The sequence below is a fragment of the Myotis yumanensis genome, unplaced genomic scaffold (genome assembly GCF_028538775.1).
Source record: "Myotis yumanensis isolate MYYU_CA2020_CCGP unplaced genomic scaffold, mMyoYum1.0.hap1 SCAF_2, whole genome shotgun sequence".
Taxonomy (NCBI): domain Eukaryota; kingdom Metazoa; phylum Chordata; class Mammalia; order Chiroptera; family Vespertilionidae; genus Myotis; species Myotis yumanensis.
Window position 1 is genome coordinate 32,004,492 of NW_027223753.1, and position 64,025 is coordinate 32,068,516.

Genomic DNA, 64,025 nt, shown 5'->3' on the forward strand with positions numbered 1-64,025 from the left:
GATAGTGTGTAGAAAGCACCTGAAACAACAAGGTGCTTATAGGCAATCATTATGCCAATGATTATAGAAAGCATTGCCTTCTGTTTGCTCCTCCAAGGAACCAAGCCAGGATAACCATTGTCTGATCTCTTTGGAACCCACCATCTGTTTTCTCTCCAGCCCTTTGGAACTAGTCGGCCAGGCAGACTGCCTCTTCTGTTGTCTGTAACTTATGGGGCTGCTGTCTCTGCCTTATGAAGCTCTGCCCATTCTGGGCTGCTATTGGCAGGGCTGTGGGAGGAACTGGCAAGGTGCCTGGGTCTAGAGTATAAAGGACCCCGAGGGCAGTGGGAGGAGACTGGTGGCTGCAACTCCAGCCATGGTGCCTGCCTTGCTCTCCCTGAGCCTTTCCCACCTGGGCCTGTGGGCTTTGGGACTGATCTTGGTCTTAGGTTTCCTCAAGTTCATTCGTCTGTTGGTGCGGCGACAGTTCTTGGCCAAGGCGATGGACAGCTTCCCAGGGCCCCCCACCCACTGGCTCTTTGGGCATGCCCTCGAGGTACGTGGGGGATATGAGGAGGGAGGGGTAGAGAAAGAAAATGGCCTCTTTTCCTTTAGAGAATCCAGTCCAATCTCCTGGGGGCTATGGAGGGAGACCTAGTTGGGCAGGGAAATGATATCCTGGGAGCGAGCCATGGTTCTCATTCAGCTTTCCCACCTCAATTTCCCATTCAGGATCTCCACCTCAATCCTGCCTTCTGAGCTGGCCTGGGCGGGGGCACTTTTTAAAAAATACGTATTTTTATTGATTTCAGAGAGGGAGAGGAAGAGGGAGAGAAAGATAGAAACATCAATGATGAGAGAGAATCATTGATCAGCTGCCTCCTGCATGCCCCGCTCTGGGGATTGACCTGGCAGCCTGGGCATGTGCCCTGACAGGGAATTGAACAGTGACCTCCTGATTCATAGGCCGATGCTCAACTGCTGAGTCACTCCAGTGGGGGCACTTTAAAGTTGAGGACCAGGCAGGCCACAGACTCCTTTCCATCATTCTGAGGCCCAAGGTTCAGATAGAGCTCTCTAATAAGGGCTTGTTTACAGCATCGGTGCAAAAACCCTGGATAGTCATACAATTAGGCAATCTCATTTAAAGTTTAGCCAGTGTCCTCTTTGTTCTGTGCAATGTAAATATTTCAATTTTTAAGGCAGAAAATTAAAGTGAAGGCAAAGATGAGTGCTATTACCTGAGAACCTCCCAGGACATCTAGCCATTGGTGCCCCCAAAGGTGGGGTTCTCCTGGCCACGCCTAGAGGCTGGTTCAGGAGCTGTGGCATCTTCCTGGGTTCAGATCATGACTTGTCCTCCCCAGTTACCCAAGGGTGGGGAGACCACCTTAACACTCATTGTCAGGAACACCCCTTAGTTCCCTATCTAGATGGGGAAGTAGACCAGAGGTTTTTTGAACACAGCGCAAGGAACACCTGCATTGGAATCAACTGGGAGAAGTAGATTCCTTGGCTCCCAGTCCCTGGAGATCCTAATTAGCATATTGCAAGTACCAGTCTGCAGTTAAAAACCTTCATGAGTGTTTTGCTCTGCAGCTGGGTTTGGGAGCCCAGGTATAGATGCCAGAATTTAAGACTCAGAGAGAGGCATAATTACTACTTCTACTTCCTGAGTACCTTCCCCCATTCTCAGTCTGGGGAATTGCCTCTCCTCTGTGGTTGATGCTGGGAATGAACTTGACTTTTAAGTGAGGATTGCCCAGGCTTATTATTTTGCCCCTACAAATAACTCCTCTCTCAGGATGGCCTAGTAATCTAAATGCACCTTGGAGACACCCAGAAAGGAAAGGATGCATCAGGCAGATGAATCAGACCCAGGTCCTGCTCTCAAGAAGCTTACTGTCTATCGAGGGGAAAATTGACACTAGAGCGTCCCCTGCCCCAGGCCGGGTAGGGTGCCTAACCAGGAGTTTGCATCAGCCCATGCTCTGTATCTCAGCACTTGTCTCATTGGGTTGTCATCTTCTGTTTATTTGTTCATCGTCCCCACTAGACTGTGACCCCTAGAGCATGGAGATCTGGTCTGATTCATCCCTGTACCCTCTGGGTCTAGCACAAAGCCTGGCTCAGAGTAGGCATCACTGAATGAACAGTGAATGTTGGAGAGTAGGGAGGGGTATCTATAGAGGAGAAAGAGTGATGGAGAAGACAAGTGGAGGAACCAGGAGGGGTTTGGAAGAGGCTTTGCTAAGTACAGAAGGAGGTAATGGAAAGATTGCGGTCTAACCCTAATGGTGGTCTGAGAGGCATTTGGGAGACCTTCAATCCCTTTTCTCTCATAGCCCCTCCATTTCCTCTTGCTCTATCAAGCTGGGTTTTCTAGAAGAGGGACTTGCTCTCCTACCCCCATATCAGACCTGGCTGTCTCTTCTCCCCAAATCCTCCCATGACCCAACTTGAGAGTGCGTAGAAGGCCTGGAACATGGCTTAGGTCTGGCTTCTTGGCCCTAACACAAATATGTGAAAGGTCCTGGCACCAGGAAGGGCAGAGAGGGGTGGTTGTTCTCTAGCACTATTAAGGTTTCCTGGGGAACCATGGCACACCTAACTCCTCTGCATTCTCCTGGGACTTGGCACCTCTGGTCTGGTTGGATCCACACTGGAGCTTGAGAAATGGGAGGGGAGGGATAATTTTTTATAATGTAAAAAGTAGAAAATTGAGCTTCATAAAGGGCAAGGAATTTACCTAAGGGCAAGGAATTTACCTATGTCCATGTAGTAGTTCAGAAATTGAGTCAAGGCTAGACCCTAGATTCCTGCCTTTTCATTCAGCACATAATCAGGCCATAAAAATCAGGTCTAGGTTTGATTCCTAGACCTAGTGATGGTGGGAGTAAGAAGGGAGGAGGAGGACTAGTGATGAAAGGAAGGGCCTGGGGCAGGGAAGAGCTATCTGTTGGAACTAACTTCTACCTTCTGTTCTTCAGTTATAGTCTGGAGGTCTGGAAGCATCTACCTGTCATCCTCCTCAATTCTCAGAATGTGTCCCCTTGAGGTGGGGTTATTTCCTGTTCTTCTAGGATCCTGTTCATTCCACCCTGGGGCTCAGGGGAGGGCTTTGTACATAACGGATGCTCAGCCATATTATTGGCCTAAACTTAGGGGTCTTGGGAGGGACCCACAAATCTGACCTGCATGTTGGGGTTGGGAAAAGGAATTCCAGCTCTCAGCCCAGGAAAGGCACTCTCCTGAGACTGCATGGAGATGTTGGTCCTCTCCTTACCTGGGCCCAGCAGAGAAGGGCATGAAGGCAAAGGGGTGGCATTCAGTCACATTCTCAGAGAAATGTGCAGGGGATCAAAGACCCGAACGGTCAGGCCTTACTTAAAAACTTGCCAGGTCCAGGGGGTGGGTGACTCCCACATCTTTCTACCCCAATTCACCTCTGGGCCCAGGAATAAGGTACCACAGTGTTGGGTCACACTGTGCTGTACCTATGGAGGGCATAGATGTGCAGAGAGACCAGGCTGCCTATGGACAGAACAGAGGGCAGGTGACCAGTTGTGTAACTTAGAGAAGCTGGGTAGGTGTGCCCTGTCTCATCCTACCCTCTGAGAAAGGACACCCTACCTAGCCCTTTTGATGAGGATGTAGCTCCAGTAGTGGGGTCAAGAGCTGTCCTCAGCCCTACCAGATTTCTGAGGCAATCAGGAGTACATAAGAGAAAGCTGGGCATGGGGAGCCAGAGGGCTGGTTCAAGCTGAGGTCAGCATGAGGCCAGGGTCTCCTGACCCTGGTAGAGATGCTACAGAGGGGCACACTCATGGCTGATGTGGGAAGGAGTGGAGCTGAGACGAACCAGATCAGCCTAGGGCTCCTTCCACTCCTGAGATCCTGTGAGTCTGGCTTCTTTGTGACTTAAGCCTCTCCCTGCCCCTGTCCACTTGGGTTCTCTGAACATGGGAGGGATGAAGAGAAGGGGAGCAGTCAGGGTGATCAGCAAGTAAATTGGTAAGGAAAACCCAGGTGGTCAGATGGAAAAATAAGAGAGACACAGGAGGAAGGAGGCAGAAAAGGGGTTGGGAACACCAGAGTTCCCTCTTACTGGTAGATGGAGATGATGTAGTGATAAACTTTTTGACATTGTGTGCACAAGGGCACTGAAACTCTTACACCCCTACCTGCCCCGGTTAAACTCATGATGGTAAATTCAGAAGCAATGAGTGAGAAGATCTATGGGGAGATTACATTGGACTCTGCAGTGGGCTTGAAAGGAGAAGAGCCCCAGAGAAGGCAAAAGATGGGTAGCTGGAGACCAAAGTAGCCAGGCCCAGTCCCCAGAGCCCTTTGGGAAAGTGGCTTGGGTCAGGCAGGATCCCTGGGGGTACATTGTCAGATGCTCAGTCTCTTTTTCAAGGCTGTTTCCTGGAAGGTACATGCGTTAGTTGGGTGGGTGAGGACCAAGAAAGGGAACTTTGCGGGAAGGGAAAATAGGGCCAGCACTTGCACATGACTAGCACACCCTAGGACTATGAGGTGCACAGCTTATGCCACTGTACACCTCAGCTCTGACAGACTTCAATGTGCAGAAGAGAATGTAGAGCAAGCATGTCAAACTCAAAGGCTAACACGGGATAAATAAACAAGGATTAAGTTTATGTGGGCCGCAAAAAAACAAAAGCTTTAATATTCATAGAAATGTAGGTTTATTTCGATAAAGACATGCTGAATACAAAGGGCTGAAATAAATGAGTAATTGTTAAGATAAAATAATAGAACATTTTAATAAAAATTAATATTTTTTCTTGAACATTAACTTATCAGACACTAAATAACTGTACAAATTAATAAGCATAACACAAATAAACCTATTTTTCTTGGTCTCTGAAAGTGAAATATTTCCTGTTGCACACACCAAACAAATCAGTACAAGACTAATGACGTGGCAATCGGTGGCTAAAATATTCACTGCTTGTATTAGTGGGGAGAAATGGTGCACTTGCGTGTAAGGTGCTAAGGGAAATGAATGCAACATGATTATAGTAATTAGTCATTAGCGAATGATGTAGTTCATTATTAATAATCCTATATAATAAAGAAGTAATATGCAAATTGACCATCATACCCTCGCACAAGATGGCCGCCCCCCGTGTGGGCACAAGATGGCCAGCAGAAGAGGGCAGTTGTGGGTGATCAGGTCAGCAGTGGAGGGCAGTTAGGGGCTACCAGGCTGGCAGGGGGAGGGCAGTTGGGGGTGACCAGGACTTCAGGGGAGGGCAGTTAGAGGTGACCAGGTCAGCAGGGAAGGGCAGTTGGGGGGGGACTGGGCTGGCAGGGGAGGGCAGTTGGGGGCGATCGGGCCGGTAGGACAGCAGTTAGGCATCGATCAGGCTAGCAGGGGAGTGGTTAGGGGGTCATCAGGCTGGCAGGCAGAAGCGGTTAGGGGCAATCAGGCAGACAGGCAGACAAGCGGTTGGGAGCTAGCAGTCCTGTATTGTGAGAGGGATGTCCGACTGCCGGTGTAGGCCTAATCCCTAAACCAGTAGTCGGACATCCCCCGAGGGGTCCCAGATTGGAGAGGGTACAGACTGGGCTGAGGGACACCCTCCCCCCCAGTGCACGAATTTCATGCACCAGGCCTGTAGTTATGTATAACAGGCAATTGCAAAAATTAAGTTATGAAATTTTTATTAAAACATTTCTTATATACCGTTATATTGGCTGGGCCGCAAAAATATTCATTGTGGGACACATGTGGCCTGTGGACCACGAGTTTGAAATGCTTGATGTAGGGACTCTCATCTGAGTTAGAGCAGCACTAACCTACAAGAAATGGACAAGTCAGTTCACATCTCTGCATCTTAGTTTTCTCACCTGTAAAATGGGAGTAATTACCCATTCTGCATGAGACAATCTATGAATTCACTCACATAATAGCTGACATATAGGAGATACTTAATTCATTTCTGTTCCCTTTCATTTCCTATGTTAAGAAATATAATGCAGAAATGAGCAGCAAATCTGGACATTAGCCAGAGCAGGCAGCTTAGGGCTGGCTGGGAAAAACAAATAAAAGTCTGCAGCTGTTTGCCGAACTGCCTGTCCTCATTGAGCAAGACTTTGGGCTGGTACCTCAGGAGTGTAACTGACTTTGGCCAGTGTTTACATTAGTCAGATGCTTGGTGTGCTCTCTCCCCTCCTTTCCTGCCTTACTTTTTCTTCATTTCCTTTATTTACTCAATTCACTCAACATGCACTTTATCAAGTATGTACTATTTCCAAAGCCCTGTGGTGAGGCCCTTGGTGACCTGGAGATGTCACCTGGAGATGTACCTCTGCACGTGGGAAACTCACAGCCAGAATAGAGTCAGGGGTCTTGGTTGTGAATCTTAGTTCCATTGCTACCTTGCCATGTGACCAAGCTTTTTTTCCTCATCTATAAAGTGGGAATTATGACAGTGTCTATCTTGTAGAGTTTTCTGAGGATTAAATGAAAAAATTTGTAGAGCAGGATTAGTGCAATACACAACCACATTAAATGCTCAATGATGGCCAATTATATAATATTACTAGTGGCCAGTGTATGAATTCATGCACATTGAAAGGAATTTAATTAGAAGAATTATTTTAATATCGCTATTCGCCCTTTCTCTATAATAGAAGTGTCAACCAAATTCATGATCGACAATGACAGATCGAAACACATGTGTGCGATTGGTGCCAGCGAGAGTTTTATATGTATTGCGCATGCATGAGTCAACTTAGCCATATATATATATATATATATTAAACTTGCTTAATTAGACCTGCTTTCTGATGTAACTAAACTTTTTCCAGCCCAGTGAAGCACTCCAACTTCTCTTTCAGGTAATTGTCAGCAACACAGCAGTAAATATCAACATGAAGCAGATTATTATTGTAGATCACACAGGGAGAACAAAGGGTAAAATATTTAACTGCAGCAGTGTTTAACTATATTCTGTGCAGTGAGAAGACCTGAAGTAATTTTCAAGGTCCACCATTTCTTACTTCTTTTCAATTGGGTCAAGTTTCTAACTTTCTAAATCTTCATTTTCTAGCTAATGAAAAGAAAATAGGATTCCACCGAATCTCCTCTCTACCTACTCCAGGACTTCTGTGAGGATCAAATGAGATGAGGCATGGGAAAATGCTTCACAGACATTTGGTTAAAGTGTGAAATGTTTGCACCTGGCTATAAAGCAAGTCGGGTTCCTGGGCCTCTAGTCTAGTATAAAAGGCTAATATGCTAAGTGTCCTTCCCACCTTCCGACTGGTTTTTATGACACGCACTGACCACCAGGAGGCAGGTGCTCAATGCTGGAGCTGCCATGCCGCTCACAGACAAACAGCACCATGGACCTGGTCCCCACAAAGCAACACTTGGCTTCCCCCAAGTGGGACATAGGCCCCACCACCACCCCAGAGCAACAGCCCACCAAATCACAACTGACGCTGCTGAGAATCCATGGCTCAAATTGTGGCCCACAGGTATCAAGTGTCCAGGGGGACAGAGTTGCAGAATGTAAGCCAACATCAGTTTTCTGTTTGACAGGGGATAAGGTTTGGTTAGGCCTTTATCCAAAGGTGGAAATGTCTTAGGGCATGTTCAGAGCACATTCTCCAGTGTAGTTGTGGGCATTTGGGAGTAGGATGTGTCAGGAGATGCAGGGAGGAGGCTTGGGGAAAAGTAGGCATGAAGAGGAGGGAACTACTTGTCAAGGGCTCACCTTGTGCAGGATCCAGCTCTAGGTCCTTGAATGTCACATGACCTCATCCAATAACACATGCACCTGCATGATTTCACTAATGTCAAAGCAATCCTATAAGCTAAGTATTGTCATCCCCATTTTACAGATGAGGAGAGCAAGATTCAGAGAGCCTAAAAAACTTGCCCAAATTCATATACATTAAAAAGTAGGGGAGCCCTAACCAGTTTGGCTCAGTGGATAGAGCATTGGCCCGCTGACTCAAGGGTCCCAGGTTCGATTCCGGTCAAGGGCATGTACCTGGGTTGTGGGCATATCCCAAGTAGGGAGTGTGCAGGAGGCAGCTGATCGATGTTTCTATCTCATCGATGTTTCTAACTCTCTATCCCTCTCCCTTCTTCTCTGTAAAAAATCAATAAAATATATTTTTTTTAAAAAGTAGGGGAAATCCATATTCAAACTCAGGTCTGTCAAGCTCGGAAGTTTGCTGGCCAGGTAGTCAACTTTCCTGATTCAAATCCCCGCTCCCTTACAAGCTGTGCGGTCCTTGGCAAGCAACCTCAGATCTCTATACCTTAGGCTCCTCTTCCCTAAAATGGGGCTTCATAGACTTGTTTTTTTAAAAAAAATATTTTTATTGATTTCAGAGAGAGATAGAAACATCAATGATGAGAGAGAATCATTGATTGGCTGTCTCCTGCATGCCCCCTACTAGGGATCAAGCCTGCAACACAGGCATGTGCTCTTGACCAGAATCGAACCTGGGACCCTTCAGTCCACATGCAGGCCAACGCTCTATCCACTGAGCAAAACCAACTAGGGCAACTTGTAAGCATTGGATGAAGTCAAGATGCAAGGAGTGTGGAAGAAGGCCTGGCACACAGCAAGTGCTTAATAAAGATCAGCTATGCCTCCTCACAAATAATGAAGCTCGCACTTTATTCTGAGACCCATAGCCAGGCTTCTGAAGGGTCTGAAAGACCCTCTCAAAATGGGAAAAATGGGTAAATACATAATGATACATTCTTATAGTGGAATACTATGTAATTGTGAAAAATATTGAGGGACAGTAAATTGCACTAGTTTGAAAAGAAGTACAAAATACGTTAAATGAAAAAAAGGGCAGGTTTGGAAAAGTGTTTATTGGATACCCCATTTTTACATAAACACCTCTGTGTGAGTAGGTGTGGTTAGAGAAACTCCCAGAGAGCACACAACACGCTCTGAATGGTCTCTCCAACCTCATCTCAAGTCACTGTCCCACATGAGGCAGCTGTTGGAAGATACCATACTTTTTCCCACCCCAGAGCCTCTGTACTTGTTCCCTCGGCCTGGAATGCTCTTCCCTTACTCTTTACATGGCCAGCTCCTTATCATCCTTTGAGTTTCACCTTAAATGTCATCTCCAAAGAGAGCCCATCTGGATCACTCTTATCCAAGCAGATCTCCCTATTAGTCTCCTGTGTAGCACAGTGTTTACTTCCTTCTTAGCACTTACTATTGTCTGAATCACTTTACTTAACTGTTTACTTGTTTCTTATCAGCCTTCCCCATAGAATGAAAGGGCAGGACCATGTCTGCCTCATTCCCTTGAGATGTCTAAACAATGCCCTGCACATAATTGGTCCTCAATAAAAATGTGTCAAGTGATTTAACAGGGCTGGAATTAAGGTGGTTTCCTTCTTGCACAGCAAGCTGGTATTATCTTTCTAATGAAAAGCTTCAATGCTGAAAAAAAATCTCTTTTTGGCTGCAGTTTAGATAGAGGGGTGGTGGCACCAGGTGGAGGCAGGTTGGCCAATTTGGGGTTGTTGAGCTAACCCAGGTGCAAGTAGGTGGCTTGGACTTCAAGCAGTGGCTCTGGGTCTGGAGAGGCACCTGGGCCCAGAGATCGATAGGACTGAGTGACAGGCTAGGAGAGGGCAGGCTCAGGGACTTGGGGCATGGCTAGTAATGTCAGGTGTCTGAACGGCCTGGCCTTCTGTCATCATTACAGATACAGCAGACAGGGAGCCTGGACAAGGTGGTATCCTGGGCTCATCAGTTCCCCTACGCCCACCCACTCTGGTTTGGACAGTTTCTTGGCTTCCTGAACATCTATGAGCCTGACTACGCCAAAGCTGTGTACAGCCGAGGGGGTGAGCATTCTTGGAAGAAGGGGGTACTTCCTGAGACCAAAGACACCATATGGGGAGGAGTCCTGGGTCTGCGTCCTAAATCTGCGCAGATGAAGTTCACATCCTGCTTACCAATAAGCCTCTTTTAGGAATCTCCCAGTTTTGGCTTTACCTAATCTTCTCTGTCTCCTACAGACCCGAAGGCCCCAGATGTGTATAACTATTTCCTCCAGTGGATTGGTAAGTGGTTACCTTCCCTGCCCTTGGTGCTGGGTGACCAGGATCCTTCCCTGCCCGGTTCCCACTCAGTCAGTTATTCATCCACTGGACCACCTGGTCCCATGTGCAGTTCCTAACCTCATCTGCTCAGTGAGGAGAAGACAGGGAGGAGGCAGGAGAGTTCCTGGGTAGTCAGGGAAGTAGGGCCCAGGTACCTTCTCCTTCTGGGTGTCTTCTCCCCTGGACAGACAGGGCAAGGGATCTGGAAAATCTGAGTGTAAGGAACAGCACAGGAGAGGGCGGCACTAGAGTTGATATTACAGATGGTGCTGGCCAGGGTAAGGGCTTGAAAAAAGGTATGGTGGTGGGCCCATGGCTGGTGTTACTAGAGGCTGCGTGGCTGGAAGGCAGAGCTGGGTCAGGAGATGAGGCTGGGTGGGGAGGACTGGGGTGGGTGAGGTGGGGTCAGCTTGGCCCCAGGCTGCCAGAGATGGGGCGGGATGGTGTGCACTGACAAGCCCTCCCTCTCCCATCCCTTCCCCAGGGAAAGGCCTGCTGGTCCTGGATGGGCCCACGTGGTTCCAGCACCGCAAGCTGCTCACACCTGGCTTCCATTATGATGTGCTGAAGCCCTATGTGAAGGTGTTTGCCGACTCCACACACACCATGCTGGTGAGCTCCACATGCCAAGCTCTAGGAGGCTGTGCTGTTGGCCAGCCCCTCCCCACCCCAATTTCCCCTGGAGGAGAGCAGCAAGGAGAATTGCTGAGGCACTGAGGTCCTTCCTGCCCGGAGCAGTGCCAAACCTTGTTATGCCGACCCCTTTTCTCTGCTGGCTGCTCACTAGGTGTGGAGCTCCATGTGGCCAGGCATTGCTGGCCCCTGTCTCCACCAGGAGACCCAGCCATTTCTCCCACACCAAGGGGCCTCTGTGGGACCTGACAAGGCTCCTACTGTAGCAGGAGGGGGTGCCTATATTTGGGAATATGAGGACATCCATTTATATCTAAAAAGTGTCTCCTCGTTCTCTTTCTACCACAACTGCCTAAAGCAACACCATTGACAAATCATTTCTAAAAGCATGCCAGGGGTCCGGGTCAGGCTCAGCATCTCAGGGCTGGATAATCCCTAGAGGTTATTCAGGGTGGTCTTTCTCCTTTAGAAAACTCCTCCCTCAGCATCACGGCTGGCCTGATTTACACACTCACTGTGCTGGGCAGCTCACCACCTCTTTCTTGGCTCTTCGATTTCCTTATATAATGGCTGCTCTGACAGGGAGAAAAGTGTCTATGTGTCTGTGTGCTGTGCAAGGCCTGCCTCCTAGTCCTGCCCAGTGAGCCTGAAGCCCTACCTGCCCCACCCCCACATTCCAGCAGGGTTCTGGAGGGCAGGGATGGGACACGAAGCCTGCTGGCCCCCACATTACTTCCCTTCTCTGGGTTCCAGGACAAGTGGGAGGAAAAGGCTCGTAAGGACAAGAGCTTTGACATCTTCAGTGATGTGGGCCACATGGCGCTGGACACACTCATGAAGTGCACCTTTGGCAAAGGAAACAGCGGCCTGGGCCACAGGTCAGAGGGCACTTGGAGCTGTCCATAGTCTCAACTCAGGCCAGCTCAGAGGGGAGAGTTGGCAGGACTCCTGGGTCCTGGTCTGAGAGGAGAGAGGGTCTTGCCCCAGGGAAGACACATTCAAGCTTTAATGGGGAGGCTTAATGGCAGGGAGAGTAAGGGAGAAAGCGCTGTAGCTGGGGCTAGATTCCTGGAATGGGGCAGCCGGGACTCTACTGTGGGTCAGTATCTAAGTGCTCCCCCCTTCTTCTGCTGTGCAGGGACCATAACTACTACCTGGCAGTCAGCGATCTCACTCTGCTGATGCAGCAGCGCATAGCGTCCTTACAGTACCATGACGACTTCATCTACTGGCTTACTCCGCATGGCCGCCGTTTCCTGAGGGCCTGCCAGGTGGCCCATGACCACACAGGTGGGCCTTTCCCACACGGTCTGCCCACAGGAAGTCTAGGGTCTAAGCTAGCTCCTCTGGGCCCCTCTGAGATGTTTTTCATGCAGACTTCTGTTCCCCTGGGGGCAGAGGATGAACCCCAAGCAGTGACACCCTATACTTCTGACCCAGATCAAGTCATCAGGGAAAGAAAGGCAGCCCTACAAGACGAGAAAGAACAGAAGAAGATCCAGAACCGGAGGCACCTGGATTTCCTGGACATTCTCCTGGGGGCTCGGGTGAGTGCACAGTTGCCCAGCTCCTCCTGAGAACTGGTCCCAGAGGGGTCTTCAGACCATCCTCCTGGGACAAGGATCATTGGACAGCTGCAGGGGGTGTTAAGCATTTTCCTCTTCTTTCCCCAGTAAGTATGATCTGTTCCTAGTCTCATGACAAACATCAGCAAAGGCTGAGAGGTGGGGAGGTGCAGGATGTGTCTGGCTGTGGCAATGAGGAGAGATGTAGTGGCAGGGACCCTGGGTAACATGTCAGAAGGCCCAAAGACCCATTCTAGACTTCTTAGACTCTGAAGAATCTCAGCACCTTAGAATTTTAGAATCTTAGACTTCATTCATTCACTCATTTATTCACTTCATAAATTCACTGAGCCCTGCAATGGGTTAGTTACTGTGCCAGGGATGCAGAAGATGAGGAAGAGCTGACACTACCCTCCAGATGCTTACAGTCTAGTGAAGAAGGATGTTGACAAAGAGCTTTTCCTCTGTTGGGTGGCATTCTGTGTTTCAAATGAGCAGAATCAACAGTCCAGGCTGGGTAAGGTTGCAGGTCACTAGCCAGAGGGGTCAGGAAAGGCTTCCTGGAATAGTTGCATCCAAATGATTTTGGGAGATCAGATAGAAATCTGGGGGAGGGTTCTAACTTTCAGTCTGAAACACAGCTTTCACAACCTCCCTCAGACCTTCATTTGACAGCTGCTGTTATGAGTACTTCTTTGTCCCTACCTCACATGCCTTGGTTTGCTCCATTATGCCTACCTTAACCCAGGATGAAAATGGGATCAAGCTGTCAGACGCAGACCTCCGGGCGGAGGTGGACACATTCATGTTCGAAGGTCATGACACCACCACCAGTGGCATCTCCTGGTTTCTCTACTGCATGGCCCTAAATCCAGAACACCAGCATCGCTGTCGGGAGGAAGTCCGTGAGATCCTCGGAGACAGGGACTCCTTCCAGTGGTGAGTGAGTCTGCGGGGAAGTGCAGTCTGTCCTGCTCAGCTGCAGGCTGTGTCCGTGCTGTCTGATGTCATCGCAGATGACACAGGGCCATCCCTGGAAACCAGGTGAAGGCAGCAGCAGCTGTCCTGTTACCTGCAAGGCGTGGATGCTCCCCAGAGCCCCTTCTCCAACTGCAGGGTCTTTTCCAATGTGAGTAATGTAGAGAAGGTGGTCAATAGGAGGCCAATTTCTTGTGTGTTGATTCTGATGGTAGAACCTGACTACCTTTCTGGGTTCCTGGAGAGAAAGAGGTGCAAATTGAGGATGAACAGATTTGGGAAAACCAAGGGAGCTGACCCCTTCTCACCTGCCTTTGGATGGCCATGTGCAGCCTCCAGACTCCTATGGTGAAGGAGAAAATACTGTTTTCTAAACTCCATCAATAAGAAACTGAATTATTCTGTCTCCTGGTTCAAGTTGAACTCATTAACTCAATACTATTGATGCTGACCTTTCTTTGCTGCAGGCTCTCTGGGAACCTCTCACACCTCTGATTCCACATCCCTCTCTCCCTGCCTTCTCCCCTCTTGTCATTACCTGGACTACGTATTGGGCAGGGGTGCAGAAAATGCTCAGCTGATGGGAGAAAGTTTAGATTCATTTGAGGGAGACACACAATTCCAGGCTCTAAGATTTAGAGGATGAAGTCTCCATTACTTATTTTTATTGGTTGGCTGTTGGAAATCTTCCAAGGTGTCCAGCCACATGTCAGGTGCTGTTGAGGGTGTGGGTTAGAAGAGAAGGAAGAGGATCCAATTTGCTGTCCTTGGACATTTTAGAGAAATTAACTCACATAACTAAAAAGCTAGAGAAAACCAAAGAATGAGTGAACCCATGTTACAGGCAAAGAAATAGGAAGGGGTGGGGCTTAAGTTGGCTTTCTAAGGAGGGGTGAAACTCCTGCAAAGGGAGAGAGCTTGGCATTCTAGGTTGGAAAACAAGGTGAACACAGGCTGGAGGCATGGAGTTGAAATATTTATTTTATTTTCCTTTATTCCATCTAGAACTTGAAGCAACTCAAAGGATACTTATTCAATCAAATAGTAAAACACAAATAAAAAATGAGGACTGGAGGCAAAAACCTAGGGGTTATATAATAAGGTATTGCATAGTAGTTATATTTGGACATCACAGTTCGGTCTGAGCTTCTTACTGGCAAAAGGGAAAAGAAATATATATTTATCTGAGCTTGTCGTTATTAATGCATTTATTACTTCATTCAACCAATGGATATTAGCTTCTGTTCCTTTCCATTCCAGCTCCAGAAGGGAATCTAAGCAGAACCCAAACAACTGTCTCTTGTGTGGCTTGTGTGGGGCTCTGAGAGACACAGGAGTGACCTTGTCTTTGATGGCTGGGTGCACACACACCTCTAGGGTCCTGGGCTTTCCCCTCCCAGCAGTGAAGATGAGCGAGGGATAGAAAAACGTGGAGTCAGAACCCTGGGTCTGAGTGGCCACCCCATGTCCAGTGTGGCCCGACCACCTGGTGCACTTGTGTTCCTCTGAGTCTTGGGGTTGTGATGGTTGTGGAGGGGGGCAGTTGGGGCTGGAGCCTGCCTTCCCGCAGGGCCCTATGGCTCCCCATCTCCAGAAAAGACTGGTTTTGTTGCCGGCAGGGATGATCTGGGCAAGATGACCTACTTGACCATGTGCATTAAGGAGAGCCTCCGTCTCTACCCGCCCGTGCCCCAGGTGTACCGCCAGCTCAGCAAACCTGTCAGCTTTGTGGATGGTCGCTCTCTACCTGCAGGTGAGATGGTGTGGATTTGGGGCTGGAACTGGAGTTCTTGAGGATGCTTCTCTGACACTTGCTGTGCCTTTGGCTCACTATTTGCAACAATGGCAGAGAACTCATGTTTTGTGTATGGCCTGGGTCCAATCCTGGCTCTTTATAATGAGCAAATTTCTCCACTTCTAAGCCTCTTTTTCCTTCTCTGTGAAATGGCTGTGAGGAGAGTACCTTCCTTACAGGGTTAATTTCAGGGTTGTCATGTACCACCACGCAGGTAGTGCCTTCAACAACTTCAGGAGGCACCATTCACATAGCAGAAAATGTGTAAGAGTCTTTGCCTGTCCTGTTTGTGTTGGGTTAGTCCTTTTTGTTCCATTCTATGAAAGTCTGTGTTGGGTGCTGTGCTCAGTGCTGGTGCTACAGGAAATGGGTATGATGATGATCATAAGCACGGTGATGTGCTGAGGGTTGTCATAAACCTTCTGTCACTAGCAGAGCTGCGGCAGGGGCTGGCGCCTAGTTAGGCAGACATGAGAGGATTCCGGTCCTGTGAGGAGGTGGGCCTGGCTGTACCAGGACCACCTGGTCACCTGCCCTCTACTCTGTCCACAGGCAGCCTGGTCTCTCTGCACATCTATGCCCTCCATAGGAACAGCGCAGTGTGGCCCGATCCTGAGGTACCTCATTTCTGGGCCCAGAGGTCAAATGGGGTGGGAGGCTGTGGGGGTCACCCAGCCCCTGAACCTGGCAGCTATTTAAGCAAGGCCTGTCCCCTCAGGTCTTTGACCCCCTGCGCTTTTCCCCTGAGAATGTGACTGGACGCCACCCCTTCGCCTTCATGCCTTTCTCTGCTGGGCCAAGGTAAGGAGATGCCAGAATTTCCAGGTCCTCAGGACTAGGGAGGGGAGGATGGACGATGTTGTGGGCAAGGCATCACTTTGGGGAACTCTGTGATGAAGGGAACCATGCTAGGTGATTCTAATGCTGGCTATGTGCCAGGAACCTTCTTCCTACCATCAATATATTCATGTCCCTAGCAGGTGGTGGGGTGGGTGAGTCATTCCAAGAGACCCCCAATGTGGATCTCCTTAGTCTGGGACCTATTATGCTCCCAAGCTCTATTTCTTGAGTCCAGCCAATGATTCATACAAACATCGTTATTGATTTTTAAAAAATATATATTTTATTGACTTTTTACTGAGAGGAAAAGAGAGAGACAGAGAGTCAGAAACATCGATGAGAGAGAAACATCAATCAGCTGCCTCCTGCACATCTCCCACTGGGGATGCCCCCGCAACCCAGGTACATGCCCCCGACCGGAATCGAACCTGGGACCCCTCAGTCCTCAGGCCAACGCTCTATCCACTGAGCCAAACCGGTCTCGGCTGTTATTGATTTTTGTTGGCCCCTGAGAACACTGGATTTCATCACTCCAGACACTCCACGGCCCAATGACTCTTTATGTGCTCACTGCAGGAACTGCATTGGGCAGCAGTTTGCCATGAACGAGATGAAGGTGGTCGCAGCCCTCTGCTTGCTCCGCTTTGAGTTCGCCGTGGACCCCTTGCAGCCACCCATCAAATTGCTGCAGCTGGTCCTGCGCTCCAAGAATGGCATCTACCTTCACCTGAAGCCACTGGGCTCAGGCACTGAGAAGTAGTTCTGCCAAGAGTAGGGCCTCAGATAGCTCAAGTTGTGGCCTCTCGCTGAATATTGCTCCCACCAGGCTGGACTGTGGAGCAGCTGTGGCTTCCTGTCTTTGGGAGGCTTGTATTATAGACGGTGAGTAGGTACCCACATACAGAGTCACCGTCAGGGCAGAGTCATGGAAACATGTGTGTCTATAAATGCTTATCATACATGTAGTCTAGAGCTGACTCATTCATTCAACAAATGTGGTGAGCACCTATTTGTTTCTAGGATCTTGCTTTTTCTCCCATAATTTGCAGTCTTTCTAAAATGCAGCAGAAACTTACATTCCAGCCTGGGTGATACGGCAAATGCAATGCAAGGTGTTCCGTGGGATTCAAGGTTATGACCAGGCATTCACTCACTGCACATGATAGAAGAATGCCTCTTGAATGCTTACCCCTTAACTGAGATGGCTGTCTTTGTTTAACTATATGTATGTGTTTTTGGAAAATAGCATATGGAGAATTTGCCAAAAGCAAAAAAATGCATAGAGCAATACATTTCTAAAGCAAGCACCCAGGAAACCACTGCCAAGGTCAAGGAATATGGAGTATGATTTCACAGGTATGTTTTATGACCTCTTGAAATGGGTATCTGTGACACTCATGCCATTGTAAATGTCTGTGTCACAGTCACCCCATGCTCTGGGTGTATGGGCTTTGGCTGGGGGAGGTGGTAGGATGACAGACGGAAGCTTTGTGGAAAGTTGGTGCCTGAATTAGGCCTTGAGCCAGGTATGAGATGCAGAGAAGGAATTTGGGGTAGAACCTCAGGCTGGGGCCACATGAGGAATCAGAGATCCTTCCCCAGTATCGGGAGGCAAATGAATGCATCCCATCACAACAGGAGGTGTGCCTGTGGCATTCAGGACCTTGACCTAGGAATGACATAGGATGGGACAGGAAGGGGACCTATGTTCAGAATCAGCAAGAGAACAGGCCTGGGTTGAGAGAGGCTGGTGGAGTAGAAAGGGAACAGAGCCCAGGGTCAGGGGGACCATCAAGCACATAGTCACCAAATGTGGCAGGAAAGGGAAGACGAAGGAGATAAAGAAAAGACAGACACATCACATGACGTTGTAAACTTTATTCCAAGGAGGAAGGAAAAAGGAGAGGGTGTGGAGATGACAACTGGGTAGGAAACACACAGAAGGCCACCAGAACGCAGACTGATGGTAGTCACATGGGGACCAATTCGGCTGAAGAATGGCTCCCAAGATGTCCACGGCCTATCCCTGCCCGGTGTGACTATGTCCTGTTTTATCTGTGTGGCCCATATAATCATAGATGTCCTCATAAAAGAGAAGGCAATGTGAAGATAGAAGCAGAAAGATATTTGAAAATGCTGCTGGATTTGAATATGCAGGATGACTCCAGGAGCCAAAGATATAAAAATGCAGTTCTAGATTCTGGAAAGACAAAGACAGGGAATCTCTCCTAGAGCCCTGGAGGTTGGGTGGCCTTGCCCACACCTGGGTTGTGGTCCAGTGAAACCCATGTCAGACTTCTGACTCCAGAAGCCTAAGAGAAGAAATTTGTGGTGTTCTAAGTCACTGAGGCTGTGGTAAATTATTATAGCAGCTAAAGGAGATGAATCCAGAGAAGCACAAGCAGGCAGAAAGTGAAAAGTACAGAGAAAGGGGCAGACATGCAGAGGATGGGAAGGAGGACATCAGGTGGAAGGGCAGGTGTGCAGATGGGAAGCAGGAAATGGAGAGATAGACAGGGAAGGGCAGGAAGGAGTTCCTCAGAGCTTGCCCTTGTCCCAACAAGGACTAGAGGAGCTTTCTGAGCTTCAGGTGGATCCCATTCTTGGATTCCAACACAATTTTTGATATGGGGATGGGGACTCGGAGAGGATCTGCCACCAGCTCAAAGCGAAGCAGGGTCAAGGCCACAGCCACCTTCAGCTCCTTCATGGCGAAATGCTTCCCAATGCAGTTCCTGGGCCAAGATGAGAATGAGAAAAACAACATGAGAAATGGTATCAAATCCTGTTTTCAGCTGGGCAGGCATCTGTCACTGAGCCCATGCCTGGAACAGGGCATTCTGATGTGAGTCAATCCAATCCCCTTCCTTTTAGGTCACACACACTTCTACCCGACAAGCCTTGCTTCACATTCTGCCCCTGAACTGTGACAAAGCCTATCTCTCTTCCAGAAGTAGCTCCTAACTCCTACTTCTGTTCTCAGCAGCCATGAAATCCTGTTAGAGAAATTCAATGCCCTAAGTCATTGAATCAAGTCAAGGAAATCACTACAAAGTTAATTACTAGTTTGTTTACTCCTTCCACAATCAACTTCTGGTTTCACAATGTGGTGGCCAGGTCAGGGCATGACATGGAGTGGGGTAGGCAACACACTCAGGTTTTCACCATCTAGGAGGATGCCTGGGACTTTAATGCTCAAAGAGAAGGAGAGATGGGATTGCTGGTGGAAATCAGAAATGCAACAGGAAGTTTTCTGGGACAATCAATTGCTCCACCTGCCTCCCAATGAATGTTCTAGATTCCTGCTTCTCTCTCATCCCCTCAGTCAACCAGCTTCTGTAGCCTTCCTATTCTACTTCAGAAATGTCCCTCCTTGACATCCATTAGTCTCCTCACCTGGACTTTTCTGTCTCCTTGCCTCCCCTAACACTTCACTGAAGCAACACCCAGCTCAGCCCCTTCTAGGCCCCCAATCACAGGTAGGACATGTCCAATGCCTCAGCTGGCATCAAAGCCCTCCATGGGTTGTTGCCTCACTCACCTCTTACCTGTCCAGCTCCACTTCCTAGCTCAGCTCATGCTGTTGAGATCACAGAGAATGCCCTACCTGCACCTCTGCCTGCCACATGTTCATGTCTGATCCCCATGACATGCCATCCTCACCCCCCCCTGCTAGCGGTACCCCTTCCTCCCAGGACTCCCAAAGCAGCATTAGTGTTTTACTTAAGAATACCTCAGCATCCCGTGCCCTGGACAGTGCAAGGAACATGGAACATTCAACAGTGTGCTCAGTGAGTGAATGAGCGAGTGAAAGGATGGATGAATATTGTGTCATGAGTAGAGGTATTTGTTTCTTGACTGTGAACTCCTGGAGGCTGGGACAGTATCTTTCCCATCTCCTAGCACAGGACTTGGCACACAGGCACAGGCTTAAGAAATATGTTTATATGGGAATGGAGTCAATTGAATTGAAAAAGTAAATTAACATTGGAAGAAGAAGAAAAAATAAACCTGAGTTCTGAGCTAGGGTTTGAGCTGCCTGGTGCTCTCCTGCCCTCTAGTGGCAGGCACATGACTTCAAACCAAGGTCTATGAGGAAGGACTCAATCCTGGGAGAAACCAAATGGTACAATCAATCAATCTCTGGATTCAGAACATTTTTGGAAAGTGTGTTCTGTGAAAGTTGATTCGCCATTTGTAGAATTCACAGACACATGGATTCAGAAAAATCTTCTTTCTTTCTTTTTTATTTTTTGTTACTCCTTACACCTGTTGGTTTTTTTTTCTGTCCACTGAATTTCAGAGAGAGTGGAAGGGACAGGGAGAGGCACACAGAGAGAAACATCGATGTGAGAGAGACACATTGATTGGTTGCTTCTCTCAAGCACCCCAACTGGGGCCATGGATCAACCCTGCAATCATGGTACGTTCCCTTGGCCGGAATCAAACCCACAACCCTTCAGTTTCTTGGCTGACGCTCTGATCCCTGAACCAAAGCAGCTAGGGCAGAAAAGGCTTGTTTCTAGTAACCAAGTACAAAGTTTATGGAAGTTACTATTTCACAAGAGGAATTCTGTAGTCTCTGCAGATTTTCAAACAGCAGGCCATCTGGAGTGTACTTTTCCAGCTCCACAGCTGTTTCAACTATGTTTTATATTTTACACACCAGGGGCCTTTCTAATGCTGTGTGTCATATGCAAAGTAGTGGGTTTTCTCTCAAAGTAATGATTGTCCTTATTTTTATGCTTCTTGCCAATGTTGGACAGTGTTGACTTTGGAACTTTGCTATATAAAACCCATCTACACTAATAAAAGAGAAACATGGTAATTGGCGTACGACCGCTACCCTTCCCATTGGCTAATCAGCATATCCTTATGCAAATCAACTGTCAGCCAAGATGGCGGCCGGCAGCCAGGCAGCTGGAAGCTAACAGGAGGCTTTCTTGCTGTGGACTCCAACGTTCCCCGCCTCACTAGCTGGCCTCTGAGCTTCAGTTGGAAACATAGTAACATTTACAGAAGATAAACAAAACTCCAGAAAGCTCCTGTCAGTCAGCCGGGATCTCAGAGCTGGAGTCGCAACATTGTTTCAAATACAGAAAACAAAGGCCAGAAACCTGCTTTCAGCGGAGCCTCAGAGAGAAAGCCAGCTCTCAGCTCCAGTGACAGCCATAGAAGGTAAATAAATGCCAGAATAAAAAAAAAAGAAACAAAGGAGAGGTTTGGAGCTTCAGTTGCCCGCCAGCCTGAAAACAGCCCTCAGCCCCTCACCCAGACTGGCCAGGCACCCCAGTGGGGACCCCCACCCTGAAGCAACAAGATGGCCGCTAATTTGCAAACTGAAGGCAGGCGGCAGCAGGCAAGGCTGTCTGTGGTCTGGGACCCGGATCTGTGACCCTGCCGGGTGGGATCAGCGGAGCCTCGAGGCCTCCCGGCACCGGGATCAGCGTGACAAGGGGCAACACCCAAACGCCCTGATTGCCCTGCGGCTCTGTGTGTGACAGGGTGTGGCGCCTCAACTACCCCCCCCCCCCCACGGGCCCTGCTCTCTATGTGACAGGGAGCGGTGCCCCAGCTCCCCTATCGGCCCTGCTCTGTGCATGACAGGGGGGAGCTCCCAAAACCCCTGATTGACCCTGCTCTGTGCATGACAAGGAGGAGCTCCCCAAACCCCTGATGGGCCCTGCTCTGTGTGTGACAGGGTACAGAGCCCCAACCCCCAGATGGGTCCTGCTCTGTGCGTGACAGGGGGTGGCTCCGCAACTTCCCTATCGACCCTACCTTGAGTGTGACAGAGGGCGGTGCCCCAACCCCCCAATCGGCCCTACCCTGAGCGTGACTAGGGGTGGCATCGCAACCTCCCAATCCGCCCTGCTCTGTGCATGACAGGGGGCAGCGCCCCAACTCCCCAATCAGCCATGCTCTGAGCCCGACCAGGTGCTGCACCTAGGGATTGGGCCTGCCCTCTGCCACCCAGGAGCAGGCCTAAGCCAGCAGGTCGTTACCTCCCGAGGGGTCCCAGACTGCGAGAGGGCACAGGCAGGGCTGAGGGACCCCCCCCCCCCCCCCCGAGTGCACAAATTTTTGTGCACCGGGCCTCTAGTTTTATATAAAGAACTAGAGGCCGAGTGCACAAAATTTATTCACGGGCGGGGGGGGTCCCTCAGTCTGACCTGCACTCTCTATAATCCGGGACTCCTCGGGAGATGTCCAACTGCCGGTTTAGGCTCGATCTCTGCTGGATGGGGCCTAAACCGGCAGTCAGACATCCCTCTCACAATCTGGGACTGCTGGCTCCTAACTGCTCACCTGCCTGCCTTCCTGATTGCCCCTAACCACTCTGCCTGCCTGTCTGATTTCTCCTAACTACTCACCTGCCTGCCTGATCTCCCCTAACTGCCTCTGCTTGCCAGACTGATAGCCCCCAAACTGGTCCTCTGCTGGCCTGGTCACCTCCTAACTGCTTCCCTGCAGGATCGCATGATCTCCCCTAACCAATCTACCTGCCTGCCTGATCACTCCTAACTGCCTCTTCTTGCCAGCTTGATTGCCCCCTAACTGGACCCTGCTGGCCTCATTGCCCCCTAACTTCCCCCCTGCCGACCTGGTTGCCCCCTAACTCCCCCCGCCCCTGCTGGCCTGGTCACCCCTAAACTGTCCAGAAGGAAGACGGACATCCAGAAGATGTTCAGTTGACCTGGTCTGATTAGCATATTACCCTTTTTTAGTATAGATTAGTGGCCCAGTGCATTAAATTCCTGCATGGGGGGGTGTCCCTCAGACCGGCCTGCACCCTCTCCAATCAGGAACCCACAGGGATCGGGCCTAAACTGGCAGTCGCACATCCCTCTCGTAATACAGAACTAATGGCTCCTAACTGCTCACCTGCCTGCCTGCCTGCCTGCCTGATCGCCCCTAACCACTCTGCCTGGAGGCCTGTTCACCCCCAAATGTCCCCCACTTCCAGCCTGATCACCCCTAATTGCCTCCTCTGCTGGCCTGATAGCCCCCAACTGCCCTTCCAGCCAGCCTGCTACCCCACAATTGCCCCCCCTGCTGGCCTTCTCAGCCCCAACTGCCCCTCCCCCCCGCTGGCCTGATTAACCCCCACCAACTGCCCCACTGCTGGCCTGATCACCCCTAACCGCCTTTGCCTTAGCCCGGCCACCATGGCTTTCTCTGGAAGGACATCCGGAAGGACTCCTGGTCCAATTAACATATTACCCTTTTATTAGTATAGATTTTACCTCCTGGAAAGGTAGTCATGCTTGTTTGAATATCAATATAGATTCAAGCTTTTGTAGGATAGTCTGCAAAATTAAAGAGGCAGACATTGGAGTGAAACTCTCTTCAAAGGGCTAGTGCACCATTCCTGATTAGGGCTTGAGCAGTTAGGCCAAGGAAGGTGCTAGAAACCCAAAAACACACAAACGTCACAGATACAGTGAGTGGCTGATCAGTGAAGGAGAAAAGGCAGTGGTTTGACTGCCATGTGGGAAGAGAAAAACCCACTTTTTAATATTACTGATAACTGAGAAAAGTAATCTAAAATTTACATTTGTATGAAAAATTTTAACTTGGAGAACTTGTATTTGTGAAATGAGAAAATTGCTGGACTCACTGAACTTTAGAACAATAATTGACACTGAATTGTGCAAGGCCATTGGGAAAGTAGCCATTTGAAGAGTTTTGGAGCAATATGTGCCTCTCTATTTTTGCAGTCTCCCCACAAAAGTTGGACTTCACATTAACATTCACATAACCATGACATTGACAGTAGGCAAAATTCTATATATGAGGTGGGATTTATATACCATAGTTCCACTGTCTACACAGTCCAACGTTGGCAAAAAGCAATTGCTTTTCAGAGAAAATCAGTGGATCAAGTGTTTGTGCCCTGCCCTGAAATGCCACCTTTCTTTTGTACATATAGAAAAACGCCTCCTTCTCAACACAACAATATACAAGGGCATAACAGCAGACACCATATAAGTGTAGGTCACAGTCATCAAGGTATGCCCCCGGTGATGCTCACCACCCAAGTACAGGATGCCTCACCTTGATCCTCCTGAGAAGGGCAGGAAAGCATGGCTGTGTGAATCAGAACCCGGTGCAAAACGGGAAGGGTCAAACACCTGCAGAGAGAGCAGTAGGGCCAGCACAGGTTGGGTCAAGCCCCTCCTTCCAATCCATGAGGGCACAGGAGGAGGTGTTGTCTAGAGAAATCAGCTCATCCTCCCTCCCACAGCCCATCCTCCCTCCCACAGCCACCATACCTCTGGGTTAGGCCACACCTTCGGATTATGGTGAAGTGCATAAAAGCTAAGTGTGATATGGATTCCTGTTGGGCAGGGAGAGGAGAGAAGACTGATTATACACATGCCAGCAGGGAGCAGGTGCATGCACAAAAAGTTGGGAGCCACAATGAGAGTCACTCTGAGTGGATTGATCCTATTGCAATAGAGGTGGGGTGAACATGGCAAAGCACATGTGCACACATTAGGAGTCTATAGCCATGACGCAGGAGTGAGGAGGAAGAAAGAAGTGAAGGCCTACTTTTGGAGCAATTCAAGGTAAAGCTCACATTTATCAAGTGCCATCCATGAGTCCCTTGGAGATTATGCTTTAACTCATCAATCCTCACCACAACCCTCCAAGGAGGGTGCTAATACTCTCATTGTTCAGATGAGACACCTGAGCTTCAGAGAGGCCGAGCAACCTGCCCATGATCACACAGCTAGGACGTAGCAGGGTTGGGATACAGACCACCAAAGGTGAGCTAAAGAGTGGCCTCCAACCATGGCAGGGTTCTCAGATCTGGTCATCAGCTGCTCTCTGACATCAACTTGAGGGCTCCTTAAAGACTGGCCCATCAGACCTATGACCTTGGATTCCCAGATTTCCCTCATTTGCCTAGAGCCTAGATTCCATAAGAAAGAAACCACAGCTACACCTACCTCTGACTGATTGTCTCTGCCACCCTCACATCTCAGGGAATAAGACTATTAGAGTAAAAAACAAAAAGCCACATCAAGTATCCAACATCTTGTGAGGAACATTCCATGGACTGAGTCAGAATTATATTAACTGCCATTTATACAGTTCTTTGCATTTGTCAAAAAGGAATTACGGCCGAAACCAGTTTGGCTCAGTGGATAGAGCGTTGGCCTTCGGACTGAAGGGTCCCAGGTTCGATTCTGGTCAGGGGCATGTACTTGGGTTGCGGGCACGTCCCCAGTAGGAGATGTGCAGGAGGCAGCTGATCGATGCTTCTCTCTCATCGATGTTTCTAACTCTCTATCTCTCTCCCTTCCTCTCTGTAAAAAAATCAATAAAATATATTTTTTTAAAAAAAGGAATTACACATACATTACCTCAGATATGGAGGGGAGTCAAATAAATGTGACCATGCAAACAAAATTGCCCCTAGAGCAGCCGTGGGCAAACTACGGCCTGCGGGCCGAATCCAGCCCATTTGAAATGAATAAAACTAAAAAAAAAAAAAAGACCGTACCCTTTTATGTAATGATGTTTACTTTGAATTTATATTAGTTCACACAAACACTCCATCCATGCTTTTGTTCCGGCCCCCCGGTCCAGTTTAAGAACCCATTGTGGCCCTCGAGTCAAAAAGTTTGCCCACCCCTGCCCTAGAGTCTTGTAATCTGGAGTTGGGATTGGAACATGGAGTGTTAGAATCATAGAGCATCAGTGCCATAGAATGAAATTACTGTAGCAGGATAAAACCGTGCATTCTATATGTGATGGAAGGCTAGTCCTGGAGAATGATAATTCTTAGGATTCTCTTCATGTGAGGTGTCACATAGGCATGGAACCTATTTAGGTGAATGTGCTGAAATGACTTATTCTCTCTGAGTTGGAAGGGGAACTAATATTTATTGAACTTTTGCTGTGGTCCAACTCTGTGCCAGGCATTTTATATTTTTCATCTAAATTATATAGTTAGCACCCAATTAATAATAAAGAAACTAGACCAGAGAGGTTCAGAACTGCTCTAGGATATGTGGGTCTGATCTGCCACGGGTTATGGCAGAATTCCTAGGTTAGTGAGTGTGGTGAAGTCCAGACCTCTGGGTAAGGAGCGTCCATCAGGGAAGGTGATGGGCTTGCTGAGTTCTCTGCTAACAGCTGGTACAGGTGGATAGAGTCGCAGTGCCTCCTTGATGCACATGGTGGTGTAGGGCATCTGATCCAGGTGATCCCTGGAATGAATGAAGCCCAATCTGAAGGCAGGCAGAGCCCAGGCAGACCAGGGCTTCTTGTCTAGCTGGGTGGGCAGGGCTCTCCCATCTCCTGAGTATTCACCAGGTGATGGAGGCACCATCCCCCAGGAGGCTCTGGATCTCCTTGCGGCACCTCTGTTGATGCTCAGGGTGAGTAGCCAGAGCATAGAGGATCCAGGAGATGCCACTGGCTGTGGTGTCATGTCCCTCAAACATGAATGTGTCCACTTCAGCACGGAGGTCCTTGTCAGACAAGCTACTCTCATTCTTCATCTGGAAAAGGAAGGTAAGAGTGCACAGCTTGCCCACGTCCTCTTTACTTCTGGGCAAAGCCTCAGGTCCCTTCTACAGACACTCACTCTGGCAAAGAGGAGGATGTCCAGGAAATCCAACTTCCTCTTTCTCCTGACCTTCTCAAGATTCTCCTCATCCTGCAGATGTGCCTTTCTCAGTTTGATAACTTGGTCTGTAGCAGAACAGTGGTTCCCAGGCAGAGTGGAGGGCCCTGGGTGCCCCAAAAGAGCAACCCACAGCCGCCCCATCAGCCCCTCACCCTGCTCCAATATGGGTGCCAGTGAATCAGGATGGGTATGGGAGAGGTGTCCACATGAGTGGTGAGAGGTCTAGCACCATCTGATTGCAAGTTAGGCCTCCCCTCTATAGCACACCCATGGAGTAGGTTCTGCTTGAATGCTGCTTGGTGAGGGTGACATCACTATGTGCTGACACATGTGAACACCAGCTGCCCCCTAACTGCCCCCCTGCATGGGAACCTGACAGAGCATTGCACCCTGACATTTTGGTTCCCAAGCCCTGCACCTGGTACGTATCCAGTGGGGTATGTCCTAGCTCCCAAAAGACAGTAGAGGTCAGGGCCAGTCCCTTTGAGATGTGCATGATGAAGGAGGGGAGCAGCCCAGGAGGTGGAGTCCAACCTGTGTGTTGATGGGCGATCTGGCAGGCCCGCTTGCTCCGGAGGCCATCAGGCGTCAGCCAGTAGATAATGTCGTTCTGGTAGAAGAAATTCCTCACTCGAGAATAAAAAAGATTTTTCACATCCCTAATGGCCTGGATATAGGATTGGGATTGGGATTTCCTGCAGGGAAAAGACACAGAACTGATTAAGGTATTGGGAGGTGAAGTGGGGCTCTAGGTGGGAGTTTCCCCAAATAGTGGGTACAGAGACACTGAGACATTCATTGCTCCTGTCTTACAGCCTTTGTGACCCTCAATCCTTCATAACCAGAGGAACTAGACTTCTCCCTGTGTTAGTGATCAGGGATCTGTGGCTGATTCAATTTTGGTCTGGTCTGGAATTATCTATGGTCAGGAGCTCTGGACAGACTCTGGCTTTTTGTGCTCATGAGCACCTAAGCTTCCTGAACTGCCTCTCCAGTAAGTCCATATCAGTTGGTAAAACAAAAGCCCAGTAGCTGAATGATTATCACTGACCTGTCTATCTGGATGCTGCTCTGCTGGCTGAAGGCGCACTTCATGATGGTGTCCAGTGTCATCAAAGAGATGTGTTCAAAGATCTCCAGATGAGAGTCTTGACTGATGAGCTCCTCCCATTTGTCCTGTGGTAGGAGGGGGACATTGACCCTACTCTGCTCCCCCAGAGGGCCTCTGCTGACCCAGCTAAGCAGCTCTCTCTCTCTCTCTCTCTCTCTCTCTCTCTCAGATACCTCACTGTACTGAATAGAGGCATTATAACATATTAAGACTGTACAGCAAACATTAGTAATGTGATTATTGTACTCTCAGAAACTGTGATTATACAATTAAACAGGTTCCCTCATAAGAGTCTGAATTAGTTTTGAATTTTAGGAATAAGTTCTGATCATTACTACCATTTGCCAAACCAGAAAACATTGTTATTCAGGCAACAATTTGGGAATCTACCTGTCCTGGGTTTGAGCTAAACCTGAGGGATAGATACACTTCAACTCTAGGAAGCAAATATGTCAAGATAAGAGGTAACCTAAGAGACCAGTACTGGGGATCCTAAGGACAGGGCATCAGGGACTTTAATTTCTTCCCTCATCAAATGTTAGCTGAGCATAGCTGGTAGATAAGGATCCGGGTCTGTGAGTGCAGATGTAATCTCCATTTCTTTCCATGGAGTGTCTCCATTTCATGTTGAAGCCCTGGCACCTAGGCCAGAGCCCACCTGAAGGACAATCTGGGATGTCCACCCTGTCACTGAAGCTGCCACTGTCCATGCCTACCAGTGACCAGGGGAATGACTATTGCTCTAGTCCACTGTACTGAAGACATTGAGGTGAGAGGAGAGCAGACCCTGTTTCTACCATGGTTCTGCTTTCTCTTGGCAATGACCAAAGTAGTGTGGATCCAAGCTGGTGCCCAGGTACCTCCTGTCCCATCCACTTTGGGAAGCTCTGTCACATTGTGGGATATGAGCATGTTATTCTAGCTGGTCGTGTGTGATGGATGTCTGAAGGACACACGTATCCTAGTGTGGACTATATGAGCTCTGCTGTGAGTGCATGTGATCAGGTGAGAGAGGGATGGACTTACCAGCATCACTTGGACAGAGTCGGCCATGAGGCCTATGTAGGGCTTCAGGATGTCATAGTGGAAGGCTGGGGTCAGCATCCTCCGGTGTTGGAACCAAGTCTGCCCATTCAGCAGAAGCAAACCATATCCTGGACCACAGAAAGGTGTGTGTATGTGGCAGGGGAGGGGAGATGGAATCAGGATGACTTGGGACATTTTGGGAGGAACCAAGTGTGTCAGAAGAAAGCAAATGATGGGCAAAGGCAGGAAAGGCCAGTACATTTCAGGAATGTGAATTTCCCAAAATAGCAAGTAAATTGGATGTCATCACGAAGGCTGTGAGTTAAAGGCTGAAGTAGAGTTGGCAGGTTACAGAAGATCATAAATGAATATTACCCTGAAAACATTGGAGAGCACTGAGAAGTGATGGGAAGAAGCTGAGTTTCAAGGGGGCCATCACCATCACCCAGAAGGGGTGAAGGTTTTATTAGAAGAGAAATCAGGCTTGATTCAGAGATGAGGGTGGTGATATAGTGCTGGTTATCTGTTGTTCTTTGTGAGCCAAAGAGATAGCTCTTGGTAAGTCTACCTGGCAAAAGAACAACAGTCCTGATTACACACACTTACCAATCCAGGGAGCCAGGAATCTGTACCAACCATGAGCCTTTGGGTCTGAAAGGAAAGACAGGGCAATGGAGGAACCTGGAGGGGACAAGCTCCTTGAATCAGCTATGGTCTAGAGCATGGGCGGCTATTCCTTCATGATCATTGTCAGCTGGCAATGTGTCTCAAGAGAGCTTCCTCAATCTCCCATCCCAAGTTTCTCTTTTGTAATAGTTAATGTGGGCTCAGGAAAGCAATCCCTGCAGCAGAACACCCATAGGATAGTGAAGCAGCCAGAAATAGTCTCTATCCTCAGTGCCAGAGAAACAGAAATCTGTGGTCTTCCCACTTATTTGTGGGGGCTTAGTCATTCCATGACTCAGGATAGGCACCAATGAGGGTGCCAAACCCAACTGGATAGGAAATGGTTTTTTAGATCTGGGAAAATTTACCCAATTGATCATTTCAATCTGGTTAAAAGAGGAATAAAAAGAATAAAAGAACAAGAGATAAATTTTAAAAAGTGACCCCACCCCACTGTTTTTAGCATTCCCTTTCAGCAGACATTGTTGGCTTTAAGCTGGCTTGTGGGCTGGCAGGGTGGTTGTTAGAGGGTTCAGATAATGATGGTAGAACTGCAAGTCTATTCTGGAATTATCAACTCAAGGTCATGTACCCAAGCAGAAAGAGCTGCTCCAGCTACAATTCAGGTTTCTGTCTCACCTGATCTTGCCAGGACCATCTTCATGTAGTCAGGGTCATAAATGATGATGCTGACCCTGCTCCCCCATAGCCAGCAAGGACAGGCACATGGGAATGTCTCTGCCCATTTCTGAAGCTGTTGTAGCTCCTTGTCCATTTGGAACTATAAGCAAGGGAAAGACAAATGAACAAAACCTTTCTCTTTAGGTCTGGAGCTTGGAGTGATGGTGAAGGGTAGAATGGCCACAGGGAGAATTCAGGATCCATCAGCAGTTATTAGGAGCTTGGAACTGTATCTGATGAGCCAGTATCTGATCTGGATTCTCACTCTTCATCAAGCCTTGGTCTAAGGTTAGAGTTTGGCTTCTAGTTGGACCCTGACTCAGTACTGCCTTTAGAGTGTTACACATAGTACATGTTTTTATAAATGTGCAGTTATGGACTAAGTGGTATACACACTTTTTTCACACTCTTAGAGTTATTGGTTGAACTATATCCCTTTCAAATTCATATGCTGAAGACTTAATCCCAAGTATCTGAGAATGTGAGTTTATGTGAAGATGGTGTCTTTATAGGAGTAATTAGCTAAAATTAGGTCATTACACCTAATCCTATATAATAAAGAACTAATATGCAAATGATCATCATGCCCTCATGCCATCATGCTGTAATGGCTCAGACTCTTGATAATGGGGAGTGAGGAATGGGGACCAGCCAGGCTGTGGCCTGGGAGTGGGACAAGCTGCATGCCCCACAGTACCAGGCACCAGTGGCTGCACTTGCAACAGTGGCTCAGCCAGGGAGAGGGACAAGCAACACACAGCACAGTCCCAGGTGCCAGCTGCTGGGGCTGCAGCCTGGGAGAGGGACAAGCTGCCAGCCCCATGGTCCTGGGCGCAAGCTGTTGCATCTGTGGCCTGGGAGAGGGACAATCTGCCAGAGCCATGTTCCTGGGCGTCAGCAGCTGCACTCGCGCCTGTGGCCCAGGAGAGGGACAAGTAGCCCACCCCATGGTCCCAGGCTCCTGTGGCTGTGGCCCAGGCGAAGACGCCCTCCCACGGTCCCCTGTTACTACAGCTGGCCCTTGTGAAGCTGGCCCGGGTCCTGGGTGCCTACAGCTGGCCAGAGGGAAAGAAGCCTGGGTCCAGGGTGCCAGCGACTGGCCAGAGGAAGGAATCCTGGGTCCTAGGTGTGGGGCAAGGCATAGGTCGTTAGGGGTGATCAGGCCAGCAGGGGAGCAGTTAGGAGCGATCAGGAAGGCAGTCAGAGGTGGTTAGGGGTGATCAGGCAGGCAGAGGTGTTTAGGGGTGATCAGGCAGGCAGGAAGAGGGGTTAGGGATGATCAGGGAGGCAGGCAAGTGAGCGGTTAGGAGTCAACGGTTCTGGATTGTGAGAGGCAGTCAGACATCCCCCAAGGGGTCCTGGATTGGAGAGGGTGCAGGCCAGGCTGAGGGACACGGCCTCCGAGCACGAATTTCATGCACTGGGCCTCTAGTCCACTATAACTGTCTTTATAACAGGGGGGAAGTTTGGACACAGAAATAGTCTCTTGGAGAGGGATGATGATATGAAGAACCATATGGAGAAGATCATGGTTTGCTAGTCAGGGAGAGCGACCTGGAGCAGATGGTTCCTTCACAGCCTTCAGAAGGAGCCAACCCTACCAACATCTTTTGATTTGAATTGTAAGACAATCAATTTCTGTTTCTTCAGCCACCCACTTTGTTAAGCAGCCCTAACAAAGTAGGACAATTGTGTAATGTTCAAGCACACTTATGAGTGGGGATGGATTATTACGTTATCCTATTTCCCTGAAGAATGAGGAAACTGTTAAAGTATATGCCCAGGGGGCTGAGGACCCTAGGGTGTTTCACAGAGCCCAAGGGCCAGAAGCAGCAGGTTGCAGAAGGAGTAGATCCTGGGACTGGAGAGCTTCCAGGCCTGAGTCTCTCATTCTTTCTCTCTGCATTCATTGTCTTACCAAATGTTTATTGGGACTCTACCTGACAGTTTTCTAGAAGCTGGGAATATGCTCACAAATAGACAACAGTCCCTGCCCGCATGCAGCTAGGTCCACCAGGTGAAGAGCACTTGAACCCTTTCTGGATGGTTGTCATTCTACCACATGTCCTATCTATGTGACATTGTGAATTCTATTCGAGAATCTGATTGTAATATAGCCAAGGTGTTCACCTGCTACAAGCTACTGTGGCTGGGTTGAATAGGGCATTCAGAGGCTCACTCATGTTGGCGAAGAGGTCTCAGAGCTGGTGGGCTGGGAAGACATCTCAAAATGTTTCCACTACAGTGAATGATCAAATACATAAATGAGCAGATGAGTAGATGAATTTACTCATTCATTTATTGGGTAACTACGTATTGAGCACTTACTTTGGGTCAATTGCCATCCTAGTTGCTAGAGATGCAGTGATGAACAGCACAAGTCCCTGCTACCATAGAGTTTGTGTTTGAGTCGGGGTGAGGGTGGGCAGACAATACTGCTGTGACCTGGGAAGTGTCCTACTTGAAGGACTTAGTAAGAGACTTCATGCTCCCAAGTCATGTACATTATTGGGGCTGCCCTTCCCCTTTGACCCCATGTGGGGATGGATCAGTGGGAGCCTCTTACCACCCCAGCTATGTTACCTGATCCTCGAGGGTCCCTCCTACTGGCCCAGTAGGGGCCTGGAAGACCCTTTTCAGCACAGCAGCATGCTCTCTTTGAGAGGCCAATCAGGGGCAGGGCCAGGCTCGGGGGTGGAGGGGGGGCTGCAGGAGGTTGGCCAGCCAGCCGCGCCTCCCATTGGGCTGGTTGGCCAGCGCAGTGGTCCTCATAGCGACTCGTCATTCCAGTCATTCTTGTCGTTCCAGTTTTCTGGTTGCTGGCTTTTTATATATATACTAGAGGCCTGGTGCACAAAAATTTGTGCACTGCGGGCGGGGGGGGGGGGGGGGGGGTCCCCCAGCCGGCCTGTGCCCTCTCACAGTCTGGGACCTTTCGGGAGATAACGACCTGCTGGCTTAGGCCTGCTCCCGGGTGGCAGAGGGCAGGCCCAATCCCTAAGTGCAGCCCCTGGTCAGGCTCAGAGCAGGGCCGATTGGGGAGTTGGGGCGCCGCCCCATCTTGCACAGAGCAGGGCGGATCGGGAGGTTGCAATGCCACCCTCAGGGTAGACTGGTTGGGGGGTTGGGGCGCTGCCCCCTGTCACTCACAGAGCAGGGCCAATCAGGGGGGTTGGGGCGCTGCCCCCTGTCACTCACAGAGTAGGGCCGATAGGGGGGTTGGGGCGCTGCCCCCTGTCACTCACAGAGCAGGGTCCATCAGGGGGGTTGGGGCGCTGCTCCCTGTCACTCACAGAGCAGGGTCCATCAGGGGGGTTGGGGAGCTGCTCCCTGTCACTCACAGAGCAGGGTCCATCAGGGGGTTGAGGAGCTCCCCCCTGTCACTCACAGAGTAGGGCTTATAGGGGAGTTGAGGCACCACCCCCTGTCACGCACAGAGCAGGAAAGATTAGGGGGTTGGGGCGCTGCACCCTGTCACACTCAGGGCAGGGCCAATGAGGAGGTTATGGCTCTACCCTGTCACACACAGAGCAAGGCCCGTGGAGGGGGGTTGTGGTGCCACCCTCTATCACCCACAGAGCAGGGCGGATCAGGGGGTTGGGGCACCGCCACTGTCACACTCAGGGCAGGGCCGATGGAGAGGTTATGGTTCTACCCTGTCACACACAGAGCAGGGCCGATCAGGGGGTTGGTGAGCTGCACCCTGTCACACACAGAGCCGCAGGGCAATTGGGGGATTGGGGAGCTCCCCCCCGTCAGGCACAGAGCAGGGCTGATCAGGGGGTTTGGGCACTGCCCCTTGTCACGCTGATCCCGGTGCCGGGAGGCATATTACCCTTTTACTATATAGAATAGAGGCCTGGTGCATGGGTAGGGGCTGGCTGGTTTGCCCTGAAGGGTGTCCTGGATCAGGGTGGGGGTCCCCACTGGGGTGCCTGGCCAGGCTGGCTGAGGGGCTGAGGGCTGTTTTCCCGCTGGCAGTTGACTAAAAGCTCCCAACTGCTCCTTGTTTTCTTTCTTTCTTTCTTTCTTTTTTTTTTTATTCTCGGCCAGCTTTAGCTCTGAGGCCTCGCTGCTGAAAACATGGATACAATGTTGCGGTCTGGGGCTGACTGAAAGCCAGTTTTGTTTAGCTTCTTATTTGCAACATAGTAATAGTTGCTTAGAGTTGCAGTTGAGAGTCCGCCAAGTGAGGCGGGGAACGTTGGAGTCTGCAGTTCCTGGAGGAAGCAAGCCTCCCTGCTCGCTTCAGTGCATGGCTGCCGGCCACCATCTTGGCTGACAGTTAATTTGCATAAAGATACGCTGATTAGCCAATGGGAAAGGTAGCGGTCGTACGCTAATTACCATGTTTCTCTTTTATTAGTGTAGATAGACTAGAGGCCCAGTGCACAAAATTCATGCACTGGGGCAGGGGAGGGTTGTCCCTCAGCCCAGCCTGTGCCCTCTTGCAGTCCGGAACCCCTTGGGGAATGCCTGTCTGCCCACTTAGGCCCGGGGGTATCAGGCCTAAGGTGGAAGGCTGACATCCCTCTCACAGTTTGGGATCCCTCATTTCTTACCATCCACCTGCTTGCTGCTTCTTACTGCTCGGCTTGCTGCTCCTCAGCACTGCCGCAGAGGCAGGAGAAGCGCCAGCCACCACTGCTGCACTCGTCAGCCGTGCACTCAGCTTCTGGCTGAGCGGCACTCCCCCTGTGGGAGCACACTGACCACCAGGGGGCAGCTCCTGCCTTGAGCATCTGCCCCCTGGAGGTCGGTGCGCATCATAGTGACCAGTCATTCTGGTCATTCCACCATAACGGTCGCTTAGGCTTTTATTATATAGACTATTGGCCCGGTACACGAAATTTATGCACAGGGAGGGGGTGTTCCTCAGCCCAGCCTACACCCTCTCCAATCTGGGACCTCTTGAAGGATGTCCTACTGCCAGTTTACAGGGATTGGGCCTAAACCGGCCGTCAGACATCCCTCTCGCAATCTGGGACTGCAGGCTCCTAACCGCTCACCTGCCTGCTTGCCTGCCTGATTGCCCCTAACCACTCTGCCTGCCGACCTGCTCACCCCCAACTGCCCTCTGCCACTGGCCTGCTTGCCCCAAATGCCCCCTCACCAGCATGATCACCCCCAACTGCCCCCTGTGCCAGTGTGCTCGCCCCCAACTGCCCCCCTGCTATCCTGCTCGTCCCCACCTTCCCCCCGGCCCCCACTGGCCTGCACGCCCCAAACTGACCACTGCTGGCCTGCTCACTCCAAACTGCGCCTCCCTCGCTGAACTGATCACCTCCAACTGACCCCCACTGATGGCCTGCTTGCCCCCAACTGGCCCCCCTACTGGTCTGCTTACCCCCAATGACCCTGCCCCCCACCAGCCTGATCACACACAACTGCTGTCCCATCCTGGTCTGATCACCCACAACTGCCCTCCCCTCTTGGCTTCTAACCACCTCTATCTTGGCCCCGCCACCATGGCTTTGTCCAGAAGAACATCCGGAAGGTCTCCCAGTTTAATTAGTCAGTGCTTTTATTAGTATAGAAGATAGAGGCCTGGTGCATGGGTGGGGGCCGGCTGGTTTGCCCTGAAGGGTGTCCCAGATCAGGGTGAGGGTTCTCTTAGGGTGTGGGGTGGCCTAAGCCAGGAGGCTGTGGTGGTTTTCAGGTTGGCCACGCCCCCATGGAGTGAGGGTACCCACTGGGGGGGCGTGGCCACCCTGGATGAGGAGCTGATGGCTGTTTGCAGGCTGGCCACACACCCTTCAGGGTGGGGGTCCCCACTGGGGTGCCTGGCCAGCCTGGGTGAGGGGCTGATGGCTGTTTGCAGTCTGGCTACCACCCCTGGTGACTCAAGCTCTCACTCCCTCCTTTTTTTCTTTCTTTTTTTTTTTTCAGTGTCTCCTTGAACAGAGGGAAGCAGGTATCTGGAATTTATTTATCTACTTATATAAAAACCCTGGGTGTAACATCATGGCCAGAACCACGACCAAGCGGAAGGAAGTCAGTCCTGCAGCAGTTGTCTTGGAAACGGCTGCACCCTCCCCCCCAGCTGTTTCCCGGAGCTGTTTCCTGTAAGGGCAGGGTTTGAGGCAGGAACCCACCCTCAGAGCGTGGTGGCATATCTTTATAAAGTGTGCCGCGCCAGCATAGCCAAGGGTGAACTTGAGTGGGGGCGGCTGAAAGGCTTAGAAAAGACAGACAAGAGAATGAAATCTGGATCTAGGTGGGACGCTGCTTCTCTGAGAGACAGTGACCACGCACATAGCTGTGTCTTTATTTCATAGCAGATGCCACAAGGCAAAGTAAGGGCATGACCAAGATATTTACAACATTCTCCTGGGTTTCAATCCTACTTAACTACATGCACCTGAACGCTATCAAGCCTACATCACTCATGCAGGTGGGGCCATGTGTTTGGACCATAAGTTCAAGCTTACAACTATAGCTGTTGGCTATAATTGTGCTGGGAGGGCCCTGCCCTCCAAGCTGGGACTTGCATGTGGCTATGAGAGGACTGTGCAAAACGCTGTAGTGGCTCCCCACAATAAAGTTTTAATTCATTATATTAGAGGTCGTGGTGGTACTGTTTTACCCACAGCTTCTACAGGAATTGCTGCAAATTTACTTCTCGGTGGAAGAACCCTTCATTCCCAATATAAATGACCAATTCCATTAAATGAAACTTCAATTTCTAGACTCAATATAAACAGTGAAGTTGCTAAAACTACAGTGGGGCCTTGACTTATGAGTTTAATTCGTTCCATGACAGAGCTCACAACTCAAATTACTCATATGTCAAATCAATTGTGAACGAGTGAGACACGTGATGCTGGGCTGATGTTGTGGCGTTCACTGTGACGTTCCCTGCGCCAACTAGCGGTGGGGTACCTGAAGCTGGCTCATAACCCAAATTTTAGCTCGCAACTCAAAGCAAAAAATCGGCCGAGAGACAGCTGTTATCTTGAAAAACTCATTAGTCAGGACTCTCGTAAGTCAAGTCCCCACTGTATTAAAAAGGCCCAACTTCTCATTATTGATGAATGCATAATGGCATTCAGTCATGCTATAAACCAGTGGTTCTCAACCTTCTGGCCCTTTAAACACAGTTCCTCACGTTGTGACCCAGCCATAAAATTATTTCCGTTGCTACTTCATAACTGTAATGTTGCTACTGTTATGAATCGTAATGTAAACATCTGATATGCAGGATTGTCTTAGGCAACCCCTGTAAAAGGGTCATTTGAGCGCCAAAGGGGTCACAACCCACAGGCTGAGAACTGCTGCTAGACACGCCATAGACAGATTACTAAGAGAAATTATGAATTTGAATGTTGTATTTGGTGGGAAAGTTCTCCTTCTTGGAGATGATTTTCGACAATGTCTCAGTATTGTACCACACGCTGTGGGATCAGCCATAGTACAAACGAGTTTAAAGTACTGTAATGTTTGGGGACGTTTCAATAAATTGTCTCTTAAAACAAATATGAGATCAGAGGATTCTGCTTATAGTGAATGGTGAGTAAAACTTGGAGATGGCAAACTTGATAGCAGTTTTCATTTAGGAATGGATATTATTGAAATCCCCTGTGAAATGATTTGTAATGGATCTATTATTGAAGCTACCTTTGGAAATACTATATCCATAGATAATATTAAAAATATATCTAAACGTGCAATTCTTTGTCCAAAAATGAACATGTTCAAAAATTAAATGAAGAAATTTTGGGTATACTCGATGGAGATTTTCACACATATTTGAGTGATGATTCCATTGACTCAACAGATGATGCTGAAAAGGAAAATTTTCCCATCGAATTTCTTAATAATATTACTCCTTTGGGAATTCCATGTCATAAATTAAAATTGAAAGTGGGTACAATCATCATGCTATTGAGAAATCTCAATAGTAAATAGGGTCTTTGTAATGGTACCAGACTTATTATCAAAAGATTACGACCTAACATTATCAAAGCTGAAGTATTAACAGGATCTACAGAGGGAGAGGTTGTTCTGATTCCAAGAATTGATTTGTCCCCGTCTGACAGTGGCCTCCCATTTAAATTAATTCGATGACAGTTTCCTGTGATGCCAGCATTTGCGATGATCCTATCTAATAAAAGAGAAACATGGTAATTAGCTGTACGGCCGCTACCCTTCCCATTGGCTAATCAGTGAGATGTGCAAATTAACTGCCAGCCAAGATGGCAGCCGGCAGCCAGGCAGTTTGAAGCGAACAGGGAGGCTTCCTTGCTTCAGTGACAGAGGAAGCCAAGCTTCCCCGCTTGCGCTGCCGGCCTCTGAGCTTGCAGTTTGAAATATTGTAACAAATATAGAAGCTAAACAAAACCCCAGAAACGGGCTTTAGTCAGCCAGGCTTTAGCCAGCAAGACCACAACATTGTTTCGAATATAGAAGGTAAACAAAGGCCAGAAACCTGCTTTCAGCAGCCGAGCCTCAGAGAGAAAGCCGGCTCTCAGCTCCAGTGAAAGGCATAGAAGGTAAATAAATGCCAGAATAAAAAAGAAAAAGAAAAAAAGGAGAGGTTTGGAGCTTCAGTCGCCTGCCAGCCTGAAAACAGCCCTCAGCCCCTCACCCAGACTGGCCAGGCACCCCAGTGGGGACCCCCACCCCGAAGCAACAAGATGGCGGCTAATTTGCATACTGAAGGCAGGCGGCAGCAGGCAAGGCTGTCTGCAGTCTGGGACCCAGATCTGTAACCCTGCCGGATGGGGGGCACCGCAGGAGGCTGTCTGCAGTCCAGGACCCGGATCTGTGACCCTGCTGGGCGGGGGGCACCGCAGGAGGCTGTGTGCAGTCTGGGACTCGGATCTGTGACCCTGCCGGGCAGGGGGCAGTGCTTGAGGCTCTTCATGGGACCAAGACATGGATCTGTGACCTGGTGGGCAGGGGGGCAGCACGGGAGGCTGTCTGCAGTCCGGGACCCGAATCTGTGACCCTACCGGGTGGGGGTCAGTGCTTGAGGCTCTTCATGGGACCAAGACATGGATCTGTGACCCTGCCAGGCGGGGGGCAGCACTTGAGGCTGTGCACGGTCCTGGGACTCAGATCCATGACCCTTCACAGCGGGGAGGCAGCCATCAGCACCCAGGAGTGACTGCGCAAGATCCGCCTCCTGGCCCAGAAGGTGCAGGATCCCAGGGAGAGCCACAGTGGCAGGCCAGACTGACGTCCTCCTGGCCGCACCATGGGGGTTTGCGGATCTGCAAAGCCAGAGGCCTCCAGTGTGCACATACCCCCTGGCATGTGAACATCCCCCAGCACACTGTCACCCTCCTGCGCCTGCAACAGTTGCAAACCAAGGCGTGCACAAGTTCCCCCCGCCTCTCCACCACACTTCCATCAACCCGGCATGCCTAACACCTCCACAGGATGTGCACAGGTCCCCTCTGATGCGCTCACATCCTTTGGAGAGTGTCTGGGTGTTCTGGGTGCTGAGAGTGGGCGCCTGTGAGATGACAGTGAGAGGGCAGAGTGGTGATGCCCCATTCCCACGGAGGCCAGTGCAGCTACGAGATCACCTCTGGGGGGTTAATGCAGGTGCTGAGGCGGGAGCAGGTGCAGACAGACACACCTGGTGGGCATGGGCGGCCCTCTCTGAGGTGCCTTCGGTCAGGGTTCAAGATCAAGAGCCCAGAGGCAGAGAGGAATCCCGTCCTCTCAGTGAAACAGTGGGATAGTCGGGGCGACTGTAGAGGAGGAATGTGCACTTTGGGTGCCAGCACCCATGAGTGAAGGCTGCCCTGACTGAGCCTTGCTTGCTTGGGGCCTAGAGCACTCCTGCTGGGCAACAGGTGACAGGACGTGCTTTTCTGAATTAATGAGAGAAAATGTTGATTCTCCTGCTGCCCACGAAGGTGGAAAGTGAAGTGGGGAGACATGTGGGGAATGAGCAAGGTTCCCTGTCTGGGGGTTCCAAACCTGCTGTTGGTTTCTTTCACCGCTGACTAGAGATATACAGGGTGTCCCCCCAAAATGTATACACACTTTGAATACCTACTAATTCCAATGGTTTTAAGCATAAGAAAGGAACAACAATGGAGCTGTTATCTGTTAAAAGTGTGGGCACAAACAGATAGTTGGACATTCCCTGAGGGGTCTCAGATTGGAGAGGGTGAAGGCCAGACTGAGGGGCCCCTTCTCCCCCCCTACCCCAGTGCACAAATTTCGTGAACCGGGCTACTAGTTATTAATAAATCAGAAGGACAAACTCTAGATAGAGTAGGAATATTCCTACCTGAACCCGTTTTCGCACATGGTCAGTTATACGTTGCTTTCTCTCGAGTTTGAAGAGCATGTGACATTACAGTTAAAGTTTTAAATATTTAATCACAAGGGAAATTAGTCAAGCACTCTGAAAGTGTTTTCACTCTTAATGTGGTGTACAGGGAGATATTAGAATAAGTTTAATCACTTTATCAGTCATTGTTTGCATCACTGTTGTTTTAATATCATGTTTTTGTTGTTTTCTTTTTTTTTTTTAATTTTTATTTTTCGCTAAAAGTATTACAAAGGGTATTACATAAGTGTCCTTTTTCCCCCCCGCCCTTAACAAGCCCCTGCTCTCCCTTACCCCCCAGTGTCTTATGTCCATTAGTTATGGTTATATGGATGCATACAAGTCCTTCAGTTGATCTCTTACTCCCCTCCCTCCAGTCCCCCAACCCTCCCTGGTCTTCCCACTGCAGTCCGACAATCAGTTTGAGGCAGCTCTGCCTCTGTATCTATTATTGTTCAAAAGTTTGTAATGGTCTTAATTATCCATGAAAGAGTGAGATCATGTGGTATTTTTCCTTCATTGACTGGCTTGTTTCACTTAGCATAATGCTCTCCAGTTCCATCCATGCTGTTGCAAATGGTAAGAGTTCCTTCTTTTTAACAGCAGCATAGTATTCCATCGTGTAGATGTACCACAGTTTTCTAATCCATTCATCTACTGATGGGCACTTAGGCTGTTTCCAGATCTTAGCTATGGTGAATTGTGCTGCTATGAACATCAGGGTGCATATATCCTTTCTGATTGGTTTTTCTGGTTTCTTGGGATATATTCCTAGAAGTGGGATCACAGGGTCAAATGGGAGTTCCATTTCCAATTTTTTGAGGAACCTCCATACTGCCTTCCATAGTGGCTGCACCAGTCTGCATTCCCACCAGCAGTGCACAAGTGTTCCTTTTTCTCCACATCCTCTCCAGCACTTGTCGTTTGTTGATTTGTTGATGATGGCCATTCTGACAGGTGTGAGATGGTACCTCATTGTTGTTTTGATTTGCATCTCTTGGATGATTAGTGACTTTGAGCACGTTTTCATATGTCTCTTGGCTTTCTGAATGTCCTCTTTTGAAAGGTGTCTATTTAAATCCTTTGCCCATTTTTTGATTGGATTGTTTATCTTCTTTTTGTTAAGTTGTGTGAGTTCCCTATAAATTTTGGAGATTAAGCCCTTATCAGATATGACGTTGGCAAATATGTTTTCCCACGAGGTGGGTTTTCTTGTTGTTTTGTTGATGGTTTCTTTTGCTGTGCAGAAGCTTTTTATTTTGATGTAGTCCCATTTGTTCAGTTTCTCTTTAGTTTCAACTGCCCTAGGAGCTGTATCAGTGAAGAAATTGTTTTGGCATATGTCTGAGATTTTGTTGCCTTTGGATTCTTCTAGAATTTTTATGGTTTCCTGTCGTACATTTAAGTCCTTTATCCATTTTGAGTTTATTCTTGTGTATGGTGTAAGTTGGTGGTCTAGTTTCATTTTCTTGCATATGTCTGTCCAATTTTCCCAACACCATTTATTGAAGAGACTATCTTGGCTCCATTGTATGTTCATGCCTCCTTTGTCAAAAATTAATTGAGCATATTGGTTCGGGCTAATTTCTGGACTCTCTATTCTATTCCACTGATCTATATGTCTGTTCTTGTGCCAGTACCAGGCAGTTTTGAGAACAGTGGCTTTGTAATACAGCTTGATATCTGGCATTGAGATCCCACCTACTTTGTTCTTTCTCAGGATCGCTGCAGCTATTCGGGGTCTTTTTTTATTCCAGATGAATTTTTGGAGAGTTCGTTCTAGATCTTTGAAGAAGGCCATTGGTATTTTAATGGGAAGTGCATTGAATTTATAGATTGCTTTGGGTAGTATGGACATTTTAATGATGTTGATTCTACCAATCCAAGAACATGGTATGTTCTTCCATCTGTTTATGTCTTCCTCTATCTCTTTTTTCAACGTCCTGTAGTTTTCTGAGTAGAGGTCTTTTACCTCTTTAGTTAAGTTTATTCCTAGGTATCTTAATTTTTTTGGTGCGATGGTAAATGGGATTGTTTTTCTAATCTCTCTTTCAGAAAGTTCACTATTGGTGTAAAGAAATGCCTCAGATTTCTTGGGGTTAATTTTGTATCCTGCTACATTGCCAAATTAATGTATTAAGTCTAGTAGCTTTTTGATGGAGTCTTTAGGGTTTTGTATGTATAATATCATGTCATCTGCAGATAAGGACAGTTTTACTTCCTCTTTTCCAATTTGGATGCCTTTTATTTCTTCTTCTTGCCTAATTGCAATGGCTAATACTTCCAGTAGCTGGCAAGTCAAAATATTCAGCATTTCTCAATCAGTCTAGAATCTAGCTAGCATCCGTTTTTTTCTTTGGGTAAATGATCAGTCTTGAGCTCCATCCTGCACATCTGCAAAGAGACTCTAGCTCAAAACTCTATCCAAAATCGGACAGTGCGCGCATTAGTTTTAAGCCAGCTTTTCTTTCTACACGTGCACAGAAATCCCAGATGCATTTACTTGGGGAGGGGGTGACCTGTTTTCACAGATCCTCACTCAGATGCCCACCTGACCGAAGTCTTGGAGCCACACAAAGGAGGGGAGAGGGCAGGCCCCCTCCCTCCACACTCACACACTTTCACCAAACATTCACTCAGAGTTTAAACAATAACAACTTCCCAACTCCTGAGGAAGCTCTACAGCCTCCCCCAGTCTCCTTGAAATGATCAATCACAATACCCAAAGGAGCAGTCTGAGTCCGTCCCATAACATCCGTCCAGTAAGTCCACAGAAAACAGAAAAACACAGACACAGACAAACAGAGGGCCCCAAAGAACAGCCTTCCAATTCCATGGAAGCAACTAGACGATGGCCTTACGCGAAACCGGCGGGAGCGACCCGCCTCGTCTCAGATTGAGGGGGTTCATACAGACCTTCCGACTCCGCAGAAGCAAAACTACACCCCTCCAGATGGACGGTCGAGGCGTCCCCCGACTCCTCCCGGCCTTGATCCCCCTGTGCGTCACTTAGATCATTGCAGGCGATTACAGATTTCAGAAGTGAGCTCACATAGAACAGATACAGAACAAGTCCCTGAACAGAGGCAGTAGAAACCTGCCTAGGAATGCTTCTCTTCTACCTTTTTTTAAAGATAGGCCAGATTCGAACCCTTAGCCAGTCCGAGTTTTGACGGTGAGTACCATCTAGAAGCCATTCCTCCAGATACAGGAAAAGTCCCTTAGAGATAACATATATCACACAGAACAGAATACACAACACACAGACACTTACCGCAGCCAGTCAGACTCTTCGAACTGGGGGTCCCTGGATGGTCTTGGGAATCCCGGATGAGCCCCCAGATGTTATGCCCAGATTTCAGGATCCCCAAAAAACCACATCAGGGAGCCAGCCATGTCCGATGCAAAAGCATAAGAGTCTTTATTCGAGCTAGCTCGGCTCCCCCACCTTGCCGACACAGCAGCAGGAAGCAGAGAGCTGTTTTTGTTGTTTTCATATCATGTTTTTGTCATTTTTATATCATGCCTCTGTTGTTGTTATATCCTTTTGTTACTGTTTATTTACTAATAAATTTATATATTATTTTCATATTCATTTTACTAATTTTCTTTCATCTCTCACACTTCTATTATAGAGAAAGGGCAAATAGCAATATTAAAATATCTCCACTAATTAATTGCCTTTTTAAAAAATATATATTTTATTGATTTTTTACAGAGAGGAAGGGGAGGGATAGAGAGTTATAAACATTGATGAGAGAGAAACATCGATCAGCTGCCTCCTGCACACTCCCCACTGGGGATGTGCCCACCACCAAGGTACATGGCCTTGACCGGAATTGAAGCCAGGACCCTTGAGTCTGTAGGCCGCTGCTCTATCCACTGAGCCAAACTGGTTAGGGCAATTAATTCCCTTTTAATGTGCACAAATTTTGTGCACCTTGCTTCTAGTCTTCTATAATTGAAACTTTGTAGCCTTGAGCAGAGCCCAGGGGCTGACAGACCAGGCGGGAAGCTTGGCTTCCTCCATCGCTGGGGGTAACCCAAGCCTCCTGTTCACTCCAGCTCCATGGCTGCCACCATCTTAGTTGGTTTAATTTGCATACTCACTCCTGATTGGCTGGTGGGTGTAGCAGAGTTATGGTTAATTTGCATGTTTCTCTTTAATTATATAGGACTAGAGCCCTGGTGCACAAAATTTGTGCACAGGGGAGGGAATTGTCCCTCAGACCGGCCCGCACCCCCCTCGGGGCATGTCCAACTGCCGGTTTAGGACCGATCCTGCACATGAGAAAATTAGGGTGTAGAGCAGGCATTTAAAGTATGTGTAGAACTGGGATATGAACCCAGGTAGCTCAGAAACAGAGCCCCATATGTTCAACTGACCACCTTGTCCTTTGTCATCTTGCCTGAAAAATCAGCCTCAATCTGAATTCAACATATGGCAGTCAATTCCAGACTTAGCCAATTACAGAGATATTGAATAAATGAAAAACTCAGGCAGTATTATAAAATCAAGGATTAGCCTGAACCAGTTTGTCTCAGTGGATAGAGCATCGGCCTGTGGACTGAAAGGTCCCAGGTTTGATTCCGCTCAAGGGCATGTACCTTGGTTGTCGGCATATCCCCAGTGGGAGGTGTGCCGGAGGCAGCTGATCAATGTTTCTCTGTCATCGATGCTTCTAACTCTCTATCCCTCTCTGTAAAAAAAAATCAATAAAATATATTTAAAAATAAAATAAAATCAAGGATTATTTACCTGCACTATCTCCTGCAGGATTACAGAGATGATTCACACCATGCATAATACTAGTTATGGAAAGAGCATTACTCACTTACTGAGTCTACATAACATCTAATGCCATCAGTACATGGAAAAGTCACTGTTGGAATATTCAGTGGTTCCTTCAGACAAATCCCAGCTCAGAAAGGTGACTCCTGCATCAATAAAAGCCACAGTTTCTCCAAATCAGCAAATCATCTGGAAGTCCTTTGTACCAAATTTGCATGAAGCAACTGGGCTTTGATTGTCTCTCTGTGGCTGGTATGAGCAGTTCCCATTTGGGGCTCCACTCTGCAGATAATCTCTTGGCCTCCTTCTCTGAAACCTTCTCAGGTTTCTGCTGCACCCCACCTCCTAAGGCTTGTTCAACCCACACACCCACCCAGATGAGCCCCTCTCCATGCAGCCCCCTCACCTTGCTCTGTGCCCTTCCCCCCAGGGACTAGTGCTAACAGAGCTGGCTGGGGAGCACTGTCTGTCATCCAACCTGCCAGCTGCTCCTTTCTGTCAGTCTGCACACCTGAGTCAAGCTCCCTCTGTGTCAGGCTCTGTGCTGGGGATGAGCGCACAGAAAGGAGGCTGATATCCTCAGCCTCAAGGAGTTCACAGGGCAGGGGCGTGGAGAATAGGAGCTGGCAGGTAAAGAGATTCTCATTAATGGCGAGCTGCAGATGCCGGTGCTCCTTCCGTGGGACCATCCTGGAAGCTTTCTTGCTCAGATGTGCCAGTAACTTGCCAGGGTTATAGCACTGTAGTCACCAGTCTGAAAAACCCCATGGTCTCAGGCCAACCAAGCTTGTTGGACCCCTACACCCGATTTTATCCCTTTTCCGGGTTCCTGATAGCTTCTCTAAATTCCTGTCTATGGTCTCCACATGCTGTGAGCCCCCGCAGGCAGGGATCCATGAGACGATGCCTGTGTTCCCAGGCAAGTTCAGGGCCAGGCAGACAGGATGGAATTGAATGGACATGGGCAGGGACGCATGGAGAAGTTCTGTCCTGTGAGCCTGGAGCAGGGAGGTTCAGAAAGGAGCAGCCCTTGTCCTCAAAGGCTGGCTGGCATAATAGCTTGCAGTCCTACCTAAGGAAGGAGAATCTGACAGACTGAGAACACCAGCACATGGGATGAGGAGCCACGATCTGAGGGGTAATCTGGGTTTTGCCCCCATGGCCATGTGCTACTCACAACAAGGCTTTGTCCTATAGACTTGCAGATCATGACCTCGCTCAGAGAGCCTCTGCCCTCCTTGCCCTCCCTCTCCCCTGTCCCGTTCCCATTTACCTCCTGCTTGTGCCCGAACAGCCAGTGGGAAGGAGGGGACGGGAACTCCCGGACAGCTTTGAGCAGCCACTGCCTGAGCAGGTAGAGCTGGGCTGCCTTGAGCAGCAGCAGAACCAGAGCCAGCAGGGAGGCCACCTGCAGGAGCCCAGAGATACTGCCCAGGAGTGTTGTGGGGCTCAGCACAGAGACACTCATGGTGCAGTGCGTCTGGACCTCTGACTGTCTCTGACCACCTCAGGCCAGTCTGGAAGTTTTGTACCACCCACCTGTGGGGAGGGTGAAGGGTGAGGGCAGAGCTTAGAGCTGAGCCACCAGAGTTGATTAACTGTGGAGGAGCTATCTTGGGACCAGGAAGAAAAGCTTTCTTAGTTGACAGTGACAATGGTTGTGTACATTTCAACTTCCACGTCTCAGTTTCCTAACAAACACTTAATGAGCACCTGTTATGTGCCAGCCAGTATGCTAGGTGCCAGGACACAGCTGCGAGCAAAATAGACATGAACCCAGAGTTCCAGAAATCTCAGTCTAGTTCATCAAATGTTCAGTAGGTGTGGTTACAGAATTTTATTATCCTTTCCATTTCAGATATAAGCTAGTTACAGATAGGTAAAGTAAAGTGGCCAATGGAAAGCAGCCTTTGACAGCTTGAGTTGGGCTTAGAATCCTTCTCCCTTGTATCCAGAACTGCCTGCATACCTGCCTCTGAAGTTTTCCCCAGAGTTTGTCCCTGTCCCATGTTCCATTGTGACCCAAGGGGAATGTGCTGGTGGACAGAGTACTGAATTTGGACTCACAACGTTCAGCCCCAGGTGAGGCCCACCTCATATGAAGTCAGCAACTGACTCTCTCTGTGCCTCAGTTTCTCCTTTTATAGGTAGAATCATCATCTTCTTTCTAAGAGCAGCATAGAAATGCTCATTCATTCATGCATTCATTCACTCAGCATATGTTTCTTGAGTGCACAATTTAGTAGGTTAAGTCAGAAAACACTCAGTACAATGAAATATGAAAAGCCTTTTCTTAAACATCAGGGAGGGGAAAGAAAGATGTGAGTTGTTTTAAAGAGTTTACATTGGCTTCAGTTAAAGGGATAGGGGGAGCTGAAGCGGAGCTAGCTCTGGGATAGGTGCAGAGTTCATCAGGAAGAAATGCTTGCTCCTTTGGATGGTGTGGGCAACAGTCTGGAAAGTTCATGAATAAGCAAGAAGCATAGGTTCCTAGGGCTCCATTGCACTTAGCTGTTCTCTTTGGGTAATTGAAGAAATAGCCCCCTGAAAGTTAACTCAAAGTTTTAATGCACACTCAGGAAGGTAAGTAGTCTTTGTTGGTTTGCCCTGCAATTGCTAAAGGATTAACATCTCTTTTCTCATCCTTTCACCCTCTGGATGCCTGTAATTAGTTTAGGACAACTCAGATTTTTTTCCTTTTTAGTAGAAACCATAAGACTTCATATCTGAAAGGTAAGGAAGGGCATTACAGGAAAACTGGAGGGGACCAAACAAGGCAGACAGGCCCTCGAGGCAGCTGTGGTTCTGAGCTTGGACTGCATCCGTTCCTGATCATTGTCAGATGGAAGTTTGTCTCAAGTGGCCCTCTATGTGCCTGCCATCCCAACTGGCCATGTCCTGATAGTCACTGTGGGTCAGGAAGGCGGACTCAGTGTCCCAGCAGCAGAACACCCAAAGCACTAGGATGGTGAATCTGCCAGAAATATAGGCTCCATCCTCAGTGCCAGAGAAAACACAGAAGTCTGTGTTCTTCCTACAATTTGTGGGGTTTTAGTTATTCCATGACCAGGACAGGCAAAAATTAGTGGTGCCAAATCCAACTCAGGGTGGGTAGAAAATTACCTTTCAGATCTGGGGAAATTTATATAATGGATCATCTCAATATGGTTGAGAGAGAGAGAGAGAGAGAGAGAGAGAGAGCAGGAAGGAAGAAAAAGAGGGAACAGGGAGAGAAAGAAATAGCAGAAGGAAGGAAGAGGCAAGTAGAGAGAGGGGGGAGAGAGAAGGGAGGGAGAAAGGATGGAACAAAGGAAGTAAGAAAGAAAAGAAAAAAGAAATTGGGCCCCACATAGCTTTATAAGCATTGAGTTTATGTAAATACTAGAAGTCTGGTGCATAAAATCTTGCACTGGTGGGGTCCCTCTGGGTGGCCTGCAGGGATTGGGCCCTAACCTGCAGTCTAACGCTGCCTGCGGCTCCTACATGACTGTCCTGCTCATCTTGGCCCCACTGTGCCTGCTGCGGGCTCCTGCCCAATCAATCCCAATCCAGAGAGGCTCTCTCTGCCACAGTAGTGCTCACCAGCCATGAGCTTTGGTGTCTGGAGCCCTCCCAAGGGGAGTGGCCTGCGGTATTGGGCTGAAACCAGCTCTCTGTCATCCCCTGAATGGTCCTAGATTGCGAGACGGTGCAGGCCAGGCGGAGGGACCCCACTGGTGCATGATTGGGCTGTGGAGGGACCACAGGTTGGCTCCAGGGTGTGTCTGGCCTATCACATTCAGTCCAGATTGGCCGGACCCCAGCAGCAAGCTAACCTACCGGTCAGAGCATCTGCCCCTGGTGGTCAGTGCACATCGTAGCGACTGGTCAATAGGTTGACTGCCCCCTGGTGGTCTGTGCATGTCATAGTGAGTGGTTGAGCAGCCTTAGCATATTACGCTTTGATTGGTTGTTCAGTTGTTCTGCTGTTCGGTCTATTTGCATATTAACCTTTTATTATATAGGATTATTGGCTGTAGGTTGGTTTGTGAGATAGGAGTGAGGTTGGCAAAGGGTTTAAGTAATGGTGGCTGAGCTAAGTCCCCTCTTGAATTTCACAACCCAAGGGCATGTACCCAAGAGAAAAGAGCTAATTCCCATTTGGCTCTCACTGATTTTCCCAGGATCACCTTCATGTAGTCAGGGCTCAATCTGAACTTGCTCCCCATAGCCAACGAGGACAGGCACATGGGAATGTCTCTACCCTTTTCTGAAGCTGTTCTAGCTCCTGGTCCTTTTGGATCAGGAGCTACAAGGGAAAGAAAATCAATAGAACCTTTCTCTTTAGGTCCAGCTCTTGGAGTGGTGGTGAAGGGTCTGTTGGCCACAGTTTGGAGCTGTTTCTGATGAACCTGGCTCTGATCTGGATTCCTGCTCTCTTGCCAAAGCTTGGTCTAAGGAGGGAAGGAAAAGCAAAGGCAAAGGTGTTTTAGGGAACGGTGACAAGTCCAGTGTAGATGAAGAGTAAAATGACAGGTGAGCAGTGGGAGACAAAGATGAAAGTAAGGGAAGGGGCGTAATGTCTGATGAGCCATGAGTTCCATAATGAGCAAGAGGACATTATATAGGCAGTGCCTACTTAACACCCATGGTGGTTCTGAAGCAAGGTATTGACATTATCCCACAGGCCACTGAGTGAAAAGTATTTTGCTGTCAGAGTGTCTAGCTGGAAGGTCTGACCTATAACCCTGGCAGCAGCATGACTTGAGAGGAGGGATCAGATTGGAAATAGTTTTCAAAGGTAGAGTCAGGAGTTTGTTAGTCAGAACAGGAAGAGGAAGGACCTGTCAACACTTCAGAAAAGTTACCAGTAACACCTCAGGGTACATAGTGCCAGTTAACCCAATGGGCACCACTCGGCTCATTAAAAAGTCTGAGTCAGACCCTGTGTAGAGCCTAAGTTTCCTCAAAAATCCCAAGTACACATTGGAAGCAGCCGTACTAGGGTGGGAGTGGGGAGAACAGATACTTCCTGAGCCCCCAAAATAAAGAGAATTGGCTTAGGGGCTTCCACCCTGAATTTCAAAATATGGACTAACGATAGGCTTTTGGATTAGGAGTGAGTTATCTGTTCCACCCTGGAATCTGGGAGATTTGGGTCTTTCCTTATCATTAACACCCTAAGGTTCTTCTCTGGGTCTTGATCCACACCTTGACCATGATTTCCTCATCTGGGCCCAGATATTGGTATCCTTTGTACCTCCTCAGGTGGGTCTCTCTGACTTATGTAACTTAGCCCCTATTTCAGACATTGAATTTTTTTCTGACTTCTCAGCTCAGTCCCTTTCAGACTGGCTAGTCATCTGATCTCCACTCTCTCCTTCCCTACATCCTCCTTCCTTGCCAGCTCCTGCATGCCCTCCAACGAGTTCTCAGAGAATCCTGGGCAGAAAGGGCTGGCACTAATGTGAAACAATACTGTTGACTTTAACAAACAGAAAGCCAGATATTTCTCCTGCCAAGTGGTTTTATTCAGGAACAACAAAGAATCACAAGTTTGGATATGCGGTCTAATGGTTAGCCATGTGCAAGTTTTTAGTAACTAGGAAAGGAAAATCTTTTATAGAGGAGAAAAGGAAGTTGGGAGAGCCATTATTAACTGAGTTCTTCCTGTTGTGTTCCTTGATCCATGTACTGCATAGAACTCCCCCTTCTGACCTTCTGCCCTCATTTTAAATGAGGTTTCTGTTTAATTTTTATAATGCACATGCCAGATCCTTTGGAAGACTCTTAAGAGCCCAAACTGAGACCAAGGACACAGATTTTAGTCTCACTTTCACTTTTGGCTTTCCCTAGGTGTCTCTGTTTCCTTATCTGTGAAAAGATTCTTTTGTTGCCTTACATTTCAGAGTGGTCTGGAGGATCATGGAGTAACTATTTCTGAAAGTGATGTATTTCGCCCAGCTCTTATTATTACACTTCCTTGTGTTCTGGGAGTGGGTTATTTCTTTTTTACATATATTTTTTAAATTTTTCAATTACAGTTGACATGCAATATAATGTTAGTTTCTGGTGTACAACCCAGTGATTAGACATATAACTTACAAAGTAATTACCCCACAAATCAAGTACTCACATGACGCCATACATAGTTATGGATAATACTTTCTATGCTGTACTTTACATCCCCATGACTATTCTGTAACTACCAATTTGTACTTCTTAATCCCTTCACCGTTTTTACCCAGCCCCAGCCCCCTCCTATCTGGCAACTATCAACATGTTCTCTGTATCAGGGAATCTATTTCTGCTTATTTGCTATTTTGTTTTTTAGATTCCCATAGAAGTGAGATCATGTGGCATTTGTTTTTCTCTCAGCACAACCCTTCTGGGTTTATCCATGTTGTTGCAGATGACAATATTTCATTCTTCTTTATGGCTAAATCATAGCCCATTGAATATAGACACCACTTCTTCTTTACCCATTCATCTGTTGGCGGACACTAGGCTGCTTCCATAACTTGGCTATTGTAAATCAAGCTGCAATAAATGTATGGATGTATGTCTTTAAAAAATTTTTTTTTAATAATTTTTATTTTTCAATTACAGTTGGCATACAATAGTATATTAGTTTCAGGTGCATCCTAGTAATTAGATATTATATAACTTACTAAGTGATCATCTAGAAAAATCCTGTATCCATCTGACATCACACATAATTATTGCAGTATTATTGATTATATTCCGTTGCTGGACTTTACATCTCTATGCCTATTCTGTAACTACTGTTGTAATGTACCCTGTGAATCACAGAAGGACGCCTCAAGAAGTCTAATTAAAGAGTCACATTTATTGCAATCCAGGACTATGAGGGGGCATTTCGCTTTCCCAAATCTCACAGTGATAAGATGGCTGCAACACCAGATTTATATAGGCAAAAATCACAAAGGTATTGATTACATCCCAGGGTTTGGAATGAGGACCCTGGTTTACACAAAGCAGTTACAGAAGCGAGTTTGAGTCGATTAGTTATCTACAAAGATTAATTATAGTTTTGGGTCTTTGGACCACTGAGTTGACAGAAACACATTATCTAGAGCCCTTGGGTCTTGGGACCACTGAGTTGATGGGGAAACATTATCTGGAACCCTCAGGTCTTGGGATAATTGTGCTGTCCTGGTTCCCAGGTACAGAGGAATTTGCTTTCTAAAACCAGCACGATCACAATCAATGGGATATTCACATTACAATCAATAAGGCATTCAATCTAATGGGATGATTTATACAATTCAGAAAATCAAAGTAACTTTTCTATTGTTAAACAAAGCAAATAAGTACAGAAGCCAAACAGCAGGGTTAAAGTTAAACTACAGTTTCTACCTGAGATGATTGCTACCATACTTCACTACCAATTTTCTTTTGTTGTTGGTTAAGGTATTACATATGTGTCCTTATTATATATGTCCTTTTAATTTAGTGTTTTGGATTACTTAGGATAATTACTCAGAAGTGGAATTGCTGGGTCCTTCTTTGTCTGCTGTGATAGCCTTTGTAATAAAGTCTATTTTGTCTGGTGTAAGTATTGCTACCCCAACTTTGTTTTCATTTCCATTTTCAGGAAATATCTGTTTCCATCCCTTTACTTTCAGTCTGGGCATGTCTTTCCATCTGGAGTCTCTTGTAGAGCCTATGGAAAGGTCTTGTTCGTTAGCCCTTCACTGAGCCATGCTGGCTGGGTTGCGTGTCTTCCTCCAACCCAGTTATTTCAAGTGGATAAAAATCTATTTTTTTTTAAAAAATTTAAGGTTGCAAAGAATAATAACCAAGGAACCCATCAGAACTATTACCAATAAAATGAATTCTTTGAATAAAATCAGTATTTGTTTTGATTGGAGCATTTAATCCGTTTTTATTTAAAGTAATAGTTGATAGATATGCATTTATTGCCATGTTATTATTCATACTAGAGGCCCGGTGCACAAAAATTTGTGCTCTTGGGGGGGGGAGGAGGGAGAGGGGGTCCCTCAGCCCAGCCAGTGCCCTCTCTCATCTGGGACCCCTCGGGAGATAATGACCTGCTGGCTTAGGCCTGCTCCCAGGTGGCAGAGGGCAGGCCCAATCCCTAGGTGCAGCCCCTGGTCAGGCTCAGAGCAGGGCCGATTGGGGAGTTGGGGTGCTGCCCCCTGTCATGCACAGAGCAGGGCCAATGGGGGAGTTGGGGCACTGCCCCCTGTCACACACAGAGCAGGGCGGATCGGGGGTTGGGGCGCTGCCTCTATCACCCACAGAGCAGGGCCGATCAGGGGTTGGGGCACCGCCACTGTCACACTCAGGGCAGGGCCGATGGGGAGGTTATGGCTCTACGCCATCACACACAGAGCAGGGCCCATGGGGGAGTGTTGGGGCGCCGTACCCTGTCACACACAGAGCCGCAGGGCTGATCAGGGGGTTGGGGCGCCTTCCCCTGTCATGAACAGAGCAGGGCGGATAGGGAGGTTGTGGCCCCGGCCCGTCACACACAGAGCCACAGGGCGATCAGGGGGTTTGGTCACTGCCCCCTGTCACGCTGATCCCGGTGCCGGGAGGCCTCACGGCTCTGCTGATGCTGGTGCTGGGAGGCATATTACCCTTTTACTATATAGGATAGAGGCCTGGTGCACGGGTAGGGGCCTGCTGGTTTGCCCTGAAGGGTGTCCTGGATCAGGGTGAGGGTCCCCACTGGGGTGCCTGGCCAGCCTGGATGAGGGGCTGAGGGCCATTTTCAGGCTGGCAGCTGACTGAAGCTCCCAACCTGTCCTTTTTTTCTTTTTTTTTATTCTGGGCCAGCTTTAGCTCTGAGGCTTGGCTTCAGCTCTGAGGCCTCAGCTGCTGAAAGCAGGTTTCTGGACTTTGTTTACCTTCTGTATTTGAAACAATGTTGTGGTCCTGCTGGCTGAAGCCCGGCTGATTAAAGCAGGTTTCTGGGGTTTTGTTTAGCTTCTATATTTATTACAATGTTTCTTAGAGAGCAGCTGAGAGGCTGGCAAGGCAGCCGGGGAACCTGCCTTCCTCTGTCACTGGAGCAAGCAAGCCTCCCTGTTCGCGTCAGCTGCCTGGCTGCCGGCCACCATCTTGGTTGGCAGTTAATTTGCATATCGCCCTGATTAGCCAATGGGAAGGGTAGCGGAGGTACGGCTAATTACCATGTTTCTCTTTTATTAGATAGGATTTTAAATCTGTTTTTTCTTTTTCTTAAAGAAGGCCTTTTAACATTTCTTGTAATTCTGGTTTGGTGGTGATCCACTCCTTTAGCTTTCTCTTGTCTGGGAAGCTTTTTATCTGTCCTTTGATTCTAAATAACTTTGCTGGGTAGTTTTGGTTGTACATCATTGCATTTCATTACTTTGAATATTTTGTGCCAATTCCTTCTGGCCTGCAAAGTTCCTGTTGAGAAATTATCTGACAGTCTTATGGGAGTTCCCTTATAAGTAACTAACTGACTTTCTCTTGATACTTTTAAGATTCTCTCTTTGCCTTTAACCTTTGGCATTTTATTTTTTTTCTCTTTTTTTATTGCTTAAAATATTACAAAGAGTAGTACATTTGTCTCCTTTTTTTCCCCTTGACCTTCCCCCAGCCTCCCCTACCCCCCAGTGTCTGGTGTCCATTGGTTATGCTTATATGCATGCATACAAGTCCTTTGGTTGAACAAAAATAGATACAGAGGCAGAGCAGCATTAAACAGACTGTCAAACTACAGCAGGAAGGTTGGGGAGGGTTGGGGGGGCGGAGTAAGAGATCAACCTTTGGCATTTTAATTATGATGTGTCTTGGTTTGGGCCCCTATGGGTTCATCTTCTTTGGGACTCTCTGTACTTCTTGGACTTGTATGTGTATTTCCTTCACCAGGTGAGGGAAAATTTTGGTCATGTTTTCAAATAGGTTTCCAGCCCAGGCCAGGTTTTTCTCAGTGAGTGGTTAGAGTGACAGCCCACCCACTGAAGTGTTGCAAGTTCAATTCTCAGTCAAGGGCCTATACCTGGGTTGCAGGTTTGAGTCCTAACCCTGGTCGTGGTGCATGATGGAGGCAACCAATCAATGTATCTCTTCCACATTTCTCTCTCTCTCTCTCACCCTCCCTCCCTCCCTCCTTCCCTCCCTCCCTCCCTCTCTCCCTCCCTCTCTCTCTGCTTCCCTTCCACTCTAAAAGTCAATGTAAAAAATATCCTCAGATGAGGATTAACAACAACAAAAATCAAATAGGTATCCAGTGCCTTGCTCTCTCTCTTCTCTTTCTGGCACCCCAATGATGCCAATGTTGCTATGCTTGAGGTTGTCCCAGAGACTCATTTAACTATTCTCATTTTTTTGGATTCTTTTTCTTTTTGCTGTTTGGATTGTGTGTTTTCAGCTGTCTTGTCTTCAAAATCACTGATTTGAGCCTCTGCTTTGTTTATTTTACTATTGATTCCCTGTAATGTATTCTTCATTTCAGTTAGTGTATTCTTTATTCCTGACTGGCTCTTTTTTTTTTTTTTTTAATATTTTATTGATTTTTTACAGAGAGGAAGGGAGAGAGATAGAGAGTTAGAAACATCGATGAGAGAGAAACATCAATCAGCTGCCTCCTGCACACCCCCCACTGGGGACATGCCCACAACCAAGGTACATGCCCTTGACCGGAATCGAACCTGGGATCTTTCAGTCAGCAGGCCGATGCTCTATCCACTGAGCCAAACCGGTTACGGCAACCTGACTGGTTCTTTTTAATGTTTTCTATCTTTGTTTATGTGTTTCCTAGCTCTTTGTTGAAGTCCTCAGGGAGTTCATCTTCTTTTCTCCTATGTCATAGAGCATCATTATAAGGATTATTTTAAATTCTGCATCTGGTATATTTCTAGACTCCATTCTATTTAGTTATTTTTCTGAAGTTTTGTTCTGTTCTTTCATTTGGGACATGTTTCTTTGTGTCCTTATTTTGGCTGTCTTTCTGTGTGTGGGGGGGTGGGGTGGTATATGTGTGTGTTTGATATATTAGGTAGAGCTATTACATCTACTGGTTTTGGTAGAGTGGCCTTATGTAGTAGGTGTCCTATAGGGACCAGGTACCAGTTCCCTGGATAACCAAGCTGGCACTCCAGGTGCGCCTTTTGTGTGGGTGCTGTGCACCCTCCTGTTGTAGTTGAGCCTTGATTACTGTTGGACATCAATGGAAGGGATTTGTACCCAGACTGATCAGCCAAGAGCACTGGTCATGACCACAGTGGAAGATCTTCTGTGCAGGGACAACCCCACAGAGCTGCACTTATTTCAGCAGGACTCTGGTGCCCAATGAGTCCACCCCTTGAGTGTGTTGCTCAATGAAGGTGCTTGGTGGTGCTCAGGTGTGGTCTGAAGCTTTCCACTAGGTACACTGGCTCTGGGGGCTCCCAGAAGGTGCAGGCCAAGTCAGCCATGGTGTGTGCCCTGCCTTGGGCTACCTAGCATGAGCTACAGAGCGATCTGAAGATGGCTGCTACTTGTGCTTGGTTTGGAGTTGCCCAAGAGAGGCTAAGCTTCAAACCAAGGACAGCTGGCACTAGTGTGAGTACTGGGGACACTTAACAACAGGTACAGGGTATTATGAGGCAAGATGCTGCTTGTTTAGGGTTTGTGAACCTTTGGGAGATTTCAGGAAGGTCCACAGAATGAGCCAAGACCAGCTGTTTATATGGAAAGGGTGCTGGTGGGCTTGCAAGTTAGGTGGTCTCATAGAATCACCAAGGCAGAGTGAACAGTGTTAGCCTAGTTGATGGAGAGTTTATATATGGCACTGTCTGCCGACTGTTGGAGAAGGGTGGAGGGAAAAGAACAATGGCCTCCTTGAAGTCAGAGAATTCAGTTCTTCCCCATGTGTCCCGGGAGGCATTCAAACTGCAGCACCAGCTTGGAGCTCAGAGCGAGTGAGTCCCAGTAAGTAGGTGGGTAGGCCTTTAAAAGGAATGCCTGGGACTCCAGTGGCCCTCTGGCTCACTCAGTCACAATCCTAACCAGTGTTCATAGTTAAAAGTTATGGAAGCTTCTGGAATCCTGGGCTGGGGGCCTGATATGGGGCTGGAACCCCTTGCTCCTGAGTGGGGACCTCTGCAACCACGATATCCTCCCAATTTTTAGCCATCACAGGTGGGTGTGGAACCTGCCCATTCTGTACCTCTGCCCCTCCTAACAGTCTCAATGTGGCTTCTTCTGTATATGCTTAGTTATAGGACTTCTGTTCAACTAGATGTCAGGTGGTTCTAAATGATAATTGTTATGAAGTTTAGTGATAATTTTGATGTGGATGTGGGAGGATGTGAGTATCATTTAACTTACTTGCCATCTCTACTGGATCCACCCAGATGTGGATTTTTAAAAAATATATATATGTTTTTTATTGATTTCAGAGAGGAAGGGAGAGGGAGAAATAGAAACATCAATGATGAGAGAGAATCATTGATGGGCTGCTTCCTGCATGCCCCCTACTGGGGACTGAGCCGATAACCCAGGCACATGCCCTGACCAGGAATCAAACTGTGTGACCTTCTGGTTCATAGGATGATGCTCAACCACTGAGCCACACCAGCTGGGCCAGATATGGGATTTTTCAAAAATTTCAGGAGTCTAAATGTCCATTTGTCTCCAATGTCAGTCAATTTCTCTGAAACAAAAAGTAATTAAAGTGTTTTACTTATTCTTATTACCTAACTCATTTCTGCACAATTGAACATCCTTGTTTCTGTTAAAAGGGTTTTGAGTACGTTTTCTAGTTCTTTAGCAGCACATACAATAATTTTCAGCTTTCAGCTTCATTCTAGGGGAAAGGCCACCATGCCATTTTCTCAATGGTGGATATTGTAGCTGGTTCATTCCGAGTTTTTAGAAAATGTAGAGATTAAGGCACTTAAGAAAAGATTTGAATCATGGTTAATCATTCACTTTATATACATTTACTAGGTGGGAAATATGTGGTAGATAGTAAGCTGCATGACAATGTCTCTAGCTCTGCATATTTGTTTATTGAAGAAATATATTTGTTTAGAATACATATTATTTGTTTAATGTATGTTTGTTTATGACTGAATGGATGAATGACATACCCCTTATTTCACTTCCCTGGGACTCTGGCTGGAGCCGTTGTTTCTCTGATAACTGCAATACTGAAATTCATATGTACACTCACTGCTTCAGCACAGTGTCCGGTGTTACCCATTTGTACCCTCGTGTACTTCTCACAATAACTGACAGTGGTAGGCGCTCTGTCATCCCATTTTTCACAATTGGGAGAACTGAGGCTTAGAGAAGTTGTAACTTGGTTAAATACCACATGAGTCCAGGAGTGATGTTCCATTTACAGAGGCAGCACATTGCAGGAAGCTAGGCAGAAGTTTGATTTGTAAGTAGATCTGAAACAAAGCAGGATAAACTTTGCTGATATTAATCCACATTTTCTTCTTTCCTGCTCCCATATATTGGCTCAGTGATATCTTGTCTTGGGCAGGTTTAAGCAGGGCAGGGACAGGGCAGAAAGACCAGTTCTCCCACTGGCTGAGCATATGCAGATTGATATGCTCTCAATGCATAGCAGAGTTTAGGCAAAAGGATTGTAAACATCATTTTAGCTATGCAGTTGACAAAGAGATTATTTAGCAATTATAATATTTCAAAAACTAAACTGAAGATACTGACATACTTGCATTTCTTTTTAAAAAAAATGTATTTTATTTATTTTGGAGAGAAAGGGAGAGGGAGAGAGAGATAGAAACATCAGTGATGACAGAGAATCATTGATCAGCTGCCTCAGGAGAAAGGGAGAGGGAGAGAGAGATAGAAACATCAGTGATGACAGAGAATCATTGATCAGCTGCCTCCTGCATGACCCTTATTGGGGATTGAGCCCGCAACCTCGGCATGTGCCCTGACCTGGAATTGAACTCTAACCTCCTGGTTCATAGGTTGATGCTCAGCCACTGAGGCACACTCGCTGGGTTGCATTTCTTCCTCCAACCCAGTTATTTCAAGTGGATAAAAATCTATTGTAAAAAACAAATTTAAGGTTGCAAAAAAAATAATCAAGGGGCCCATTAGAACTATTACCTATAAAATGAATTCTTTGAATGAAATCAATAAAAATGAAATTGAAAAATTAATATTTCTGCAAATCTGATGAGATCATTATAATAAATACAATATGCATGCAAGTTTTGCAAAATAGGTTCTTCACTAATATTATTTTTATAATTCCTATTTTTGTTGCTCTAGTAGAGTGTCTTTCTCCATATTAAAATTTTTTTAAATTTAAGTAATACAATGGGGTAAAAGAGCTGTGCTATTAACCATAGAAGTTCAACAACTGAAAAAAATAGAAGTAGTAACACTTATTTATAATTTGGCTAATATCAAATCACAAAGAAGACTACTTTAAGTTAATTAAAAAAATTTAAATGTGCTTCTAAAGACAAAGCATTTCCTGTATTTTATTCTTTGTCAGGTTTTACTTTAAAGTTTTAAGATTCCATATTTGTTTACAAAGGGCTGTGGAATATCAGAATGGATATCATTTTATTAATAAAGTTATATGCTATTTTACATATAGAAAAATAAGCTCTTTTGTTATTCACAAGAGAAGTTTGGAATCTGTTTTCCAAAAATATAGAAATCGGTATATTTTCTAATTTTGAGTAAGGTCTAGAATTCACTTTAGTTGCAGTAAGTAACTCTACTCTAAGCTTCAGGAATTTAAGTAATTTAAGGAAATGTGTATATTGGTCATGTGGAAGACTAATTAGGAAATATATTATATGAATTTGGCAATATTGAACACTTCAAAATGTATAACTAGGCAGATTTTCATAAAGAATGTAAAATATTTATAAAGAATATTTTAAAATGTTAATATTTAGTCAATAATGAATATAGATTAATATTATAAAATTTTGGTAAATTTATGACTCACGATGTGTGTCTGGGTAATGAGAAGAACTGGCAGGAGATGGGTCTTATGATACCTTGGAGGCTCCATGTGATACAGAGGACAGATCCTAGTCAAGTTACTTGGCTTCCTTAGGTTTCAATTTGCTTATCTATAATGGGCGTATGGCAATGCCTACCTGGGAGGATGGAGATATATATGAAAGGATTCAATATTTTTGATGATATTATTATTTCAGCTTAGCAGAGCCTGTTATGCCCATAGTTATGTTCCTTACTGATGCTCAGATAAAATTATTAGTTTTTGAATTGCACCCATTTCAAACAAATGGGAGGGATTACTGAAGGCATTTGTTTAACTTAGTATTGAATTTAACTTAATATTATACAAGTTGAGGAAAACAGTGAAGAAATAAAATGAAGTCTCTATAGTCAAGCTATTAAATTAGTAAAATCAAGTAGATTAAGGCATGAGGAAATGATTCTACTCTTGCTTTAGCTTGCCTGGGAACTTAAACTTTTAAACTCTATATATATCTACACCTATATATCTATCTATATCTATATCTATATCTATCTATATCTATCTACCTATGACTCTTTATATATCCTATAAATAACCCTCTGATTATCCCTTTGGGGTTTTTTTTTTCTGTGTGTGTTTTATCTGTTTGTTTGTTTGTTAATCCTCACCTGAGAATATTTTTTCCATTGATTTTTAAGCAAAGGGGAAGGGAGGGGGAGAGACAAAGAGAGAGAAACATCTGTGAGAAAGACACATCGATTGATTACCTTCCACACTTGCTCTGACCAGGGCCGGGGATCAAGCCTGACCGAGGTATGTGCCCTTGACCACAATTGAACCTGAGACCCTCAGTCAGGGGGCCGATGCTCTGTCAACTGAGCCAAACCAGCTAGGGTTGATTACCCTCTGAAGAATTAAGGAAATAATGTTCGTACCTCCAGACCATCTGAGATCCATTATCCAGAACATTGGATCTGAAAGAGTATCATCTGAGAACAATCCAGAAGCTAAGAATGCAGGACTGATTCTACCCCAAAATGTACTTTTTACTATAAGAACTCTCAGCTTTTCTTTCTTCTTCACAACACTCTGGGTATTGCCCACTTGCGAGTCTGGTTTGCAAATCTTTACTACCTTTGAATTAATCTTTGTCATTTATTTCTAGCCAAAGCCTCCTGACTCATTTACCCTCCATCAACAAAGTGTATTCTTGATCAGATGACTTCAATGTGCTCTTAAATTCAACTATTTTGAGTTGGCACATTTATATTAAAAAGAGAAAGGCTGGTTCTTGAAGTTGTAAAATTGAGTTAATATAATTCAAAACTGTCTATAAAAGGAAGATTGTGAGTGAGATTTACATTTTGGGCTATTCTCTGTTGCGGTATGAAATGCCACAAAATGTGAAACTCTACCTCTGTCCCAACCTTTCCTTCTTCCTTCTACTTCAAGGCCAGTGACTGCACTACCAATTCAGAAAACAGGAAGTTGTAGCAGAGGTTGTGTTTATTGTCCAAGCTCTCTTCCCTATAATTAATGCTGAGGGCATTGGCAAACAAGTTGTCCCTAGACCTTCAGAAAGTGACAGGGAGGAAAACAGGAAGTTGTGGCAGAGGTTGTGTTTATTGTTCAAGCTCTTTCACTCTTCAAGAATTGGAGAGGGGGGGGGGGGGTGTTGAGAGAGGCTTAACTTCCTTTCACTATCAAATCCCCAATTAGGTGCCATCCTAAGTCTCTTCTTTTTCATAGACAAACTTTTCAGAGTTGTTAACACTTTCTCCACAGTCTCAGTCAGTTGCCATCACATTCATTCCTCAAGCCACTTTATTTTGGCTTCTCTGTCATTTCAACGGGTCTTCCTTTGCTTATGGCTGATTTCCATGACGCTGATTCCTATGAACATCTTTCAAACCTGTGTCAAGGGCACTCGACATTCATCTTTTATTTCAAATGTCTTGGTGTCTGCTTGTATTCCACAACACTTGGTGCCCCTGGTTTCTCTCATACTTCTCCCCTTGCTTCTTTTCCTCCTCTGGAGGCTCACACTTCTCTACCCAGTTTTCAAAATATGGGAGCTACTCAAGATAACAGAGCAACACAATTAGATACATTTAGAGGTTTCCTTGACTCACCTGTTGTGTCACCCAAAGGAATTGGGGAGGTCAACACATCCGGTGTGGCTCACAGGTAGCAAGGAGGAAAGGAGAAAAGACCTTGGAATGTTCAGTCTGGAGGGAAGAGGCTTAGGGCAAGCTGCTTTCCTTTTTTGGATTTAATTACCTCAATCAGAAGAAAGAATGAGTACCAGAGAATCCATATGGATTATTCCAATTATAGCATTTATCCATTGTACTGTGTCTCTTTGCTTACCTATCTGTCCCCTCCACCAGATTGTGAACTGTCCCAAGGAAAAGCTTACCTTGATCCTTCTTTGTTTCCTGGCATTGCCAGCGTTGGCTGGTGTACAGGAGGCAGCAGCGAGACTTGAACTGGCTCTATGCCTACTTCCTGAACATTTCCATTCTCTTACCTCCAGGCTGTTGAGGAAGAAGATGATGGAACCATGTGTTTTTGGACCTCTGCATGAAAGCTGCTATGTAAATTTAACTGGTTCCTCAATATTTTAACAACTTGTTTGCCAATGCCCTCAGCATTAATTATATAAACTTTATGATTCTGAGACACTGCCAAATAACTTCTAGCTGGAGCAGGGGTGTTTGGGGGGGTAGAGGTAGGCAAGGGGTGGGAAGGTCTAGGGAAGAGGGAGCTGAAACAGGTGTGGTACAAAATGGAACATCTGAGGCACCAGCTCTTGGTCCAGATGAAGTCATCACCTTTAACCCTTAACCTGCCAAATAAAACCTGGCTCCAGAGTCTGTGATAGCCACTTGAGGAGTGGGAGACAGTGACAGGGAGGAAAACAGGAAGTTGTAGCAGAGGTTGTGTTTATTGTTCAGGCTGTAAATCCAGCACCTAACAGGTGTCTATCTTAGCATAAATGCATGCATGAATTAATGAATTGTGGACAATGCCTATGAAGAAGGCTGGGAATTGGGGATAGCAGCTTAAAAAGCTGTATCTGTTGGATCCTACTGCAGCACCTAATAGGTAATAAAAATCTTATTACTGCCCTAGTCTGTTTGGTTCAGTGGATAGAGCGTCGGCTTGCGAACTGAATGGTCCCAGATTCAATTCCAGTCAAGGGCACATGCCCAGGCTGTGGGCTTGATCCCCAGTGGCGCGGCGTGCAGGAGGCAGCCCATCAATGATTCTCTCTTATCATTGATATTTCTATCTCTCTCTCCCTCTTCCTTCCTCTCTGAAATCAATGAATACATATTTTTTAAAAAATCTTATTACTTTCTAATTACTTTACTACATTTACTATTATGTATGCTCTAGAGGTAATTTGTGTCTCCTGTATCCAGGGCTGGCTTCATAGGCATGGTAAGTTCAGAGGCAATGGGTGAGAAGATCTATGGGGAGATGAAGACAATGTTTATCACTCTGTGTAGTGATAAACTTTTTGACATTGTGTGCACAAGGGCACTGAAACTCTTACACCCCCACCTGCCCCAGTTAAACTCACAATGGTAAGTTTAGAGGCAATGAGTGAGAAGATCTATGGGGAGATTACATTGGACTCTGCAGTGGGCTTGAAAGGAGAAGAGCCCCTGAGAAGGCAAAAGATGGGTAGCTGGAGACCAAAGTAGCCAGGCGCAGTCCCCAGAGCCCTTTGGGAAAGTGGCTTGGGTCAGGCAGGATCCCTGGGGGTACATTGTCAGATGCTCAGTCTCTTTCTTCAAGGATGTTTCCTGGAAGATACATGGGTTAGTTGGGTGGGTGAGGACTATGAAAGGGAACTTTGCAGGAAGGAAAAACAGGGCCAGCACTATCACAGACCTCAACATGACTGGCACCTTCTAGGACTGTGAGGTGCATAATGTATGCCCCTGAACACAGAA

General features: G+C 47.3%; 2 protein-coding genes across 3 annotated transcripts; one reads left to right on the forward strand and one right to left on the reverse strand.

Moving 5' to 3' along the window:
- The first annotated feature begins 350 nt into the window (after positions 1-350).
- Positions 351-16,880, forward strand: CYP4B1 (cytochrome P450 family 4 subfamily B member 1). 2 transcript variants are annotated; one of them, XM_070405059.1, is made up of 12 exons: positions 351-538; positions 9,709-9,850; positions 10,025-10,069; positions 10,593-10,720; positions 11,495-11,619; positions 11,880-12,031; positions 12,182-12,288; positions 13,055-13,245; positions 14,904-15,037; positions 15,632-15,696; positions 15,798-15,880; positions 16,496-16,880. In XM_070405059.1, exons 1-12 carry the CDS (start codon positions 359-361, stop codon positions 16,677-16,679), a joined length of 1,536 nt encoding a protein of 511 aa, XP_070261160.1. In that variant the 5' UTR covers positions 351-358; the 3' UTR covers positions 16,680-16,880. The 2 variants fall into 2 exon arrangements, with proteins under 2 accessions (XP_070261160.1, XP_070261161.1); XM_070405060.1 differs by lacking the exon at positions 351-538 and adding an exon at positions 3,011-3,040.
- Positions 16,881-17,382: 502 nt separating this feature from the next.
- Positions 17,383-46,599, reverse strand: LOC139003334 (cytochrome P450 4A11-like). Its single transcript, XM_070405058.1, has 12 exons — positions 46,405-46,599; positions 30,007-30,148; positions 29,308-29,352; positions 28,702-28,829; positions 27,616-27,740; positions 27,099-27,259; positions 26,523-26,629; positions 26,246-26,436; positions 26,009-26,142; positions 24,196-24,260; positions 23,978-24,054; positions 17,383-18,654 (listed from the first exon to the last, which is right to left on the reverse strand). Exons 1-12 carry the CDS (start codon positions 46,597-46,599, stop codon positions 18,486-18,488), a joined length of 1,539 nt encoding a protein of 512 aa, XP_070261159.1. The 3' UTR covers positions 17,383-18,485.
- Positions 46,600-64,025: the final 17,426 nt, after the last annotated feature.

Excerpts from the sequence above, each read along its gene's own strand:
- CYP4B1 (XM_070405059.1), top strand. The coding sequence starts at position 359 with ATGGTGCCTGCCTTGCTCTCCCTGAGCCTTTCCCACCTGGGCCTGTGG. Across the intron at positions 10,070-10,592 it reads CTATTTCCTCCAGTGGATTG|GGAAAGGCCTGCTGGTCCTG; the intron begins GTAAGTGGTTAC and ends TCCCTTCCCCAG. Across the intron at positions 10,721-11,494 it reads ACTCCACACACACCATGCTG|GACAAGTGGGAGGAAAAGGC; the intron begins GTGAGCTCCACA and ends TCTGGGTTCCAG.
- LOC139003334 (XM_070405058.1), bottom strand. The coding sequence starts at position 46,599 with ATGAGTGTCTCTGTGCTGAGCCCCACAACACTCCTGGGCAGTATCTCT. Across the intron at positions 27,741-28,701 it reads ACTCTGTCCAAGTGATGCTG|GACAAATGGGAGGAGCTCAT; the intron begins GTAAGTCCATCC and ends CTCCTACCACAG. Across the intron at positions 26,630-27,098 it reads GATCGCCCATCAACACACAG|ACCAAGTTATCAAACTGAGA; the intron begins GTTGGACTCCAC and ends GTTCTGCTACAG.